Here is a 71,881-nt window from a genome sequence, read left to right as displayed (position 1 = left end):
TACCTACTCTGAGATAACGAAATCTTGACACTTGGACTTCTAGTTTTGACTTGAGGTCAAGTTCTAGCAGAAAGGACAGAGACAGTTGGTCCTTTCTCAGTCTTTCCATTAATGAGGACTCCTTTCATTGTTATTTTTCTTCTTTTTGAACTTCATTCTTTTTTTTAAGGATTTTATTTTTATTTTAATTGTGTGTGTGTGTGTGTGTGTGTGTGTGTGTGTGTGTGTGTGTGTGTGTGTCCATGTGAGTGTAATGCCCATGGAGGCCAGAAGAGGGCATCAGATCCCCTGAAGCTGGTTGTGAGCCACCTGACCATGGGTCTTGGAAACTAAACTTAGGTCCTCTGCAAGAACAGTTTGTGCCTTTAACTGACCAGCCATCTCTCTAGCCCCTCCTTTTTTTTTTTTCCTCCTTTTCTTCCTCCCTAGTGCTAAGGATCAAACCCAGGACAAGTGCTCTACCACTAACCTTTATCCTTTACTCTACCATGTTTTTGCCAGAAGTAATCTATCAAGCAGATTCTACTTAATGTAGTAATCTGTCCTCCTAATTTTAGAAACACTTACCAATAATATTTACTTGTTAGGCTGAATTTGCATTAGGATAATCCAATTACCCAGTCAATATCGATAATTCCACCTAAAAGCAAAGAAAATGGTACTTTATTTAAACTCTGCTCTCTTTTAGGGGTTAACAATATAAGCCAGGGTAGCAAATGCCTGTATTCCAGCCCTTGAGAGGTGAAGGCAGGACTATCAGGAGTTCAAGGTCAACTTCAGCTACATAGTAAGTTTGAGGGTAGCCTGGGCTAGATGAGATCCTGTGTCAAATAACAACTACCCAAACCCAAAAAGAATAGTGTTGGGGGTGGGGGTGGGAAACAATATGACAAAAATAAACTATATGAAATTCTCAAAGAATAAAAAAAATTAAAAATAAAAGGAGCAGCAAAAACACCCAATATAATCATTAGTGTTTGGCTGAATATTTAAGATGGCTTCCCCTCCCTGCCAGCTTTACCCCTTCACTCACTCCCGTTATGGAGTGATAAGGATTGTTGGCATCCTCAGAGAGCTCATCGGTATGCTAGTAGCTAATTTTGACCACTGGCAACAGAATTGAGTCTTTAGAAGAAGTCAGAAGTGTGTACTCATGTGCCTCAGTCTCCTAATTGAATATTTTTGTTGTTTGTTTGCTTTGATCTTTGATGTCTAGGAGTAGATGAGTCCTCTCGTGCTAATGAAAGCCATTTCCGGACACATAGGTCCTAACCTGGTGTTCACTTGAACTTTCACCAACTCAGTGGGGTTTCTGTGGCAAAGCTCTCACACCAGACTCAGGAATGCTCATTAGAATGGATCCAAGGATAGACAGTTACACTGTACTGTGCTGGGGACTTGATCCCAATTATTTTTTAATCTTGTAGCAAACCCTGTGAAACAGTCATGACTGTCCCGATGTTAAGAAGCCTTGAATCAATCTCAGCACAAAAAAAGATGAGGACACTTGGGCCAGAACACTTGCTAACTAAAGAGGGTGACTAAACTGGGATTCACACCCAGGCTGGTCTAACGCTCGGGTGCTGGAGTGGGGGACGGTATCACAAAAGGAAAAGAAAGTTACACAATAGAAGGAAACCACACCTCCCATTATACCAAGAATGGTGTCGGTATTCATCTTATTTTGAATGACTTACAGAGAATTTATAAGCAAAGGTAATTTACGATAATCTTGGTCATGATGCCTTTGGAAAATGTCACCATAGTCTTTGAGACAGTCTGCCATATCAGAACTGTTGGGGGGGAATTGCTGCGTTAGCTATTTTGTGCCCTCCCGGTGACAATTACAAAGTGTCTCTTGAACCTGTGCAGAGGTGGACGTTGGACTCTCCACTTGACAGGTGTAGAAATGGAGGATAGAATGACTTGCTCAGTCACACAAGTAGCATTGGGCTGAGCTGGGAGTCTAAACCAGGGCGGCTTGCTCCATGGTGCAAGGATGAGGATAAAGGCGTGCGAGTCATCCAGAGCCTCTTGCCTCTTTGCGGGGCTGAGGATTGTGGCCAAAACATACTTTCTGAGTGTCTCTGTACTCATCATGTTTCCTGTCTGTTTGACATCAGTACATCTATATGACTTCTAGTCAATGAATAGTGTCACTTCTGGGCAAAAAAAAGCAGAATGGGCTTTTTAGGTTTTTCCATTCCCAGATGTGGCAGCTGTGGACAGATGTCAGGTTCTTTTTTTTTTTTTTTTTTTTTTTTTTGGTTTTTTTTCAAGACAGGGTTTCTCTGTGTAGCTTTGCGCCTTTCCTGGAACTCACTTGGTAGTCCAGGCTGGCCTCGAACTCACAGAGATCCGCCTGCCTCTGCCTCCCGAGTGCTGGGATTAAAGGCATGAGCCACCACCGCCCAGCTAGGTTCTTAATAACCCTGTGGACCAGAGCTTCCTGTTCACATATAAATGAGAGTTAGACCTCTGTGTTAAGCCGCCAGATTGGAAAGGTGTTTGTTGTTGTTCCTTCTGACTAATATAGATATTTTCATCATAATAAGAACTCAAGAGAGTTAGTGTAGCTCCATGGCAGAGCACTTCCTAGTATGTGTGAGGACCTGGGTTCAATCTCCAGCAATGAAGCAAATCAAAACAGTTTATAAAAGGAAAAAAAAAGTTTAATAAAATAATGTTTAATGTCAGGCAAGTTTCTTTTTAATTTTTAAAATTATAGTTACTTATTTATTGTGTTGGGAGGTAGCTTGCTTGCTTCAGAGGACATTTTGCAGGAATCAACTCTTCTTTTTTACCATGCAGGTCCCAGGGATCAAATTTGGGTCATTAGGCTTGGTGGCAAGCGTCCTTAACCTCTAGGCCGTCTTGCCAACCCAAGGACAGTTTCCTTAATAATCCTACCCCTCCTACCCGCTATGGACTCTGAGTCATAGCAAATGCTGATTGACCTGCCAGAAAACCATGCTTATCTCTTTGAAGAGGTTTATATCTGTTGGGAACACATCTTTGAGGAGACAGGGGAGCAATGATGTGAGTCAAAATAAAATCAAGCCACTTGTCTAATTTTATGAAAATCAAAAATCCAAATTCTACTTAACTTCATGCCAGGGACTGCAGAGAACACACACTCCCCATTAACCACAGATGTCTCAGCACTTAGGGAATCTTTTGGGGGAGAATTTATCTTGGCAACATCAAGCATATACATGTGGGCACATAGCAAAGGACTTGTATCATGGGTTGTTGTACTTCCATAGTGCTGTAAAGCATATAGTTCTCAGAGCATTTTCTACATGTATGTATACAGCTCGGGGTGGGGGTGGAGTCGGGGGCAGGGGGCGGGCGGTGTGGAGATCTGAGCCAGTACCAACAGATTCCTAAAGTGTTGCTGTGGAAACTCATGGCTTACTATACTACTGCCCTTTATTTCTTCCGATGCTCTCAGCAAATGTTAGCCCCTGTCTAAATAAATTAGGAAGGGCATTCTCTTGAATTTTCTTGTTACCTTGTAATTTATAAAGCATTTTACACCTGGTTTTTCGGGGTTTGGTTCTGTTTTTGACTCACATAGCCACTCTGGTAGGTAATGCTGGCATTATTTATGATTGGAGATACTAAAGTTCAGAAAGGTTAAGTGATCTGTCCAAGGCAACACAGCTAGGAAGGCGAGCCACTCCTTTCTATCAAGCCTTTGGCTGTAAGTACCACAATGATTCTTGGTTTTACAGGACACTCAGCTCTTTGGCAAGTTGACAGGAAGAACAGAGACAGGAGGTGGAAGTTTTGACTATGATACATAAGCACCAGCTGTTTCTATTTGGTGCCCTTAGGTTGTTAAAGGGTCCATGGTAAGATTAAAAGAATTTTAGATCTCAACCTACAACGTTCCCTCTGTCCACAAGCCAGCCAAGGGCAGTCTAGAGACTTATTTCATATAGACAACAGAAACCTCAGTTCATGTCTGCCTCCTACACCAAGAATAAACATCTATAAGGTACTTCCTATATCACAGAACATACATATAGAGAGGAAATACCCAGGATTGACACATTAACATCAAATAGAAAACAGATGTGGACAGACAGGGAGCGCAGAATGAGAAAAAAAAACGGGAAGTAGGAGATGGAATAATTTAAAGGGCCAGTAACCAGACTCTGCTTATCCGCTCAAAGAACAGGAGCCCTGACATGAGCAAGAAGGGGAATACGCCCCCTGGCAGGTCCTGGGTTCCTTCATGGTTCTTTTTGTTTTGTTTTGTTTTTGTTTTTGTTTTTCGAGACAGGGTTTCTCTGTGTAGCTTTGCGCCTTTCCTGGAACTCACTTGGTAGCCCAGGCTGGCCTCGAACTCACAGAGATCCTCCTGGCTCTGCCTCCTGAGTGCTGGGATTAAAGGCGTGTGCCACCACTGCCCGGCTATCCTTCATGGTTCTTAAAGTGAGTAGATCATGAACTGAGGATGAGTGCTGTGTTCAGGATTTGCTGTATAGGGAATGCAGGCAGTCACTGGAGTGCTTACCTAGTGCCTGGGTTTGATCTAGCCTTTGGGGCTCCTGGGAGGTGGTGGGACCTTTAAGATGTGGCATCTAGTGGGCGGTCTTAGGCCAGTAGGGGTGTGTCCTCAAAGGGGATTGTGGGACTCCTGCTTTTTAGCAAGTGTGGAAGGGAACAAGGGCTCCACTGCAAGTTCCTATCAGCCACCAGCCTAAAGCAACAGGATGCAATAGCTGTAGACGGAAACCTCCGAACTGTGAGCCTAAACGAAGCTTTTATTAAGTTGAGGTCTCACCTATTCTGTCACAGTGATGGAAAACTGACTTACACCCCTTGGCTTTGGAATCTTGTCCTTGGGGTGGGTGCAGCTCCTCTCAGAGCTTTGGTCAGGCTGGGTACTGAAGCAAGTAGCCAGGTTCCTGCAGTTTCATGCTACGCTGTTATGCACAGCCAACATCACTCATGGGAATGCTGTAGCTGCCAGACAGACATCCACGACATACAGTATATGAGCAGTTGCTTTGAAAACTGGACACTCTACCTGGCTCCACCACACGGAATCATTCATCTCAAACGGAAGGACCATTCAGGAGCATTCTCTGTACAGTTCCATGAGCTCCCATAATACACGATTTAAAAAGTATATATTTAACAATAACGACTCTCAGGTGTTGCCGCCTTTAATGCCATTTTTGCAAACTGCATGTTCCTTCCAAAGCAAATTCTCAGTCCCAAACAGGGCATTTTCTGTCCAGCTGTTGCTTGTGGATCTGATGGGCCACTCAAGGGCATCATTAAACAATTTCATCAAAGAGAACATAAACTTTGTTGTTGCTGAGGCACCATAACCTTGGATTCCAGAAATGATTTTATAGTTATGAGACTTCATAAAACGGCTTGATAACATAACTTGGCTGACATGGAAATCACCAGGCTGATGGACTTTGTTCCAGTTGGAGATGTGAGTTGCATTTGTTTTTAAGGAAATGTCTATGGATTGACTGCCAACTTTGTCTTTCTGCTAAATTTATAGTTTCTTTTGATCACTCTAAAGGTGGGGATGATGCTTTTTGATTTCACAGTCACCAGTCATTTTACTGATGCTTCTGCTGTGTGTTCCTTGTTTGAACATTGACTGGCCATCCTTGTTTTCCATCCACATCAGACAGAATGGGAAAACTTAGCAGCTACAAATGCATGCTGAAGCTTCATGATAATGATGTTCCATTTGCCTGTCAAAGTTTGGAGTAGAAGCATCAGTACATCTCAACTATTCAGAGTGCCCTACATCTTGACTTGCAGGCAACAGGAAGTGGTCTGACTCACATCTGAGTCAAGATGCAGGAATTTCAGCTCCTCCATGTCTGCCTGTTCGCCACCAAGCTCTCTGCCACAACGACAATGGACCAAACTTCTGAAACTGTAAGCCTCCACCTCAGTTAAATGTTTTCCTTTATCAGAGTTGCCGTGGTCATGGTGTCTCTTTGCGGCAATAGAAACCCTAAGATGAGGGAATAGTGACAGAACCCACTTTAGACATAGGGTTGTTAATGGGGAATACATGAGCAAAGACTACTGAGCAAAGTCTGTGACATAAGTGGTGCCGGAATCATTTTGCTCATGTCTTGTGTTAAATAGGAACATCCCTTTTTAGAAGAGGAAATGAACTCAGCAATTCAGTAACCTCACACCTCTAAACGATAGAGCCAAATGGAGTGGATTTCAAATATTGGCCTCTTTTTTTAATCTCTGTTTCTTCTCTTCTGATACTGTTTTGTGAGACAGACCTCTTCTCTGTAGCCCAGACCTCAAACCTTGTAATTCTCCTGCTTCAGTTCCTGAGTGATGATGGGATTACAGACATGGACCACATGTACCTCCAGGTGCTGCTCTCCTGAAGAAACCTGGCCCCTCACCAGGCGGCCTCCAACTCAGGGACTTGGGCTTGCTGGGTAATCACTCACCACTGAGCTACATCTCCACGTTTTTTAGTTAAGGGGTTTTAGGAAATACTTTTTTTTTAGTCCTAAAAAGAGAAACTTCTTTTTTCCTTCTCTTTCGCGGTGAGATGCTGCCAAATCTTTTCTGGTTTTCATCTGGGCTATGAACACACTCAGTTTCACTTCTGTCCGATGAATCCTTCTTTCCTGGGACAAAGAATAAAGAAAATTAAGTGCAAGAAAAACAAAGCGAGAACGAAGACTAGCAATTGCATGGGCAAACAGCACGTGGGCTTGCACTGGAAAGGGTGGGACCGAGTCACCCCCTCCTGCGTGCTTTATTTAGTAACATTTTCACTTTTTGTCCCAAGAAAAGGAAGAAGACAGGAACATCACGACTATTGCTCTGCACCATGCCTTCACTTTCGCTAGAATCCACTTCACACACAAGGGAAGAAAACCTTGGCGTAAGCGGGCAGCCGAGCAAAGCCAGTCCAACAGCATTCCTAAAAGGGAACAAAGACCTGTGGTCTCCAGGGAAACCTAATTATGGTTCTCCCTCAGGTCAAATCTTTCCGGCTTCGATCTCCTAATATTCACTCTTCTCTTGTTTTTAAATCTTCTGTCCAACTTTTCTGTATTTCAGTAATATTTCTGTCTCGGTGACTGTAGGTGAACGCTTTGTAGAGCGTTTTGTAAGAGTAGGGAGTAACTTATTTAATTAGAGAAATTAGGTGCTCCCCCGACCCCAACTCCACCCCTAACCTCACCCTACCTCGGGCTCACACATGAAGAATTTTCAGAGCTCAGTCAGGGCCCCTTTCTACCTGATTTCCACAATACTGAGGACATTCTATATCCTGTTTTTTTGTTGGTTTTTTTTTTTTGTTTGTTTGTTTGTTTTTCTTTTTTGGGTGTGGGTGTGAGCACCTGTGTTCATGTGTGTGGAAGCAGGAGACTCCTCTCCTCCATGGTGTCCCTCAGGAACCATCTACCTTGTTTTTTTGAGACAGGACCTCTCACTGGGACTAGGACAGACAGAGTAGGATATCCTGGTTGGCCAGCAAGCCCCAGAGACCCGCCTGTCTCCACCTCCTCAGCGCTGGGATTACAAGTGTGGGCTGCCACACCTAGTAGCTTTTTATTTGGGCACTGAGGTTAAACTCAGGTCCTCACGCTGGCAAGTGCATCACTGATGGGCTATGTCCTCGGTCCATTATCCTGTTTCTCACAAGGAACTTCCTTTCTTCCTGGAGGAAGATAAGAAAAATGAAGGCAGTTCCCGTGAATCTTTCAGTCTTGTGTTTCAGTTCCTCAGTGGGCACAGTTGGCCCCTCTCTTCCAGCAATGCTCAGCCTTCAGTTTCTGTTTAAACTGAGACCTGCTGCCTTAAGATAATCTGCTTAAGTCGTTGCTGGCTAAGTCTTGTCAATGTGACACCAACTAGAGATGTCTGAGAACAGGGAACCTCAGCTGAGAAATCACTTCCAATCGATTGGCCCATTGGCATGCCTGTGGGGTATTTTCTTGATTAAGGATTGATGTGGGAGGGCCCAGCTCGCGATAGAGTTGGGCCGGTGGTCCTGGGTTGTGTAAGAAAGTAAGCTGAGAGGCTGGAGAGATGGAGTGCTGGCTGCCCCTTCAGAGGACTAGGGTTCAGTTCCCAGCAGCTCACGATAGCCTGTAACTCCAGTTCCAGGAGACCTGATGCCTTCTTCTGGCCTCCACAGGTACTGCATGTACATCTAAACAGGTGAAACACACCTACTCATAAAGAAATCAAGAAAGAAAGCTGAGTAAGCCATGGAGACCAAATGAATGCGCAGCTTCCTCCATGGTTCCTGCCTCTGCTCCTGTTCCCGTTCCCTCACTGACTTCTATCCATGATGGGCTGTGACTGTGACAGGTTAGCATAAACCCTTTCCCTCCCGAGTTGCTTTTGGTGGGTGTTTTATCACAACAGTAGAAAGCAAACTGGAATACTTCAACTAGAATTCCTTTCCCTCAGGCATTGTCACTTGACAAATTCCTAATTGGACAAGGCCTGGTAGTCCTGCGTCTCTCCAGAAAAGCTCTCCCCAAGTTTCCCAGTCTGACTTCAAACTTCCTCCTTCATGCTCCACGTCACATCAGGCAAACATCTTCCACTGCACCACCCACTGCCAGTGCGTATCCCATATCCATCCAATTCCACCTCTATTGCCGCACCCCCAGGCAGGGTCTCGCTGTGTAGCTCTGGCTGGCCTGGAACACACTATGTAAACTAGGCTTCCCTCGAACTCAGAGATCCTCCAGCTTCTGCCTCCTGAGTGCTGGAAGTAAATGCCTACACCACCATGCCCAGATATTACTGCCTTCTTGATCTTGTCTGGGTAAAATTATTGTCTCCTGCCGGGCGGTGGTGGCGCACGCCTTTATTCCCAGCACTCGGGAGGCAGAGCCAGGCGGATCTCTGTGAGTTCAAGGCCAGCCTGGGCTACCAAGTGAGTTCCAGGAGAGGCGCAAAGCTACACAGAGAAACCCTGTCTCGAAAAACCAAAAAAAAAAAAAAAAAAAAAATTATTGTCTCCTAAGATGTCTCCCAACCCCTCCACTTTCTCCTCCCATTCCCTCTTCCCCTTCTCTCCACTCCTCTTCTATCCCTCCCTTCCTCTTCTCCTTCCATCTCCTCCTCTCCAGGTCTCTCTATGTTTCCCAGACTGGCTTTGACTCAGAATATTCTTGTTCCCACCACTTAAGTGGTGAGTTCAACACATGCATACCACACACACAGCTTATATTCCTTCCTCTCTTTAGTCTTATTATTTATACTGCAGTCATAGTGACCTTTTTAAGTAGAGAGACTCCATTTATACAAAATTCAGATAATACACAGAATTAGTTATAATGAATAAAGTGAGTACCTATGAGCCAACTTAAGAAATAGAGAATTGCTGGGTGGTGGCGGTGGCGGTGGCGGTGGTGGTGGCGCACGCCTTGAATCCCAGCACTCCGGAAGGCAGAGCCAGGCAGATCTCTGTGAGTTCAAGGCCAGCCTGGGTTACCAAGTGAGTTCCAGGAAAGGCACAAAGCTACACAGAGAAACCCTGTCTCAGAAAAAAAAAAGAAAGAAAGAAAGAAATAGAGAATTGCTGGGCAGCAGTGGTGCATACATTTAATCCCAGCACTCAGGAAGCAGAGCCAGGCAGATCTCTTAAGGCCAGCCTGGTCTACAGAGTGAGATCCAGGACAGGCACCAAAACTACACAGAGAAACCCTGTCTCGAAAAACACAAAAGAAAAAAGAAAGAAGGAAAGAAGGAAAGAAGGAAAGAAAGAAAGAAAGAAAGAAAGAAAGAAAGAAAGAAAGAAAGAAAGAAAGAAAGAAAGAAAGAACTAAGCTGGGTGGTGGTATTGGTGCACACCTTTAATCTCAACACTCAGGAGGCAGAGAAAGATGGATCTCTGAGTTCAAGGCCAGCCTGGTCTACAGAGTGAGTTTCATGATAGCCATGACTATACAGAGAAACCCTGTCTTGCAAAACAAACAAATGATAAGTAAATAAATAAATAATAAAAATTAAAAAAAAAAGAAATGAAGAATTACAAATACCTTTGAAGTTCAGATTGTCTCCTTTCTCTCCTTTCTGTTAACTATACTGGACTTGGTATTAACATTGCTTTGTCTAGTTATCTTTTTATCTTTGTTTGGCTCGTTTGATAAGCTGGGGATCTCTCTGTTTCTGTCTGTCTGTCTGTCTGTCTGTCTCTCTCTCTCTCTGCTGATAGGGATCAAACCAAAGGCAAGTACTCTACCACTAAACTACATATACCCTCATTATTTTGTCATTTTGTATGTCTTTCTAACCAATACATTCTTTAGTTTGCCTTGTTTTTGAACTCTTAAAAAGGGCAGCATGGTGTTCACATCATGATTTGTTATATGCAGTAATATTGTTTTGGAAACTCATCCATGTAGATTTTTATTTCTGTGTAGTATTTTATGCAAGTGTCTATGAATGAGCTAGTGGGTTTTGTGGGGAGGATACTGTGCAATCACTAGCAATGCTAAAATACACAGTCTTGACCATGACACCTAATGAGCAATTTCTCCTTGGAAGTGCTGTCCAGCAGAACTTCCTGTGATGATGAAAGCCTTCTACTCTACAGCAACTTGACACTGTGGCCTTGCCTCCAAGCAGATATGGATATTGAACACACAGAATGTGACTCCTCCATTGAAAAACTGAATTTTTGTTTTAGTTCTTGTGCTAGGGACTGAACCCAGAGCCCCACACTTACGAGGCACTCATGATTACCACCGAGATACATTCCTAATCTACATTTGAAATTTTACTTTAAATAGCCAACAAGTTCCTGGTAGCCACAGTGGCTCTAGAATGGACTTGCTGAGTTAGAGAGTATGTGCATCTTGGATATTATGAAATATAGCCATGTACTACATAAGGATGTTTCTGTCAATAACAGATAGTGTACAAGAAGGTGTCACTACAAGATTATAGTGGAGCTGAAAAGTTCCTATGGCCAATGATCTTGTGTCCCAGTGCACAGCACAATAGATTACAAGTTTATGAGGTGCTGCTGTAAGCAGACCTGCTGGATGGCCAGCCATGTGATAGCAGAGCACAGACAGTACTTGATGTTTGATGATAAATGGCTGTTTATGTGTCCATGATATGATATTCTCATTGTTCATTTAGAGGATGACCCTTCCACTTACGTAAACTGTTTTACTGCATGCCATACTATACTAGCTATACATCCCCTGTTTACTGTTTACCTCATCTTGATCGTATCAAGAGGTCATATCAAAAGATTGACTTAGGCCATCCAGGCTTGTGTAAGCTCACTGTGTGTTTGCACAACAATGAAGTCAACAACACAGTTCTCAGGATGTGCTCCTGTCAGTCAGCAGCAGGGACTGCATTGACAAATGTTTTTAAGCTGGCAATGTTAAGTTATGCTCCCATGAGCAGCATATAAGAATTGTCAATGGTGGTTTTTTTGTTTGTTTGTTTTTAGCATTTTTCTTTGCATTGCTTTATTATAGAGGTATACAATGGTATCTTATTCCAGTTTTAATTTGTAGTGCTCTCATTCTCGTCATCTGTTTCCTTCTTGTGTGTTGCCTATTTAGGTCTTTTGTGCCTTTTTTCTTTGTGCTTATTTTTAATTTTTTAAAAACTACATTTAATTATTTTATTTGTATTTTATTATATGGGTACAGAAGTGCACACACATGCTTGTAGAAGTCGGAGGAGTACTGGAGAGAGTCGATTCAACCCTTTTCATCTGCTTTTAGTTGACTTTGAAAACCACCCATCTGCCAGGTGGTGGTAGCACACGCCTTTGATCCCAGCACTTGGGAGGCAGAGGCAGGCAAATCTGTGTTTGAGGCCAGCCTGGTCTACAGATGGAGATCTGGGACAGCCAGGGCTATACAGAGAAACCTTGTCTTGAAAAACAAACAAACAAAAACAAAACCCCAGAAAAACAATCCAACCAAACAAACAAACAAACAAAAAAAAAACAAACACCCACTCACCTAAGAGGTATAGATAACACTCCTCTGTGGGCCTTGATGGTAAGCTGAGGCAGTCTGTGTGTGCAGAGCATTGGTGACTTCTAACCCCAGTCACCTTCCCCATCCTCAGCCTGTCAGTACCCCCAACTCCTATCCTGCTCCTGCAGACTTGAAATTTGCTACCTGGTCTCCATGTGTGGTCACTTGGCAGACACACACACACACACACACACACACACACACACACACACACACACACAGCAGTTACACAAAATTGTCTCAATTCAAGACTATTTCCTCTTGGCAATAAGTATAAGTTCATTGAAGAGCAGATACTGTTTTCCCAGCTAAAATGCTCCTCCATGTGGCAATAGCACAAATAGTTTCTAGTTCACTTCACTACCACCAATTTCAAAAGTATGCATTTCTTTTAAGATTTATTTTTATTTTTTTATTTTTATTTGTGTGTGTGTGTGTGTGTGTGTGTGTGTGTGTGTGTGTGTGTGTGTGTGTGTGTGTGTATGTGTATGCGTGCTGATGGAGGTCAGATGAAGCATCAGCTCCCCTGAAGCTGGAGTTATAGAAGGTAAGCCATTGATGTGGGTGCTGGGAACTGATCTTGGTTCCTCTGGAAGAGCAACAAGCATTCATAACTAAAGCATCTGTTCAGTCTCCAAAGTATGCATTTATTGACAAATGTTAGATATTGTGAAGACCTCACCTTGCTTGGGATTTTGTGCATGTCATGAAATATTACTAGTAGTTATAATGAACTATTTCAAATGTACTTAATCAAATGTAGCTGGTCCTCCATATCCATGGGCCCCATATTTACAGATTCTGTATCTGTATACAATTTAACTGATTGCTGATTGAAAATATTCAGAAAAGAACGCCCCTGGAAGCTGGAGAGGTGGCTCAGCAGTTAAAAGTGTGTGTTACTCTTGCAGAGGACTTGCGTTCGGCTCTCAGTACCCATGTCAGGCAGCTCATAACTGCCTGTAACTCCAGCTCCAGGGGAGCTGATGCCTCTGGCACCCTTAGACACTGCACTGAAGCACATGTACCAGTGCACACACACAATCTTTAAAAGTGCACCTCTGCTGAACATGTGCCAACTTTTCTTACTATTCCCTAAGCAATATGATTAACAACCTTTTACATAGTATTTATGTGAGGGATTATCAGCAATCTAAAGATAATTTAAACTACCTGGGAGGTTGCATAGGTGGTAGGTAAATACTATGTGATTTTATACAAAGAAGTGGGCGTCCTGAGAGCCTGAGAGCTCCCCGTGTATTAATGTATCCCTGTGGAGCCTGAGGAGTGCACTCTAATTTGACCAGACTCTCTCATTGTTCCTGCATCACACCCGAATCCATCCGGGCCCCTTTCTCTGTACGTGCCCTTTTCTCTGTCTATTCAGTGGATTGCGAGCACCTGGGACAATGGCGATTGGAAGGAGTGTCTTATCCAGAGGCAGGAAAAAATTTGCAGAGACAACCTCATTCAAGATCCTTGGGTGATATTTCAGGAAACAAAGCAAAGCAAACACCTAGACACAATTTACAACTAATGTTGAGTAGGCCAAAAGGCCAAATCTTTGGGCCAAGAGAGAAAGGTCAAGTGTTGGGTTAAACTTGCAAGGGATGTAGGAGCAGCCGGGAACACAGAACTCCTGAGAAAGCAGTCTGCCTGTGCTCATGTGTTGAAAATGTAGTGAAGGGCCAGGCAAAGTGGCACAGGCAGGTCTCTGTGAGTTTGAGGACAGTCTGGTCTACATAGAGAGTGCCAGGCCAGCAGGGGATACCTAATGATACCTGGTCTCAAAATACAAAAACAAAAATAGAAAGTGTAGAAAAGGGATATATGTTCCTTTGTCTCAGAAAGTTCTAGGTCTGGCATCTCCAAGCCTTGGCAGATCAGTTCCTGGTGGCTTTCCTCATTCCAAGGATGAAGGTAAGGGAAAGAATGGAAAGAGAAGTAATGTCTCCAAACTCCACCTAGGTAACTCTACACCAGACATTAGAAAACTCCTACATCCATAGGCCATCAAGATAAATGTGAAACAAGTTATACATACACACATCCACACACATGTGGACCCCCTCGAGAAAAATGACAATTTTGTATGGAAGAGATGCCTTTGTATATTTACACATGCACATGCTGGGTGCATGCACCCAGAGGTCAGAGGTCAATGTTGCATGCCTTCCTCTATCTCCATATTATTATTATTATTTTTTGTTTTGTTTTGTTTTGTGTTTTGCTTTTTTTTTTTTTTTTTTTTGGTTTTTCGAGACAGGGTTTCTCTGTGTAGCTTTGCGCCTTTCCTGGAACTCGCTTTGGAGACCAGGCTGGCCTCGAACTCACAGAGATCCGCCTGGCTCTGCCTCCCGAGTGCTGGGATTAAAGGCGTGCGCCACCACCGCCCGGCTGTGTTTTGCTTTTTTGAGATAGGGTTTCTCTATGTAGTTTTGGTGCCTGTTCTGGATCTCGCTCTGTAGACCAGGCTGGCCTCGAACTCACAGAGATCCACCTGGCTCTGCCTCCCAAGTGCTGGGATTAAAGGCATTCACAACCACTGCCTGGCATGCCTGGCTTTTTATATAGGTGTTAGGACACTAAACTCAAGTCCCTCCTCTTATGCAGCGAGCACGTTAACAACTGGGCCTTTCCCCAGCCTTGAAATGACAGTCTTTTTTTTTTTGTTTTGTTTTGTTTGTTTGTTTGTTTTTTGGTTTTTCCAGACAGGGTTTCTCTGTGTAGCTTTGCGCCTTTCCTGGAACTCACTTGGTAGTCCAGGCTGGCCTCGAAATCACAGAGATCCGCCTGGCTCTGCCTCCCGAGTGCTGGGATTAAAGGCGTGCGCCACCACCGCCCGGCTGAAATGACAGTCTTTTTAAGACAAGTCAGCTACCCAGAGTTTTATAGAGAACTTTTCAATTTTAAATATTGATTCAAAACATTGAAATCATACTAGGTGTAATGGTATAAGCCTGCAATCCTACAATCCTACCATGTAAGAGGCAGATGGAGGAACTCTGAAGATGGAGGCCAATTTGGATTGTATAACCAGGCCCTGCCTTAAAAATAAATAAATATTAAGTCACCATGAGGGGCAAACAGAGCATATAGAAGCTGGAATTATTCCAGTAGGCCTCAGACGTGTAAACCCTGAAGCTTATTAAGTCAGGAGACTTTTGACAAAAGCAAATATCGGAGTTGTTTGGGAAATACTTAATTGTAAATGATTTTCATGAGCTTGTAAAGTGTTGGTGTTAGATTCTGGTCCAGGCCTCTAGCCACCATAGAAGTCTGACTTGTGCCATCAAAATAGAAGCAGCTGACCGGCACCTGTCAAAGACTAGTGGACAGCAAAGGAGGGGCCCAGATGGAAAATTTGCTGGAGACTGGCCCTGTTTGCTCTGCCATAGGCGCACTCGGCAGAAAGTCTAACCGCACTGGCACATTGTGCTGTTCCCTAGGGTGTAGCTTCGTCCCACCGTGAGATGTCACTGGGTCCCACCGCATTTCTTCTGGCTGGAGTTAAAGGAGGGAAAAAAAAAATATATACAAATTTTATTTGAGGGGAATTGTCTTCCTGGGCGGGTCCCTTGGGGGAGGACCCAATGGAAACCAGTTTATTATATACCTCCCCTCCTTGCCCACACGAGGGCTGAGTGTATGGGTGTGAGCTGCTGGGTGGAAAGCTAGTACAAAGGGTGTCACCCTGACAACAGGGCAGAGCAGGAGGTCTGGGAGGAGATGGTGATAGGAATCTGCAGGCATAGGGTGGGGAAATATAACTACCGGCATGAAAGGGGTGGCAGTAGCTGTAAAACGAGTCCCTTCCACTTCTTGGGTGATTCCCTCTTCTCTTGACCTGAGTGCTTACGTTAGCAAATGCACGTTTTTTCTGACACACAGTCCCATCTCTCATCTGTACCGGCGTCTTCCCCACAACCCCAGTGGACATAATTCCATCTCAACTTACTACAGTGAGGCTTTCACCCACCCTCTGCTGCCGCTGCAGCTGCCCTCTCAAGACTGGAATTCTCAGCGCCAGCAGTCTCATGGGCTTGGTATATTAGTCAAGTTGACAACCGAGAGTGGCCACCCCATCTGGCCGATCTGGACTTTGAACACAGAGCCCCCCAGGCCATCTCTAACTTCTTTGGTTGCTCCTTTCCTCCCTGCTCCTCGGTTTTCACCGATGTTCCCCTTGCCCACAGCATCCTTGTAAGACTTACCATAACCTGATGAGCACAGCCCTGGGCCAGGGTAGGTGTGCAGCACACAGAGCCTAGAATGGATTACAACCCTCTGAGCACACTTAGCCTGGTGCCCTTGGGACCTGAACACCTTGTGCAGTAAGATGCTGAGGTCTAGGGTGCAAGCCTTGGTCTTCATCTTTCTGGTTCTGGACTCTTCTGCAACCTTCCGTGGTCACAGCTCTAGTCAGTGTGTCTTACCTAATTTCTAGAGTTTCATGTCTCCTGCAGTTCTCGTGTTTGCTTTCCTGTAGGAACCTCAAAGTTGTCACGGTTCAAATAGAATTCAGACACCCATACCCCCATACTTCTATACTCCCATACCGTCATACCCCCAAATATGCTGGTTTTTCTGTATTCCTTCTTGGTTCAGGGTTTCTTAAACTTTTTCCACTCACAACTACTTGTCACTTAAGTACTTTTTATGTGACCCTAGGGGTATGTGTATATGTACCAAAAATGTATTACTAATAAATCATAAACTGATTTCAATGCAATTCTTTGATATGCATATAAGACCAAGGTGAACTTTCATACTGAGAAGATGGAGGTGCTTGTTTATTTTTTACAAAGAATTAAATATTGACTGAATGCTTGATATTGCAGGGCATGAACCACCCTCAGCATTTCTTAGAGTTGATCAATAGTTTGGTTTTATCATCTTCAATGCTGAGAATAATGCTTTGCATAAATAGAGAGTGAAAAATGGCAGAAGTGGGCTAATGAGGTGGCTTAGCAGATCAGGGCACTTGGAAGGATGTGTACATGTGCACGCACACACACAACCATATAACAAATACATGTAAAACAACTTTCAATGGGAGAAGTACAGTTAGGGTCTTTTTAGAAATTGCTGGAAGAGCCAAGAATGATAGCATATGCCTCTATTCCCAGGCAGAGGCAGGAACACCTCTGTGAGTTCCAGGGAGCCAGGGCTACGTAGTAAGACCCTGTGTCAAATAAACAAAGAAAAAAGTTAGAAAATGGTGGGAATTTTTTTTATATGAAACAAGTCAGTCACTCAAACAGCAATCTTTAAAATCAAACATTCTAATGATACACTAATTTGACACTTACATGAAGAAAATGATAGGAAATATATATATATATTCCTCTTGTGATGCCTAGAATGTGTATATGTGTGTGTGTATATATATATATATATATATATTTGGTTTTTCGAGACAAGGTTTCTCTGTGTAGCTTTGCGCCTTTCCTGGAACTCACTTGGTAGCCCAGGCTGGCCTTGAACTCACAGAGATCCGCCTGGCTCTGCCTCCCGAGTGCTGGGATTAAAGGCGTGCGCCACCACCGCCCGGCTGATAGGAAATATTTTAAATGGTTTTTTTGTAATTAAACCATTATGTTTCAATAAGAGCAGAACATCTTGCATGTACAGTAAAACACTTCAATTCATAGTATACAGCAGTGTATAATTATCACTGAGGTGTCTCAGGCAATATTCATTTATGTTACCTGGTGTGACAGCACACACAGGTCAGTGTCCCTATCCTGTATTCAAATACCAGGCTGCAGTGATGTCCTATGAGGCAGTACAGGTTAGTGTGGCCAGATACATCTCAAATACATTGAATGCTGGATTTTGAATGAATTTTAGTCATTACATCTTCAGAAACCCTTTTACAATTGCCAGTTAAAGGAAAGATTTAGTTCTTAAAAAATATTATGTGTACGGGTGCTTTACTTGTATATATGTCTTTGTACCACACATCAGAGAGCCCACAAAGGCCAGAAGGCATCAGATTTCCTGGAACTGGAGTTATAGATGGTTGTGAGCCACAGTGTGGGTTCTGGGTTCTGCTCTCTGGGAGAGCAGTCAGTACTCTTAACCACTGAGCCATCACTTTAGCCTCTGCTGAAAATTTTTTCATGATCCTCATCCTACCTTCAGTTACATGATCCCATATGGGGTTAAAACCCATAGTTTTAAAAGCCAGGCCTTGGTTAATGACATCATCTTCTATCCTCTAATTCAACTGCAGGCTTAGAGGCTATCTATGCTTCTTCCATTTCCACAATCTAAAGCTGTTGTTGTCTCCCAAGAGTTCTAATGTAACAGCATTCTGACTAATTTCCCTGTCTCCAGAATCTCTCCCATCCCCATAGTCACCAGATTTTTCTTTACACAGATCTGAGACTATTGCTCCTTTGTTTAAAACTTTTGACTCCTAATTAAGCATAGAATAAAGTCCAGATGCTCAGGTGTGGCATATAAAACCCTTCACATCCTAGCCCAAACCTACTTTCCCAGTCATGCACCTTGCCTCTGATCTCAACACATTTAACCCCACCAGGTAGTGATGCACAGAGGCCTGAGTGTGATGTTGTCGTGTGCTCTCATGCCCTCTGTCTTTGCTGTTACCTTGAATGCCCTGTCTCTTATTCTTTGTCTTGTAAAATTCCATCCACTCTTCAAAATTATGATCACTTGACCCTTTTTTCTTTCTGTGGTGCTGAAGACTAAATTCAGGGTCCCCACGTCTGCTAAGCAAGTGTTCTACTATTGAGCTTGGCCTTATCACCTTTTTCCCCCCTAAGCATCTGGCTCTAATAACTAGCTGCTACTTATACAGCATTACTGTGTGGTTATTATAGATTATGTCCAATGTCTTTCCCACCACATTAAAAAAAAGATTTTATTTTTTTTAATGTGTATATGTGTATGTCTGTGTATATACGTGCACATGTGATGAGTGCCCATGGTAGCCAGAAGGGAATGTTGGATCCTCCAGAGCTGGACTTACAGTTTTCTGACTTGGGTCCCCTGGAAAAGCAGCAAGTACTCTTTTTTTTTTTTTTTCTGGTTTTTCGAGACAGGGTTTCTCTGTGTAGTTTTGGTGCCTGTCCTGGATCTCTCTCTGTAGACCAAGCTGGCCACGGTCCCGAGTGCTGGGATTAAAGGCATGAGCCACCACCGCCTGGCTGTGCAAGTACTCTTATCTGCTAGCCAGTCTCTCAGGCCCACATCATGAATTTCTTGAAGGCAAGATTAAGCTTTTTAGTCTTCATATCATCAGAAGATTGACGAGGACCTGTTATACTGTAGATGTTGAGTAAAAGTTTATGATTTGAATTGGGCAGGAACTTTGGACATAATTTTGCAAAACGATCGATGATTTCTTTCAGCACGAGTTTTAGCTGTTTCTCTTTTTCAGAAAATGGAAAAATCTCAGAACAGGGTTGTTGATAGGCTGGCTCCCTTGAAGATGGTTGCTATGTCCGTTGCCAGCCTTTAGCGAAGTCTCTCAGGGACACAGAGACTGAATTTTCAAACGACAGATGAATGTCTGCGTGTGGCTTTTACCAAACATCAGAATTCCTCTGAACCACGGATGATTATCAATTTAAGACTTAGATTTTAGGCTCCACGGAAAACTGAATAGTAAGGTTACAGTGAGCAGCTGTACTTATTTTATATGCAGTGCTCCACCCACCCAATCTTGAAAAACTGATTAGTTATCTTGAAGGGGGTGTGCTTCTTTTACAGGTTTTGTAGATATTGGGGGGAAATTTTTGGTGCATAAAACTGACCTAGTCATTCTCCTTAGCCCAAGCTGGGCTCAGTAGCAGTCGCTCACGAGCCTTGTGATGCCCAGAATGTGTAGATGAAATGAGCAGATGTGTATTTGTAGAACCGTGGTAGTAGCTTATGGGTGGGTGGGAAAGAGATTGGTTCCAAAATCCTTCCAAATACAAGAACTTTGTTCTCACTAGAATCCAAGCAACAAGTTGCAATTGAAAAATGAACAGATTGGTCAGCTAAGTGTTCACAGGAAAAGCTTTGGGGTGGATTTCTTGGGACCTGCCGACCCATCCTAAGGTCCCATGCCTAATTTTGGGACCCTAGTTTCCTTTTCATCTCCTGGAGCCTCCTTTTGGCTTCCCAAAAGACTTCTGGGCGTTAGTTTCCCCAATGTTAGAATGTGAGGGATCTGGGCTCAGCACAAAACCCTCAGCCTACTTCCTCTGGGAGCTTGGGATCCCGGGAGGGCGCCCTTGTAGGATCACAGATGGCGGAGGGCGCCGCTGGGGTGAAGAGTGAGCAACACTGGCTGCTGGGGTTGCCAACGTGGGTGGCTTTGCTGGGCCGCGCCCCTGGGTAGGGTGCTGGCCCCGGCGTCAGCAAGGCCGCCCCCCGTCGGCCCTCCCCCGGGCGGGGCCAGCCCCGACGGCGCTGACTCAGCAACGCGAGGGGGGAGTTTTGTCCCTCCGCGGACCCCGTTTCTCTGGGCCACCATTGAGCGGGTTTCCTTTTTCCGGCGCTCCGGGTGCAAGAACTACGTCCGACCAGCTAGGCAGCGGACTGGAGCGTAACCCCAGAGCTCACCTGAGGACCCCCCCGAAAACTAACGTTTCCCCACGAGGCAGCGTGGGCGCCATGAACAACGCGGGTGAGGCGCCCCTCTTCCCGCGAGTGCTTCCCAGGGTCTTCTCCCAGGCTCCGTGGACCCGTGAGGCCCGGCGGCGTGAAAGGCCGGGGTGCGGGGGTGAGACCTAGGCAAGGGCGGGGATGTAGCCCTCCCGGAGGGCCAGAGAGCCAGGAGGGAGACAGCATCTTGCAGGAGGATGACGGGGGAGGGCTTTCTGACTTCAGCACTCTCCAGGATGCTCTTGCGAAGTTAAATCCAGGATCTACAGTGACTCTATCCTAAAGCTGCCTCCCCCCTCCCCCGTCAGCCTCTTTTTTTTTTGGGGGGGGGGGAGGTTATAATTATAATGGCGTTTGATCTCCCCACAGGACTGAATTCGGAGAAGGTAGCTGCTCTGATCCATAAACTAAATTCTGACCCTCAGTTCGTACTTGCCCAGAATGTTGGGACCACTCATGATCTGTTGGACATCTGTCTGAAGAGGGCCACGGTCCAGGGTGCTCAGCATGTGTTCCAGCACGTTGTGCCTCAGGAAGGCAAGCCAGTCACCAACCAGAAGAGCTCTGGTGAGGTCTTCGACTTCTTGCCTACTTTACTGACTGCAGCCTGGTTTATTGTCCTAAAAATGGCCTTGGGAGAACAGAGCTTTGTAGCACATTGAAAGAACTTGTAATAAACCAGAAAAGAGGCTCAAGAACATTGCTTGTGTGGTGGCCTGTTAGCGTTTAGTCTGAACACTAAAGTGACAAATGGGTGATGGCCATTGACTGCACATCACCATATTGTCTTGATATTATGTGATATTGGATTGATGTGGTTTGTTCTCTTGCCGTTTTTATCTTAACAGTTCATTTAGAAGTAGCTGAAGAGAGAAACAGTTAGAGGGGAGAGGTTGCATACAAAGAAAACCAAAAATCGAAGATGAGCTATGCCCTTGGTCACAAATAGTCCATACAAAAATATCCATGCCCTAGAAGACTTCCCAGAATTACGCTAAAATCCAAATATATAAAATAGAAAAAAATGTGATTACAACAAAGTGTTATTGACTATTATTTTAAAATGTGCTCCCTGGTTGCAGCTGGAGTTACTGTGCTCATAGGTCAGTTCCCATCAGTAGGCTACTTTCTAGTACTCCTTGAGTTCTCATTCCTGGCTGGCTGAGAATTCTTGTTTTGCTGTACACTGTCCTGTTACCACTGTTAGAAATACATCTACACTGAGAGATTGGGTATCCAGGAATTCAAAGAGGAGAAATATTCTCACAACAAAATTGAACTAAAAGGACCTTGCATTATTTTTCGTTTTGATACTTCTCCAAGTCCATTGTACTTACAGTAAACACTAGTGCTACTTAGAGCAACTCAAAACTCAAAAGGATACATTTAACATGGGTAATGTTTTGCTGTATGTAAATTATAGATTAAAGATTGATTAAGGATTGATTTTTAAATTTTGAAGGGAAAAAATTATGACCTTGCAAAAAAACTTTTTATGTAGTAGAAAGTGCTTACTCAGTATGCCCAGGCCCTTAGTTCAGAAATGTTTGGGATGGTGAGGTCTGCCACGCTACAGACTATCTAGTTAATGTATTACAGTAGCCCCGCGTGTTCTGATTACAATGGTCTCCTAGGGTAACCTGGGAAATGTGGTGTATCTCTTTAATTTACTCTAAATACTAATAGTGCATGAGCGATGTAATCCTGTGACGTTTTCATCTTAACAGTTCACCCGGAAGTAGCAGAAATAGAACTAGTGTACAGGAGACAGGACGTGTACAGATAAACCTGAAGTCAAGATGACACTATTCAGAAACACCATTTAATTTTTCTTTCTTTGTTACAAAATCATTTTTGTTCAGTGTAGAAAATCTGTGAAGTACCAGTAGGGGAATAGTTTTTGTTTACCCATCAAGCCTTTATTCTCTGTACAAGTGGTTTTAATATGAGATCATCCTTGAAGAATTTTTATATGTGCCTTTTATAAACCTTCATTTGTTCATATGTTATAGACATGGTTTCTTATCTGTAAAAACATTGTATCCAAATATGTTGAAAGTTTCCCCTGAAGAGCGTTACTCTTTATTCAAGGCTCACCAAGGCTTTCAGGATAGACCCGCTGAGTTTATCTTGCAGTAGAGTTGTGTTTTGAAGTTGCCCTAGTCCACACTAGTTTGGAATGCATACAGATATTAGATTCCATCAGTTTCTGAGAGGCAAAATATTTGAATGTTCTGGACATGACTTCACATAGAAATGTTGGATGTCATTGGAAATAGACCTTTAAAAACTCACTTACATTGGTACAGAAAGCTGTGAACTATAGAAGCTCTGGTTATGCATTTATAGGGGTAAACGAAGACATGATTGTATTCTCAGTGCTTGTTGTAAAGTCTTCAGGGACAGCATCAGATATGGGTTTAAAACATTGCTATATCAGAAACTTACTAAGTGGAAGAATGATGGTGTGTTGTGGTTGAAAATGTGGATACTGATGGCCAGGTGCATATAAAGAGTGTGAAGCTGTGAAAATAGAATAGAAAAGTAGAAAAATAGTCCTTCTTTGTAGCCAACAATGACCTTGAATTTCTTATCCTTCTGCCTCCACCTCCCAGGTGTTGGGTTATGATTGCAGCCATGTACTACTGTCTCTGATGTATAGGGTGCTAAGGAGGAATCCAGGGCTTATTCCATGCTAGTTAAGCATTCTATCAACTGAGCAACATCTCCATCTTGGAACAATAGTGCCTCTAAGTAAATTTACTGTTTTAACATGATTTTAAGAGGAAAATATTTTGTTGTTTCATTTATGTCTCAATTTTTAAATTATATATATTTTAGCTCTTGAGCTGAAGTGATCCTCCTGCTTCAGCCCTCCCAAGTCTTTCATTTGTATTTAAATATTTATATAGCCCAGTTAGTCAAATACTTCCCTTAAAAACAACTCAGTTTTGGGAAAATAGGCAAGTGTTAAGCTTAGCACTCACTGAAGGATGCACTCACTGTCCATTCCAAATTAAGGTTTCTTGTGCATTCCAAATCAAGGTTTCTGTTCATTTCAAATTAAGGTTTTGATTTCCAAATCATTCTCAGGTGATTTGTATTTCCTTAGCTCTCTGTTCAGAAGTGGAATGCTTGTTGGGCATTATTGAGAAGAAAAAGGATATTTTCCCACTTCACTAATGTCTTATGAAGAACTTAAAAAAACAAAAGTTTCTTTTTTTTCTGTGTCTTTTTTGGACATCATGTAATTTATTCATGATCTCTCTTCATTTGCTTTTAGTGTTCCTAGGTTATCCTAGAACTCACTATATTATCTAGGCTGACTTTGAACTCATAGCAATCTTCTTGTTTCAATCTCCTAAGTACTGGGATTATAGGTACGAGCCACTGTGCCCAACCTAAAAGGTTCTGGTTGGTTTTTGTTTTGTTTTGATTTTGTATTTGAGTGAATGAGTGTGTGTGTATATATACCATGTAGTAGTAATCACGACATGTCTTTCAATTTGCTTTGTTTTCAATATTTCTGTTCTGGACTGAAGATGTAGTTAAGCTGGTAGAATGCTTAGCATGTACAAATTCCTGGATTCAGTTCCTAGTATCACATAAAACCAAGCATGGTGATACATGTCTATATTGTACTTGGGACATGAAGCAGGAGGATCAGGAGTTCAAGACTACTCTGGTTATATATAGTGGGTTCTATGAGACTCTGTCTCAAAAACAAATGAATCTAGTATTTCTGTTCTTTCTTACTTAGTCTTGGTGTCCGGATCTTATGGATTTGGGGTTAGGAGGAACAGTTGGGGCAGTGGGATCTGTAAACAGTCATAACTTCTTGGTTTGCTTTCTCATTTTAGGACGATGCTGGATCTTTTCTTGTTTGAATGTTATGAGACTTCCGTTCATGAAAAAATTTAATATTGAAGAATTTGAGTTTAGTCAATCTTACCTGTTTTTTTGGGACAAGGTAGGGGACTGACCTTGCATGATTCTTTCTGTTTCAATAGCAACCTAGTTAGGGGCAGCCTTTATATTATTCTGCTTTTCTCATAGTAGTGTACCTTTTTATTATAGCTGTGATACCATTCTGATTCCCCAAGTATCAGAAGTCTATCTTCTCAAAGAAGAAGTACTTTGCCTTCTGTGGTGCTAGGGTCAGAGCCAGGGCTTCTGGCGTGATTTGACGAAGCTCTAACCCTGACCTCTTGCCCCACAGCTGCTTTCTGTTTGGTAGGTGGCTGTATTTTCTGAGGAAATAACAAATCTATTGACTCACGGCCCATGTTTTCTTTATTTAAAATGTAAAAGTTTGTTTCCAGCAATTTCCCTCACTGGCATCTTTACTTAGGCCACTGGATCTTTTAAGCACCCAGTTTCTTTCGGTAGCACCTTTCTGGAAAAAAAAAAAAAAAAAGCAGTAAAATTTTTTATTTCAATTTAAACTCGTTAAAATATAACTGTTCATTGGATGTTTACTGATTAAAGACTAACAGAATTTATTTGAACATTAGAATGTATATGGAGCACATGGATGCAGTATGTTGCAATATATATGCATGTATAAGAAAAGACCAGATATTCTTTTGAAGACAAATACCAATATTTAATTGCCAACTTGTTTTAAAAAACTTATATATTGAATTCTTAGTTGTTCCAAGACTCCCATTCTACTGATCATGCATGCCAGTGACGTGATTGGCTCTCTTTGCCTTTATTTATTTATTTATCTTCTCTAACTTTAGGTTGAACGCTGTTATTTCTTCTTGAACGCTTTTGTGGACACAGCCCAGAAAAAAGAGCCTGAAGATGGGAGACTGGTGCAGTATTTGCTTATGAACCCTACCAATGATGGTGGACAGTGGGATATGCTTGTCAATATTGTTGGTAAGAATTTGTCTCTGAATGGTATTGCGAGCTCTGCAGGTAGGACTAGGCCGTTTCTTTGGTGTTATGTACACAGTGGAACTGGCTTTCAAGAAGACTGCATAGTTAGCTCTACAAACCTTTACCTCTCATTCTCACTGTGAAGTCCCTTTCTTTAAATAACTGATAAAGAAATAGATGCTGTGAAGGCTTGACTGGGAGAAGAATTAATTAGAAGTGACTTCCCATAAAAAAAACACTGAGGGGCTAGAGAGATGGCTCAGTGGCTAAAGAGCACTGGTTGCTCTTCCAGAAGACCCAGGTTCAATTTCCAGCACCTATATGTGGCCCAGAGCCATCTGTAACTCTAGTTCTAGTGTATTAAATCCTCTTCTAGCCCTTATATGGTACACAGATACACATGCAAGCAAAACACCTGTACTCACTAATTTTAAAAGAAAGCACCGAGGAATCAGGAAGCATATTACTAGGGCTAATGAGATGGGTAAGCAGTTAAGAGCACTTACGCATGTTACAGAAGACCCAGGTTAAGTTCCTGGTACCCATGTGGTGGTTCACAACCATCTGTAACTCCAGACACTCTTCTGGTCTCCTCAGGCACACACGGTGCACATACATAAATGCAGGCAAAATACTCATAAAAGCAAAGCAAATCTGAAAAAGAAAAGACGGTTGGTTTGGTGGTGTAGATCAGGGTAGAGTGCTTGCCTGGCATGGCTGTGGGTTTGATCCCTAGCAGTGCAGACAACAAACAGGCAGAGCAAGCAAGCAGACAGAACCCTGCATTTGTTTGGAAGTGTCTTTATCCTAACATTTTCTTTTGGGAGACGGCATGCTAAGAATTTATAAAGTATGATAGGTCAAAATATTAGACTTAATTTGAAGGTACATAGCTGTGCATGTTAAAAGTCTGGGACTGGAGGTATAAGTAGTAGTAAGGCACTTTCTTAGCATGCTGGAGGCCCTAGATTCAGTCCTTAGAATCAAACAATCCAACAAGACTGGTAAGGGCTGGGGATGAAGTCCAGTGGGTAGAGTGCTGCCTGGCATGCACAAAGCTCTGGGTTCAATCAAGCACTGATTAAACCAGGTCTAGTGGTGTATGCCCATAATCTCAATACTCAGGAGGTCGAGGCAGAAAGACTTGAAGTTCAAGGTTATTCTTAGCCACATAGAGAGTTTGAGGGCAGCCTGGACTACATGAAATCCTACCCTTGTTTATTAATGCAGCCTATTCGAAGAAGCTAATAATTTGGACAGGATTTCTAATACTAGAATTTATTTTCACTTTATTGAACACTAAAATTTCTTGTCTTTTAGAAAAATACGGTGTTGTCCCCAAGAAATGCTTCCCCGAATCTCATACAACAGAGGCAAGCAGAAGAATGAATGATATTCTGAATCACAAGGTACAGAATATGAGTAGGAGGGACTGGGTTAGTGCACTGGACCTTAAAAAGAGACAGGATAACTATTGATGTCAAGGTCTATCAAAAGCAATGTGGCTACACATTAACCTCAAGAAATCATTAAGATTACTGTGTTTTGTTTCTATCAATTTTAGTATTTTCTTATACGTATTCAAGGGAAAAGGTTCTGGGGTCAGTTAACCTGAGTCTCGAATACACAGGCTTCTGTGCTCCTCACTTGCTTCTAGTAGAGGTGTGCTGAGACTGCTTCATGTACTAGCAGAACCAAGCAGAGCAATTTGTTAGACTTCCTTTAAAAGTGTGCTTTGTTCTTAGGCTTACCCAGACCACATCAGTGTGGTTTAGCCACCCACTGAGGATTTGATGTAGTCACTGAGCTGTTTTTTATGGCTTAAGTTACCCTAATGAATCATTTCTCCTCCACATTTTCCCAGGGATGATTATAAGCCCTGTGCGGTGGTGCTCTGCTTGCCAGATCTCTTTTTTGAGAACTGGAAGTTGCCAAAATCTGCCGCCCAGATCTTCACGGCTGAAATTAGATGTTATCCCCAGGGAAAAGAGTGCATTTAAAAATAAGCATAGTTATGTTTCCCCAATATTAGATGTAGACTGTTTCCTACCCAGGGAACTCTAGGTCTCTTATCATAAATCTTAGCTTTGGATTTCATTTTGATTGAGAGCAAGTTACTTTAGCACTGCAGTTCAGTTTCAGAATCTCTTTAATGTTGGGCTTCTCCCAAAATTGAAAGAAACAGAAAACCATGTTGGAGGTTGATATAGTCACACTCACAGTGACTGGCAGAGAAGGTAAAGTGGACAGCAAATAGAATTCTAAATGAGAACGTGTTAAGAGTGCTTAGTGCTGCTGTGATCTGTCTCCTGCTTTCTTAGGGGTGGTGGGTACCAGGACCAGATGTTCTCCCATGCATACACACACAGGGGATTGTCAATTGCAGAGAAAGTTCATTTCTGTCCAGTATTCTTGGGGAATAATCCCCATCTGTGTCCTTATTGAAAGTACCTTTCACTTCAATATCTGTCTTAATGGACCAATTGGGGAAAATCACTTGTTTCTATAAACTTTGCCCAGGGTGTTAGCTGTGTTGTACTTTCAAGCATAGCTAGTGGTGATCTGTTAGGCTTATTAACCGCTTGTATAACTACTGGAATGCTGAATAAGTTTCTATCATAGATGAGAGAATTCTGCATACGGCTACGGAACCTGGTACACAGTGGAGCAACCAAAGGGGAGATCTCATCTACACAAGATGCCATGATGGAGGAGGTAATAAGAGTCTTTGGACTTTTTGTGGCTTGTCTAAAAAGCTCCTGGAAACATCCTGCTAAACTAATTATGGAATGCAGTCACTGCAAGGGAATATTTAATTGAATGAAAGCTACTTATTTTTCACTTAAGAGGTAGAGACAAAAGGATCAAGACTTCCAGGTCAGCCTTGGTTGTATAACCTTGGCTACAGGTTACCCTGTCTCAGTAAAACAAAAACTACTTATTTTAAAGCTGGAAAAAAAAAATGAGATTTATGCTTGCTTGCATTTTAAGGACTTGTACTGAGGTTTCCTAATTCCTAGTTTAGGTTCTATATAAAACCATTTTTTTTTTTCATTTATAAATAATACCTCCTGTGAGTTTGGCACTGAGGGAATAAAGATGAGAAGGCAAGTTTCTGCTTTCAAAGAGCTCAGGTTTTGTGTGCCATTTCCTCCCATCCTCCCTCTCCCGGTACTGGAGATGAACTCGGGGCGGGGCCTCTTGCTCTACCATGGAGCTGTATCCCTGGCTTTACAAGTTTAGTCTTGGGAAAAAGAAAAACCATGAATAATGATAGTCATTGGGTGCTAAATGTGTAACAGAGTTCTCTGGTCATGGAGAGGAAATGACTGACGCAGCAGGGAAGATAGTTGAACCGTGTGACTAGCAGGGACTGCCACCCCCAGGCAAAGGAAGTTTTGTAGCCAGCAGGTAGGATGTAAGGGCTCTTGGATAGACAGCCGAGCAGCTGGGTTTATTCTGTAATGAGGAGCTGTTGATGGTTGTATCTGTTAAAAGTAATGTGTGTTGAACACCTAGAAAATTGAAAACTCACCAAATATAGGTATTTACTATCAAGGCAGATAAGAGTCAGTATTAATAATACCCATATTCAATACTAATAGATGTGAAGCTGAAATTTTCTGAGAAAAGAACAGATGTTATCTTCTCCAGCCCGTGGGCACATTGGTGAGACCACAGTTTAAGATAGGAGCAGAGTGGCTTCCCATTTTGTCACTTCAGTGGAAAATATGAATGTTAAGGGAGACAGTGCAGCATGGTGGAGCATGTCTACAGAGTCAGATTGATGGCCTTTCCTGCTCAACCACATGGCCTAGGACAAGTTCCTTACTCCTTCAAGTCTCGGTTTGTTCATGGTTACATGTCAGTGTTTGATATGGTAGCTGTTTCTTACATATTTGAATAGATGAATGAATGCACAGTGCTTATTTGCCAACTGCATTTAAATTATATTCAACTTAAATGTTCTGTTGAAGAACCATCTTTTAGTACAGAAGGAAAGAGACTTTAGAGTTAGATGTACCATGGATTTAAATCTGACTTGGTTAGATTTAAATCCTGTGATCTGCTCACTAACCTGGGACTCAGTTTGAGATTTTAAAATACTTCCCTCCTTGGAATGATGGGGAGGGAGGGAGTGGAGGGAGGTCAAATAAGGAATTAATGTCAGAATGCCTGGTGCTAGTGTCTTGCATATAGATAGCAAACACTCAGTAAACGTTTGTTGACTTCTCTTCCTGTTTGGAATGGTGGCTCTTACTGAGGCCATCTTTCCTGACAATTTGCCTTAACTTGTGATTAGATTAAGGTAATGGGAATGTAGCAGGGATGAAGACTGTACAGTCAGGGCCAGCAAGTCACTCAGCAGGTACCGACTGAGTGCCTCCAAGCTTAATGACCTAAGTTCAGTCTTTGGGACCCACACGGTGGAAGGGAAAGATGGACTCCTCCTAGTTATCCTCTGATCTCCGCACATGCATGCACAAATAAATGAGTGAATTTAATAACTTTAAAGAAAGGTCCAGAGAGGAGGAGGAGGAGTATTACTACTGCTTTTTTTTTTCCCAAGACAGGGTTTCTCTGTGTAACTTTGGCTGTCCTGGAACTTGCTCTGTAGACCAGGCTGGCCTTGAACTCAAGTCACAGAGATCTGCCTGCCTTTGCCTCCTGAGTGCTGGGATCAAGAGTGTGTGCCACCACCGCCCTGCCTTTTTCTTCTTAGGAGTTATTTTTACTTCTGAGTGTTTTGCCTGCATGTATGTGAGTTCAGGAAGTGCCCACGGAGGCCAGAAGACATCAGATCCCCTGAAAGTGGAGTTACAGACAGTGGTGAGCTACCATGTGGGTGGCTGGGTCCTCTGCAAGAAGAAATGTTCTTAACTGCCCAAGCCATCTCTCCAGCCCCCAGATATACTACTTATAGATCATAAGTATCATATTGGCCTGTGGTGTTTGCTTTAGTGATCCTTGGATTAATAATATGCCTTAAGATTTATGTCCAACCATAGTATTAGTAGAGGACAATAAATGATACAGAATTATAGCCATACATTTTTACATGTTTTGTTTTGTTTCTTCTCCTACCCCTACCTTGAAATCCAAAGAGAATACTTTACCATGTCCTGAGTCTGGGTGTTCTGTAGTGTTGTTTACTTAATGACTTATTTCATCTGTTCACTACAGAATCTGTGTGGTAGGTTTTTACATTTTTACAATCTTCCAAATAACTCCTTAGTATTGAACCCAACTCTTTTGTAATGAAGAGTCTAGCTTTACTTAAAGCCACAAATTAGTACCTATGATTTACCTAGCCTTATGAGCAAGTCTCAGTGATGACTTCAGTGAGTAACCATGAAGCCGAGGTAGCTTGAATGGAACTTGTTTATGCCAAAGGCATTCTTTCAGAGAGGAGCGTAGGTGGTTTGTGGATGAGGCAGACTCAGTAGATCTTTTGGAATCATGTGGCCACCTCAATTACAGGTGTTTTCCATGTGCTCACTTTTGAAGTCTCCATATCCCTTTAGCATTACTAATGTATTCTTTTCCAAAACTTCCTCTATTAAAAATAAATCCTCAAACAAAGACCACTAAAACTTGCCAGGGCCCTGAAAAGGAACAGGAAGTAATTTTGACAGCTTAGGAAATTCTATAGCAGAGGTTCTTTTATTTTTCCTTCCTTGTGTGTAGCTTTGCACTTTTCCTGGAACTCACTCTGTAGCCCAGGCTGGCCTCAAACTCACAGAGATCCTCCTGCCTCTGCCTCCTGAGTGCTGGGATTAAAGGCCTGCGCCACCACCACCCAGCAAGCAATATAGCAGGGGTTCTTAAAATCATTAATGGCACTGGGGAGTTGGCTCAATGGTTAGGAGCACTGGCTGCTTTTCCAGAGGACCCCAGTTCTGTTCCCAACATCCACATGTTTGCTCACAACCATCTGTAATCCCAGTTCCAAGGGGATCCTACACCCTCTTCTGGCCTCTGGACACCAAGCACACATGTAGGCAAACTCTTAGGCACATAAAATAAAAATAAATAAACCTGTTAAGTGGTGGTGGCACACACCTTTAATCCAAGAGGCAGGAGGACCTCTGGGTTGGAGGCCAGCCTGGTGATCTATAGAGCAAGTTCCGGGACAGACAGGGCTACACAGAGAAACCCTGTCTCAAAAACCTTAAATAAAACATTGAGCCAAGGATATAGTTCAGTGGTATAGTATTTGTCTAACATGCTTAAGGTCTTGAGTGTGCAGAGGAAGAGAAGTGGGAGGAGCTGATAACATATTCCCAATTATTTGGGGATTATACTGATGTCCATTTGTATTATCAGTGACAGTTAGATTTGGGCCAATCTGATAGGTAAACAACATTATCTCATATATAATTTTGGATGAGGCTGAGCATTTTTATAAACTATTAATATCCTAAAAATTATTTTTAGATATATATTTTTAATTTTGTGTGTATGTGTCTGTGTCTTGAGTGTATGTTTGTATACCATGTGTATGCAGGAACCTGCAGGGGTCAGAAAAGGCTGTTGAATCCCCTAAAACAGGAGTTAAAAGTGATTGGGTCCTCCACAAGAGCAGCAAGTACTTTAAATCATTGAACCATCTCTCCAGGTCCTAAAAATTACTATTAAGAAAACCATATTATGTGTACATGTGTGTCTGTGTGTGGATATGTGCGTAAGAGTGTAGTGTCGGAGGACACCAGAAGAGGGCGTCAGATGAGATATGGTGGGTATCAGCCATTGGATGTGGGTGCTGGAAGCCTATAAAGCAGGTCCTCTGCAAGTGCAGCAAGCACTTTTAACCACTGGACCATCTTTACAGCCCCAGGATTCCTATTTTACCTGTTTGGATAGGTCTTCCTGAGGTAAAATCTGAGCTGAGCTAAGAGTGATAAGAGTGCACCAGGCAGGGGACAGCAAGGATGAATGCCCCAGGATGGAAGAAGCTGGTGTTCCTGAGGAACAGAAAGAGTAACCACTGTAGCGGGGTGGTGGTGGTGCACACCTTTAATCCCAGCACTTTGGAGGCAGAGCCAGGCCTCTGAGTTCAAGGCCAGCCTGGTCTACAGAGCGAGATCCAGGACAGGCACCAAAACTAGACAGAGAAGCCGGGCGGTGGTGGCTCACGCCTTTAATCCCAGCACTCGGGAGGCAGAGCCAGGCGGATCTCTGTGAGTTCGAGGCCAGCCTGGTCTCCAAAGCGAGTTCCAGGAAAGGCGCAAAGCTACACAGAGAAACCCTGTCTCGAAAAACCAAAAAAAAACCTAGACAGAGAAACCCTGTCTCGGAAAAGAAAAAAAAAAGGGGGGGGGGGAAGAAGAGGAGGAAGAGGAAGAAGGCGGCAGCACTGTGGCTTGAGTCTGAGAAGTGAGGATGGGGTCGAGTGGGACAGATCGCAGTGGAAATGGGAACTGGTTTAATATAGGACCCAGAGCTGTGGTGAAGAGCTTGCATCTTATTCTAAGTAAGGTAGCTTTTAGGGAGTGTAAGCTAATATTTTTTTAAAAATATTTTTTACGTGCCGGGTGGTGGTGGCGCACGCCTTTATTCCCAGCACTCGGGAGGCAGAGCCAGGCGGATCTCTGTGAGTTCGAGGCCAGCCTGGACTACCAAGTGAGTTCCAGGAAAGGCGCAAAGCTACACAGAGAAACCCTGTCTCGAAAAAAAAAAAAAAAAAAAAAAAATTTTTTTACTCTGAAGCTGTGCATAGTGGCACACACTTGTAATTGTAGGGCTAGAGTGGCTGAGACAGGAAAAATCACAAGATTGAGGCTAGTATGGCTATATATAACCCTGTTTCAAGGAAGGTGTGTGTGTGTGTGTGTGTGTGTGTGTGTGTGTGTGTGTGTGTGTGTGTGTGTGTGTGTTGGTCGGAGAGACAGGGACAGAGAGACACCTTCACTCTGTATTTTGAGAACAGATTGTAGAAATAGAGAGACTAGATGGAAAGTTCCCTGTAACCCACAGGTTGGAGATTATAGCAGTTTGGGTAAGGCTAGAGAGTGAGACTCCTAGCAGTGACATCTCTGGGTTTGTCTGGAAGGGATGGTGTTAGGACTTGCCAGTGCGCTGTGTGGAAGACAGGGAAGGGGAGATATCTTGGTGATGTCATGATGTCTTGAGGGAAGATTGTAGATATGAGGAAAAACTTTTTAATCAGTTAAATCAGGAGTAGGGAAACTGTGTGGGAAAGAATAAAGGAGAGAAATAGTAATTGAGACGATTTGAGAGGAGGGAGATAGATTGATCTAATGAAGTACTTACAAAGTTTCACAGTCTGTAAAGCAGTTCAGAAACTGCAGACTGAGTAGGTCTGCGGGGGGGGGGGGGGGGGGAAGCCCGCGTTTCTAGTTGTTGAAGTCACATACTGCTCTAGAAGCCATCTCGAGAACCCTGTCTGTTATCCCATGAGCTCATTCTCTTAGCATCCCAGAGCAGCATTTACCTTGTGTATACCAGCATGTGCCTTACATGCCTTTCCTCTCTCTGAAGATAGATGTAATGCCTCTAGGGTGTATCTGCTCTCTTTACTTAGGTAGTATTTTTTGTTTTTAAGCATCTTATTCCATCTTATCCACCAGGAAGCAGTAGACAGTGCTTTTCTCCTGTCCTCTTCCTCTGTGTGGCTTCGTCACAAAGGTCCATTCCATACCTCTTCAGTAGTTAGCTCATTGAACTCTGAACTGCCTTTCAAATTCACTGCTTTTATGAAGACTTGTGGCCAGACTGATCAATGGTTCATTTTACCTTTAAACCTCGTTTCTCCATCAGTAAAAGTAGGAAGTTCCGGTAATTGATTTCTTAAGAACATTGTAGCAAGCTAGACATTGTGATACATACCTGTAATCTCTCCACTTGGGAAGCTGAGGCAGGAGGATTGCAAATTTGAGCTACTAGATAGTGAGACAATATCTCAAAACAAAACAGCATTGTAGCTTTGTACTTTATAACAGTGGAAGTAACTAAGTTTCCCTGTGCTCTAGAGTTTTTCCGAGTTTTTTCAACAACCATTGCTTCTAAGATTGTGCCACCTCTACTCTACATAGTTCCAACCTCTGGAATCTTCAAATTTACCAGTTTTCTCTGAACTGCTGTCTCCTAACCTTTCATTCATTCCTCATCTACCTCTGGTTGGCTTTCAGTTCTCTAGTTCTCACCTTGGGAATATTTATGGTTGCCCTCCTCGTACATCCTTTCTCCCTCACCTGTCCAGCTTCTCTGTCTTCTAGATGCAGCCGTGTGCATGAGAACTGACTCGGCCCCGTCTGGTTGTCTTTAAATTGAGGCAGGTGGGCTGTGCTCTTGTTCAGAATCCCATGCTTTTTGTGCCTTTTTTCCTTTTTCCTCCCCTTATGCTCTTTATGCCATTTACCATGTTAGACTATACAAGTCAATGAAAATAAATCTCTGCTACAGGAAAATAGTTTGAGAAGCCGATTAAAATAGGATTTTTTTTTTTTTTTTATCAAACTGAGACTTGAAACTTAGACTATGTCTTCTTCGAAGATGTATTTTTTTAATTATTTATTTATTTTTATTATTTTTTATGTGCATTGGTGTTTTGCCTGCATATATGTCTATGTGAGGGTGTCAGATCTTGGAGTTACAGACAGTTGTGAGCTGCCATGTGGGTGTTGGGATTTGAACCTGGGTCCTCTGGAAGAACAGTCAATGCTCTTTAACCGCTGAACAACCATCTCTCTAGCCTCAGAAAATGTATTTAAAATTTTTTTTTTAAGATTTTATTATTTATTATGTGCACAGTGTTCTGCCTGCATATATGCCTGCATACCAGAAGAGGACACTAGATGGTTGTGAGCCACCATGTGGTTGCTGGGAATTGAACTCAGGACCTCTAGAAGACTAGCCAGTACTCTTAACCTCTGAGCCATCTCTCCAGCCCCTTAAAAATTTATTTATTTTTGTTTTATGTGCATTGGTGTTTTGCCTACATGTATGTTTGTGTGAGGGTGTCAGATCCCCTGGAACTGGAGTTACAGACAGTTGTGAGCTGCCATGTGGGTGCTGGGAATTGAACCTGGGTCCTCTGGAAGAGCAGCCAGTGCTCTTAACCACTGGGCCATCTCTTGAGCCCCCTTAGAAGATGTATTTAGCTAGAGATAGGAATTTGATCTTTCTTATACAGACTTCAGCTTTTCTAAAGGGTTATAGGTTAGTAGACAAAGACTACACATTCCCAGAGTAAGAGTACTTTAAATTTCCAATGTAATTAGCATTTAAATTAATCAAGCATTAAAAGCCAGATGGACTTAAGAGACACATGTAGCCATGCTCAGCATGGCTTCTCTTGACTGCCCTCTTCCAAAGGTATGAGGGAAAACGGTCTCAGTGGGTTAAAGACATGAGAGAATTTTCCCAATAACTTATTACTGAGAAGAATAACTAAAAGCATTGACTTATTTTTTTTTAACATAAAAATAAAAATGACCAAGAGCACATAAATATTGGCTGAGTTCGGAGAGTAGAATCAGGTCCAGGAGTCTCTGTGCTGAAAGCCTTTAGCTTTCCAGTATTTTGGAAAGCCGACATTGCTTAAGCTCATTGCCTTGACTGTGTTAGTTTTTTGTTTTGTTTTTTTAGATCAGGTTGGATTGTACACCCGTTTGCTCTGAAATCACAATTGGAAGGCACACGCAGTAAATTCTGTGTACATAGTACTGCTCTAGGCATTGGAGACATCGTAGTGAACAAGTCATAGGAATTCCCACCTCTAGCTGACTTTCTAGTAGGCAGAGACAATGTCAAAGTGTAATACCCCATGGAGAAAACAGAGGGAGGAGCAGAGGTGCGGGGGTGTGTTTCCCCAGTGCCTTAATGTGGATTCTGACGTGTAATTCTATTCTGAGGAATATGGTTGTGCTGTTGTGCGTCTTCTATGTCATGAATGTCAGTTAAATTTGTGAGAATCAGGTGACACTCCTGCTTTGTCCACCAGAGAGCAGACTTGGATAGTCAGCGTTAACTGTCATTTTTGTGCCTTTGGAAATAGCATTATTTCAAAACAGAGACTCTTACATATCAAGAAAATACAGTCTCATGAGCCTTCGAGATTAAACTTTGGAATATTCCTTAACATTATCCCCTCCACATTGGTACAGATGGTTCACGGGTGACAAACAACTAGTTGTTAACACTCCATGCGCTGTTGATTGATTGTTTTTCGAGACAGGATCTCACTGATGTAGCTCTGGCTGTCCTAGGACTCACTGTGTAGACCAGGCCTGCCTCAAACGCTTAGAAATCAGCATGCTTCTGCCTCCCAGTCCTGGGATTAAAGGTGTGTGCTACTCCTGACTTGCAAAACTATGAGTCTTAAGTTGAAGAAATTCTCTAGAATCTAAAAGGAAGTGCTATCAGCCATATCATGTATATTTGATTAAAAGCTTTAGATTTCTGCCGGGCGGTGGTGGCGCACGCCTTTAATCCCAGCACTCGGGAGGCAGAGCCAGGCGGATCTCTGTGAGTTCGAGGCCAGCCTGGACTACCAAGTGAGTTCCAGGAGAGGCGCAAAGCTACACAGAGAAACCCTGTCTCGAAAAACCAAAAAAAAAAAAAAAAAAAAAAGCTTTAGATTTCTAAGAGTTGAGGAACTGGGTAGCTATGGTCTTGAAAAGGGGCTTACTAGAGAATTCAGTTTCATAACATAAAAACAGACTTCTTTTTAAAAAGTTTAAAAAACTTTATTATTATTTTATTTATTTATTTTTTGGTTTTTCGAGACAGGGTTTCTCTGTGTAGTGCCTGTCCTGGCTCTCTCTCTTTAGACCAGGCTGGCCTCGAACTCACAGAGATCCATTGGCTCTGCCTCCCAAGTGCTGGGATTAAAGGTGTGTGCCACCACTGCCCAGTTTATTATTATTTTATTAATGCTTGTGTGTATGCTGTGTTTGTGGGTGGACACATGCCATGGTGTACATAAGGAGGCTGGAGGGGCAGCTTCATGGAGTTGATTCCTTCTACCTTGATGTGCGTTCTGAAAAGAGAACTCAGATCCTCAGGCTTGGTCAGCCAGTGCCCTTACCTGCTGAGCCATCTTGACCAGTGCCAAATTTCTTCTGATGCTTTCGTGTGTGTGTGTGTGTGTGTGTGTGTGTGTGTGTGTGTGTGTGTGTGTCTGTCTGTCTGTCTGTCTGTGTGTGTCTGTGTGTCTGTGTATTGTCTCAGGTGCAGCTTTGGGGAGGAGGTAGTAATTTAATACTTTATACTTTGGATATTCAGGTAGGGAGAGAGAACATACTATAAGGTACAATGCACCTTGGAGAGGAAACTGTTCTTACTTGTCTTTAAAATGTGTTTAGAAATAACCAGAAATTCACTTAGTTGTCTTAATCTTTCACTCTGTTTTATTTTGGCCAGAGAGTGGTGGATTCACCACCTTTGGATAACTTGGGAGTTGACCAGAACCATTTTACTGATAGATATTTATACACATATGTTAGCAGTTAACAGTTGAACATACACAAATCATGGTCTCTCCCTTAGTTATCAGTGGTAGTGTCCTCATGGTGACAGAGTCCTAAAGTTGCCTTCTGTAGTCTTCACACTGAGCAAATCCAAGATGCTGTATGATCCATGTGAATCCCAAGCAAAGCTCATAGTCCATGGCTGGGGCAACTCAATTACAATTGCTTGTAGCTGCTCTGCCTCTCTGCTGTGCAGAAACCAGCTTGAGAATGTAGTATTAGAAGATGGGGGTTGATATTCCAGCCATTGCAAGCTCATAAAGCACACAACAAATCCTAATAAAGGACTCTTCTCTCTCGGAAAACAGAACAGAACAGGATGAAAAGTAAGTGTAACATCTCTTTTGAAGGTTAATCTTCTGTAAAGATAGTGGAATCATCACAATAAAGATCAAACTGCTTATATGCATGGAACATGAGTGAATCCCACAGGCATGTTGACAAGAAGAAACCAGACACAAAAGAGTGTGCTTTTTGATCCATTTGTATGAAGTTTGAGAGTAGGCAAGACATGAACCATGACTCTAGGAGTTGAATGACAGTTACCTTGGGAGAGTATGTGAATTATTTACTAAAAAAGAACCAGGGACCCCTCTTCAATGCATTCTGTTCTGGATTGTGGGTACTTCCATGTATGTTAAAAACAATTAATTGAGCTATACAGTTAGGAGTAGTGCATGCTACACTTCCTGAACATATGAACAAAAAAGTAAGAAAAAGAAATTAGGTCATGGAGTTTGGATTTGTTATAGGAGGTAATAGGCAAGTTTCATTGAATTCACAACAGGAAGTGACTAAGAAAGTGATGCTTCTAAAATTATTTACCCTGAGGTGACGTGGAGAATGAGCCAGGTGTGCGGCTATATCCAGGTCACGTGCTCAGCATGGCTGAGGTGCTTAGGGGACACAAAATAGCCATGATACAGTGGTCCTCCCCCCACTTCCTCTTTTTGTTAACAGAGAGAGAGAGAACATGTGTGTACGCTTCCCTGAGTACATGTACATGTAGGCACAAGCATTCCGCAACACAGGTGTGGAGGTCAGAGGACAGTTTACTGGTTCTTATTCTTAAAAACCTTGTGCTGTGTTATAGGAGAAAAGTTCTATGAAACCAGAAAGCCATGAGGTAAATTTATAGCATTTTGGAAAGTTGAGTCTGAACTCAGTTCTGATCTGCCGTTTACTGGCTCTGGGACTTCAAGCATGCCACTTGCTTCCTGAACTTTCTCTCTCAAGTGACAGTAACAGTTGCCCTCTTTGTTGAGCGGATTGAGAGCTACAGTATACAGATTATAGTACAACACAGTAGGCCTTCAGTAGATGGTCCCTTTTTAAAGCTTGTAGCTTTAAAAAAAAGAAGCAATACTTTTCTGTAATTGCACGTGACTTCAGTTCAGATCGTGATCTCATAGTCACCGGCTCTGTGATTTTAAGTAGATTACTTCATTTCTTTGAGTCACAATCTCATCTGAGAAAAGGGAGGGAAGTAGATTACCTTGAGAGTGTTACAGTAACTAAGTGAACCTAGTAAGTATCTATAGAGTCTGGTCTAAGACAGCCATACTTAGTAAATGAAAGACTCACTTCTCTTGACTGTAATGGGGCAGACAAGTATGTGGATCAAGGAGGGAAGCCGAGTAAGAAAGGAGCCTGGAACAGGCTGGTGATGGTAGGGTAGAGAAAGAGGAGGCAAATTGTTACGGTTTTGATTGTGTGTGTGTGTGTGTGTGTGTGTGTGTGTGTGTGTGTGTGTGTGTGTGTGTGTGTAAGAGAGAGGGGACAAGAGTTTCACTATGTAGTTCTGGCTGGTCTGGAACTTGCCTTGCCTAGACAAGGCTAGCCTTGAACTCACAGAGATCCACTTGCCTTCCTAGTGCTGGGATTAAAGCTGTGTGCCACTAGACCCAGAATAGTTGTCTTAGTCACTGTTCAATTGCTGTAAAGAGTCACCATGACCAAGGCAACTATTATAAGAGAAAGCATTTAGTTGGGAGCTTGCTTATAATTTCAGAGGTTTAGTCCACTATCATCATGGCAGGAAGCAAGGTGGCATGCAGGCGGGCACTGGAGCAGTAGCTGAGAGCTATGTCTTGATCCATAGGCAGAGAGAGACTTTGGATTTGGGATGGGCTTTTGAAACCTCAAAGCCCATTCCTAGTGACACACTTCTCTAACAAGGCCAGACTTCTTAATCCTTCTAATGCTTTCAAATAGTGCCACTTCCTGGTGACTACGTGTCCAAATGTATGCACCTGTGGGGACCATTCTTATTCAAACAACCACAGCAGTGTACTCAAAGGAAAAAAAAGAAGACAAAGAAATGTGAGGAGAAGGAAATATTTTATATATTCTGGCCTTGTACAAAGTATTTATTCCTTTTTTCTTTGTTTTTTTTTTTTTGGTTTTTGGAGACAGGGTTTCTCTGTGTAGCTTTGCGCCTTTTCCTGGAACTCACTTGGTAGCTCAGGCTGGCCTCGAACTCACAGAGATCCGCCTGGCTCTGCCTCCCGAGTGCTGGGATTAAAGGCGTGCGCCACCACCGCCCGGCTTCCTTTTTTCTTTGTATAAAATGAAAGTAACACAGCATATTTTTAAATTTTATTAATGCTGACACAAAGGTCTTGTTATAGCTTTAAGAAAATATATTATTTGGGGCTGGTTAAGAGCTCTTGCAGAAGACCAGAGTTTGATTCCCAGTATCCATATGGGGCAGTTTAGAAGTTCCTTTATCTCTGGTACCAGAGGCATCCAATGCCTCTGGTCTCTTCCAGCACCTGTGCCTCCCTACACAGACACACATATGCACATAATTAAAAGTAAAAATAAGTGTTTAAAAAATGCTTTGGTGACTGGTGGTATTGTTCAGAGTACTTAGCATGAATAAGGCCCTGGTTCAATCCTCAGTAATGCAAGCACATACGCGCGCGCGCGCGCGCGCGCGCACACACACACACACACACACACACACACACACACACACACACACACAAAGGGAGGCACAGGAATGAGAGTGGAAGAGGATCATGAAACAATGCAGTATTTTTAAACAATCTTTAGCAGGGTTGGAAAGATGGCTCAGCTACCCTTGCTGTGGAACCAGGTATACTCCTCCCATTACCTATGAGGGAACTTGTAACTGTCTAAACTCCAGTTCCATAGGATCTGACAGTTCCTAGGCTCTGTGGGCACCAGGTACATATGTGGTACAAACATATACAACTTTGCAAAACATCCATACACATTTAAAAAAAAAAAATCAGATCATTAGTAATAGGTTTTCCTTTTCCCCGCTCTCCCGCCCCCATAAGTTTCTCCGCCAATGCAGTAAGCCAGATCAATCCAAATTGAGAAACTAGAACTGGTTTATTTGAGCAGAGCAACTCCTGGGCGGCTTCTCCAGTCCCAGAGATAGAGGCCAAAGAAGTTGTGCCCCCAAACGAAAGCAGGGAGATTTTATGGGTTGTAGGTGAGGAATGATGACGGGCCCACCACAAGCTGGGTTTGTGCCCACATATGGTCAAAAACAGAGCACTTAGGCAGGGACTTGGGCAGCTGGCAAGTTCGTAGCGGGGGGAGGCCCCCCTCCCCACAGTAGCCTCCCAGAATGCGGAACTGGGCTTTTGGGCACCTTCTCTTTGTTCAGAGGCTCTCTGAGCAGGTGGGGTTTGGAGAGAGAGAGGGAGGAATGGGGCTTTCTGGATTGTGCTGGGGCAGCTGGAGGTTCCAAATGAGCAATTAGCAGAGTAACAACTTGGATTTTGTTGGGTATTAGTGATGGACAAGCGTCTCTCTCTCTTTTCCTTTCTTCCTTCCTTCCTTCCTTCCTTTCTTCCTTCTTCCCTTCCTTCTTCCCTCTCTCCCTTCTTTCCTTTTCCCTTCCTTTCTTTCCCTTTCCCTTCTTTTCTTTTCTTGAGACAGGGGCTCACTATTCTGACTGGCCTGGAATTCACTATGTAGACCAGGCTGGCCTTGAACTCACAGAGATCCACTTGCCTCTGCCTCCCGAGTGCTGAGATTAAAGGTGTGTGCCACCATGCCTGGTGTGGGCAAGTTTCTCAGCTAAGGCAATTTAATTTGCAGCACATTGCTAAGAATATTACTATATTCACATTTGGAGTTGTATTGTTCAGAGTGCTTGAACCCTTAGATGTTGACTGTGACAACTTCTGAATCTTGGAGCAGTAGAAGATTTCTTTTGCAATTTCTGGGTTTGAAACATGGCTGTTAATTCCTCAATGCTGTTTAGGCTTGTGGAAATGAAACCCTTAATCACCCCTTCTCTTACAGATATTCCGAGTGGTGTGCATCTGTTTGGGTAACCCACCAGAGACCTTCACCTGGGAGTATCGAGACAAAGATAAAAATTACCATAAAATTGGCCCCATCACACCCTTGCAGTTTTACCAGGAACACGTGAAGCCACTCTTCAATATGGAAGATAAGGTGAGAGACTGGTACCGGCGCTGCTGGCTGTGTACTTTCAAGTGTCTGTTGCTTACACACAGGGTAGAAGATGTCCAGGTTAATGTGCGCATTTGTCAAACTAGATGTTAAAGACACTTTTTGTTTTCAGTCTCTGAAGTTTGTATGCACCTAACAAAAGTAGGCACACAGGATCACTTTCCCCAACAGTGTTTCTCTTCAGAGAATGTCTGACTCTAGGCCAAGAGCCAGCTTATTCCCACATCCCCAACCTTCTTCCCTGTAATGTAGGGTCCAGATCAATCTCAGGACAAAGAAAAATGGTGGTATATTGGATGTTGCATATAGGCTCAGAGCACCTAATCTCCTAGCCTTTCTGGGAACTTTCTTGTTAAAGGAGGCATCCACTCTTGGCTGTTCTTCCTTCTTCTGCATCTGCCTAGCAGGATGACCAGGGCCTCCTTCCTTGATGGGCTTTTTGACCCTCTTCCAAGAAAATTGCATTGCTTGAGCCTCTCTTACACTTTGAGGAAGGGCCTGTGGCAATGTTCCATGATTGGCACCTTATGTATTCTATGCAGTATGACAGAATTAATTTGGGGGCGGTTTTTACCAGTAGGGAAGACAAGTAGAGACAGCTCTCAAGTGTGTTCTTTGTGCTAATTAGAATATGCAGTACCCTTCTTTATATGTGTTTGGCCAGTTTTTGCTTGTTACTTTTACCTTGTGGCTGTAGTGTTTATTCTTGTAGTTGGAGGTGATAAGCTTATAACCATTGCAGCCTAGCAGGGAGGGTTGTGTCTTGCTTGACATCCTTGGTCTTGTGCTCTAATACACATGTTCTTGATCTCAAAAGATTTGTTTTGTGAATGACCCACGGCCCCAGCACAAGTACAATAAATTGTACACGGTAGACTACTTGAGCAATATGGTTGGAGGGAGAAAAACGCTGTATAACAACCAGCCCATTGACTTCTTGAAAAAGATGGTTGCTGCCTCCATCAAAGATGGAGAGGTTAGTACTGCCTTACGTTTCCGTGTCTCCCACATGGGGTTAACATAGCTGCTGCTTTCCTTTCACTGTTTGGTTTATGTTGACTCTCTTCTATTTCTAGGCTGTGTGGTTTGGCTGTGATGTTGGAAAACACTTCAATGGCAAGCTGGGCCTCAGTGACATGAATGTGTGAGTGCCCAGAATTCAAATAGAAAGTTCTTTGTGGGTTGTTGCTGTTGGAGTGCACTCGTGTACGAAATGCCTCTGCTGAGGTTCATCAAGACACTGAGGTTGGCCTAAGGGTGGGTCTTTCTCTGCATCTGTGAAGTTGTGGCTCCTGGCAGAGACTGCTCATGTGTACCTGCTGTAACCCAGGAAACCAAGATGTGCTAGAGCAGAAGTCACTGTGTTCCTAAGATGCTGGCCTATGTGGAAAGACACTGAACATGCAGTGGGTCGTCGGGAAAGCTGCTCGGCACATTTGGGGTGTAATGAGAGACTTTCCAGAGCTCTTTAATGATCTTTCTTTAAATGCTTCTCTTACTTTGATGCCTTATATATTTTCTCTTCAGGACAAGTTGGGCTAATTTATACCTTAAATCATTCTCCTTCATCTTTGGTGACATTGAAGGTTCATTTCCAAGCTGAATCAGACAAGATTCCTTGGTTTTAAAAAACATCATTTTAGGGACTGAAGAGATGGCTGAGCAGAAGACCTGAGTTCAGTTCCCAGCTAATGTCAGATAGCTCACAGCCACCTGTAACTCCAGCTCCAGGGGATCTGATGCAGACATGTGGCACATACTCTCACAGACACACGAATGCAATCTTTACAAAAATAATAAAATAAAATACACCATTTTAGATTTACCCATAAATAAAGTTACTAGTAGGAGTAATGTCTTAATATTTAACGAAAGGAAAGAAACTTTCTAATGGTGAAACTTTGTGGTTTTATATTTGAAATTAGTCTCCAATGTTTTAGCATTTATATGTTTAAATGTCACATTCAAAGCAAAGTGGTGGCACTGGCCTGTAGTCCCAGCACTTAGAGAATGAAGGCAGGAAGGATCAAGAGTTCAAGTCAAGCTCTGCTATATAGTGAGTTCAAGGTCAGCCTGGGATACATATACATAAGATCCTGCCTATAAAGTAATTAATTCCACAGTCAGTGGTTTGATTCAGTAACTGGGAGGGTCTACCAACTTGAAAGAGACCACTTTTATAACAAAGAAGTTATTTTAAAAGCTTTCATTTTTTAAAAGAACGTTTTCTTGCCTAGCGTGGTGGTGCACAGCTTTAATCCCAGCACTCAGGAGGCAGAGGCAGGTGGATCTCTGAATTAGAGGGCAGCCTGTTCTGCTGAGTGAGTTCTAGGACAGTCAACTATGTAGAGAGACCCTGTCTCAAACAAAAACAACAACAAAAAGAAACCAAAAACAAACAAAAAAAGAAATTAAGTTTTCTTTTCAAAATAACAGTACAAATTGAACTCGTCAGCATTTATTATTGCGAGTTTTATTTAGTCGTCTTCTATTGTCCTGCATACCGTAGTGACATGTTAGGAGTCACTGATAGTGGTTCTGTGTGTGCCCGTGCTCTGCAGAGCCACTCCTCTGGAGCTGGCAGGCTCAGTGTCCTCGTGAAATCAAGCTGACTACACTCTCCTTATTTTACTCTGTCATTGTTTTTACAGCTATGACCATGAGTTAGTGTTCGGTGTCTCCTTGAAGAACATGAATAAAGCTGAGAGGTTGGCCTTCGGTGAGTCACTCATGACCCACGCCATGACCTTCACTGCTGTCTCAGAGAAGGTAGGCCCCCCCAGCATGTCACTAAATGATTGGGCTATTGATGCTCAAGTGGATCCACATGCTTCTGCAGACTGCCAGTCCAGCAGAGCCGTAGGCATTCTCTGTTTGATTTCTGTTGAATGTTAGCTTCCAAATGAGATGTTCCTGTGTCAGTCACTTGGTGTTTGGCTACGTGCTCAGTGGTAATAAAAACAATAATATACTATGAGAATGAAAATTTAGGCCAGTAAGAAGCAAAGAGGTAACTTCTTTTCTGTAATTTGGAGGGTTAGTAAAGGAACCTAGGAAAAGATGTAAGAAATTGAAATAGGCTCTTAGAGTAAGCATCTGGATGGCCTTGCTTGGACTCACCTTCTTTGCGTTGGTCAATGACATTCACAATAATTTGTGGCCTCTATGCCCATCACTGGATTTACATAGCTGTAGGAATTGGGATGTAATTGCTTTGAGCTCTCTGTGAATGATGGTTTTGTTGTTTCTTGGATTCTTTCACAAATACACTGTTCTAGGCTGTGGAATGGTCGGGGAACACAGCAAAGAGAAGACTTGAGCTCCATTGGCTCTTCACCCTCACAAGTAAACGTGTTCTGTCTCCGGCACCATCCCCAGAAAGGCACTCACAGGCTAGCTACCTTACCTAAATTACTTTAGGAAATCTTTTGTGGTTGTTTTTGCTATGCTGCCCACTAGATTCATGATCACTAAAGCATTTAGAAATATCTGGCATATTGTTCTGCCAGACTTTCTTAACCATTCTCCTAGAAGTCCTGATATTTCTGAGCCATTTGTCTGAATTGTGTTGTGTGTTCTCTAGGCAATCTGAGGGTGATAGAGTTTTCATTGTATACTTTCCTCCCATCTCTTCCAGCTACTTCATTGGAGGGTATTCTTTTGACCTCACAGTGTTCCAGAACCTTGTGCTCTCTTATTCAGATCCAGATCTTAGCTGGCTGTAGTGGTGCACTCCTGCAGTCCCTGCCCTGGGGAGCCTGAGACAGGAAGACTGAGTGCTAGGCCCCAGTTTGATCTATGTGTCAAGACTCTGCCTCAAAATGGAAAAATTCTAACCCAAACCTACTCTTACAGGTTTAATTACATTTTTATAAGTTATAGGGTTTGGTCTTTAAGTAATAAGACTCTTAGATGTTCTGGGTTTTTTTTTTTTTTTTGAGTTCAAGTGCAGTGTGGTGTGTAAAGCACCCTGAACTAATTAGACAGCCAGTACTCATTCCCGATCCTCATGTGCTTTCCCTAAATTGGTACAGAAGGGGAAATCTTCAGCCAGGGAGCTGTTTTCTTCATCATTGAATCTTCTTAGCTCTATAGGTAGAGAGGTTGCCACACCAAGATACAGATAAATGTGTGGAGTACATCGCTGTTGCCTTTGCAGATTAGGAAAGCCATTCACACAGCATGCCGCAGTACATTCCTACACATAATTTTTTTGTTTAAAGGAAAACATTTGCCAAGCATTGTAGCTCATGCTTGTAATTCTAACATTCATGGCAGGAGGATTGCCATGAATTCAAGACCAGCATGGCTATAGTGAGAGACCTTATCTCAAGAAAGAGAGAGAGAAAGAAAAAAAGTTTTCTTTCCTACCACTACAAGTTTTTGATCACTGAAACCAGTTTGAACTATATTTTAATAATCATACTGAGGTAAATGCACACTAGTGATGTATTCCTAAAATATCCTTCTGTGTTGATGATTTCATGGAATCTCGATGAAGTAGGACCATGTATCATTCGATTTGTACGTGATCTAGATGACAACTTGACCTAGGTCATACAAGAATACGCTGGTAAGATAGAGAAAACAGCAGACATTGTCAGACTTTGACAGGTGAACAGATGTGGTTGTAACAGTGATGTTTCAGAGGAAGAGAAGAGGGATTACAGTGAGCGGGGTAGAGAGCAGAGCAGACATTTAACAAGCCGGGAGCATGGCTAGTTCGGCGTTATTAGCACAGGTATTGGATGCCTGTCAGTTGGTTTGTTGGCTCAATCTGAGATCTAAGAAACTTGCTAAGAGTAGAGTGTTAGGGTGGGCAAAGCCAGAGGAGATGAAATCCCACATGGGTGACACTCGTCGGGCAGGGATATGCAAGTGGGAGCTGACAGTTGAAATCATTGGAAGATGATACGAGGGTCAGTGCCTTTCTCATGCTACAGAGATGGGAACTGTTCTGACACTAGCAATGTCCTGGGTAAACACGAGGAAAACATTTTTCCCAAATAGAGCCTACCTTTTGTCCCTCTCTGTGTCTCAAAGAATGAATGAAGGTTTTGGTGAGTGTCACTGTCTCTTCAAGAAGATGAAAACTGAGCTTAGTTTATGAATGAGGACAGAAGAGGGAGAACAGCTGAACTGGCTGGGCTTTGGTATGAGATTGCTCTTTTTATTTTTGCTTTGCCATTCAATCTCATATTAAATTCAGTATTCATGTAACTGAATCAGTAAAAACACATTGGGAAGATATTATTACTTAGTTTCCTTAAATAGAAAACTGGGTATCATATTTTTGTTTTGCTTTTTAAAAACTTTGATCAGGTCTTAGAATCTTTCCTAAAATGAATGCAGTGGGATGCTTTTCAAAGAATGTGAGTGAAAGCAGGAGTTGGGGGACAGCTTTGGGCTTTGAGGGGTTGCTTCTCTCCATCACTGAGCCCTCCAACCGGCCCCATATGCCTTTTCTTTTCTGTGTAGAATAGAAAATAAAGGAGGAGATTTCGGGGGCGGGGGGATGGCTCAGTGGTTAAGAGAGATTATTGCTCTTTAGAGGATGAGATTTTGTGTCCCAGCACCCATGGTTGGGGGCTCAGAAACTAACTAGCTGCCTGTTACTCCAGCTCCAAAGGGTCTCACACCTGCTCACACCCACACATCTGTGCGCACGTGCGTGCGCGCACGCACACACACACACACACACACACACACAAATAATTTATAGATCTTTGAAACAAAAAAGGAGGTAGTGTTTCTTATTTTATTGTATTTTTACACCCAAGAGATTAAAATTCCACTAATATTGGAGTGTCCTCTTGGTGACATATGGCCCTGCTCCTTACAGTCCTCTAAGCAGCCTGAGATGACCTAAAGTGACGTGACACCAGCTAAGAGAATCTCATTTCACACTGTCCACTGTTGTTCACTTTCTGGCAGGATGATCAGGATGGTGTATTTCTGAAATGGAGAGTAGAGAATTCCTGGGGTGAAGACCATGGCCACAAAGGTAAGGTTCAACCACGGACTCAGCGAACCTGGGGTCTGCTGCACTCCGCCTCTCCGGGTAGAAAGCTGTCCCAGTGTAGGGATTTGTCAGTACTCATCCCTCTGGCTCAGCTGTTCTACAGGAAAATATCAGGCTCTTGTTTGCTCCAAGGTTCCCATGGCCTACATGTACTGAGACCAACATGTGTTGTTACTGGTTCCAAACCACACTGACCCTGCAGGACTGTGACAGAACATCTTGGTTGAATGGAAGGTAGCGAGTCCTTGGTGTGTGTCATTTCATACATTTTTGTCTCTGCACCAGCATATTAGAGAAAGAAGCCTTCCAAAGGGGAGAATGGAATTGGCAAAACGAAACTTTCTGTAGGGATCTCTTAGGATACTCTTAAGTTATGAAGCCTAGAGTTAGCATTTAAAACTTTTTTTTTAAGATTTATTTATTTATTATGTATACAGTATTCTGCCTGCATATATCCCTGCAGGCCAGAAGAGGGCGCCAGATCTCATGGTTACAGATGGTTGTGAGCCACCATGTGGTTGCTGGGAATTGAACTCAAGACCTTTGGAAGAGCAAGCAGTGCTCTTAACCTCTGAGCCATCTCTCCAGCCCCTTAAAACTTTCTTATACTGCAATTTCAAACCCTGGTAGAAATCAGAATAAGTCACAGTGGCAAGGCTAAACAAAATAAGTAGGTATGTACAAGTTGTAGGAAAATTTAAAATATGGATAACTAAAAGAAAATTAAGATCTCTAACTGACCACTGATTAATAGTTGGGAATGTTCTTGGAAACCACGAGATTGTTTTGTTGATATATAAAAGCTTTTTAAAGGCTGTTTTTATCCTTTGAATTTTAGAGCTTCAAGCTGAAAATGGGGGCTGGGAATATAGCTCAGTGGTAGAGTGCTTGCTTAACAGGCACGGGACCCTACCTAGTCAGTCCTCAGTATGGACAGAGCAAGGAAGGTGAAGGAGGGAGAAAGAGAGAGGAAAGCTGGGTGCAGTAGCACAGCCCTGTTACCTCAGCTGAGCTTGTGAGAGAGTTCAGTCAGCCTGGCAACTTCATGAGGCCCTTTTTCAAAACAGAATCCCCCAAGTGGGCTGGGGATATAGCTCAGTAGGAGAGTGCTCACCTATGCGCAAGGCCCTACCTAGGTCAGTCCGCAATATCGTAAAACAAAAGTAGTAGCTATAGTCACATGTGATAGGACCACATACATGTGTGGACTGGTGGTATTTTGTGGCCAGCTCTTTCTCGTCGTCTGTCTTCCTTACTTTTGGAGAAAACATTAACCATACAGCCTATTAGACTACTTACAAGAATGGAAGGTGTGAGTGTAGAAACCAGAGATACAAGATAGACTCTTAGAACCAAGCTTAAGCACACATCTCATCCAACAGGAACCAAACAGCTCAGAAGAAGGGAGGGTTGATCTCAATCTTCCTTATGTTAGAATAGTGACTTTCCAACTGTGTTCTTTGGAATGCTTATTTCCAAGGCTGGAAGCTGAAGGAGGTGAGGAGGTTGGAGATGACCCGATGGTGCTTCTCTTGCTCGTATTTGGAAACTGCCTGAGACTAGCCGAGGAACTTGCTTTGAGCTTGACAGGACTTCAGTGTCTAACTGAGCAGCATAGCCCAGTCTGTCTATGATTGCCAGCATCTGAGGACTGTTAACTGTCCTTCCAACTCTCTTCCTTCTCCTTGTGAAAATGATCACTGGTAGATTTTGGTTGACCATCCCTGGGGACTGTGTGAAGTCTGGCAGCTCTGTGTTTATATAAACAAATAAAGCCCTGCTAGTACACTTCTGTCAGTATTTGGTGATCACATGTCCCTCTTCTATGATTCTATAAGTTTTAAGTTCACTGTTATGAATTACAATGCAGTGCTTTAAAATGTATGATTTCTTATTAGGTAAATTCCATGTTAATACAAATACAGTTGGCTTTAAGTATTGAGTAGAGACTTTAAGCCTTAACAAAGCTAGCAAAAAGAGTGAAGGTGACTGTGAAATCCGTGGTAGTTAAGAAACGCATGCAGCACGTCTTTCTCTGTACTGCCAGCCAGCTCCCAAATAACGACATGGAGACATCTTATTAGTTATGAAAGCTTGTCATTAGCTTAGGCTTATCCCACTAGCTCTTACAACTTAAATTAACCCATTTATATAAATCTACATCCTATCAAGTGACGTTACCTCTCTTCCATCTTGCACCTCCTATTTCCCCCCCATGTCTCCCACATGCCTAGATTCCTCCTCCTCTTCATTTTTCTCCCCATAAATCCCACCTACACCTCCTGCCTAGCTATTGACCATTCAGCTTTTTATTAGGCCAGTCACAGCAATACATTTTCACACATTGTACAAATATCCCACAACAAATGAACACTTACATTATCGGCAGGGGAGATGCACAAAGATGGTTTCCCAGAGCAAGGCTCATCCTTTGTACTCCAGTGTTGATCCCCTGCAATTTCCCCGAATGCAGAAAACTCACGTGCATAATCTGTAGCAGTTGGGACTGTGTTCATGCGTCTCCTATTTTAATTTTTAAAAAAAGAAAGGGATGCTTATGTTTAAAAGGATTGGATTACTTGTAGCGAATCTAAAATACTGGGTTCAAGTCATTGCCTCTTGCTTCAGGTGAACGTCTCTGGCTCCTGGCCCATCTTTGTAAATGGGTTACATCCAAGGAAGGGACTGAAGTTACAGCTTGCTTTTTGGGCATTTTCATTCTGATGTCACTGGGTTTTAGGTATAAGAAAGGCTGGAGAGTGTTCTATGTTTAGTGTGGTCACTACTCTGAAGCCAGAGGATTCTGGCCCTTTGCTAGTTTCCCCTTCAGTTGGACCCTTGTGCCCTGTACAGTGCAGGTTGAACTTCCCACAGCCTCTGCTTTGTTGAGAGAACCAGGGTCTTCATGCTCACACTCTCTAGAATCTTCACTGTTTAGCGAAGGCCGAATATTGTTTTGGTGGTTGTTCTCAAATAGCTAAAATGACTGAGATTGTAGAGCCACAAAGATAAGAGATTGAACTGGGGATGGGCAAGGAATAGTTCATTCAAAGCCAAAATAAATAACTCTTATGTGTTTCTTGGTAATGTCCTTTCTGACTTACCAGGAAGGAAGGAAAACATGATCTGATTTTATTGGCACACTTGGCCTGGCCTTTGGAGAGCACCAGTGTGTTATCTGCTGACAACGTATGTTTATTCCAGCAAGGTCCTCCTATCTGTCATCCTGGTGGACATTGGCGGGCTCTGGGGAGCCAGGCCTTGTAATTTGTGTGAAGTGGGACCCTGGAGTCTTGTTTCTGTAGACATGGTTAACAGTTTGTTACTGTTCTCTATGGGATTTTTGTCTGTTAAGATCCATGATTCTGAAAAGTGGCTTTGGTACTATAAGCTAGACGTAAACAAGCAAAGATATGTAGGCAGATTGCCCTTGCTCTCTGCCCTGTCTTCAGTCTTCTCCACTGGTCATATTCCTGGCATTTCCCACCCAGAGACTGCAGAGTAAATCAGATAATCTGTTTCACAGACTGGGCAGAGGCTCCTTCTGACCAAAAGAGACAGAAGGAAGATTTGGGTCTTGCCTTGCTGTACCAGTTGGGCTACTTGGTGCTGGTGAGTGTGAGTGTTCAGTCTGTTGTGCTACAGAGAAATGGAATTCATGTCAAGCAGGCATCCCACAGAGGTGTTTTCCTCCCCTGCTTGAAATGCTGGCCTCATTTGATCCTCGTTATTCGATCGTATCAGAAGTGGATCTCATAGTGAGATAGGGAAAAAGAGTGTAGGATCTGCCACCTTATCTTTTATTTTAAAAAGGTGATCTGGTAAATAGTTTATAAGCTGTTTAGAAGTGTAAGTTCGAGGAAATAGTGCTGAGGGTAGTGGCCTATACTATAACCCTAGTACTTGGGAGGTGAAAACAGGAAGATTAGGAGTTCAAGGTCATCCTGTGCCATATGAGACCCAGTATCAGCCCTTCCCCCCAAAAAAGAATAGAGGAAATCGCCCCTGGTTCCTCTCATCCTTAGTCAGAAATTTACCCGAGAGAGCATAGTCTTTAAGCCAGAGTGACTGCAGGCCCTCAGTGATCTGTGACGGAGCCAAAATCAGAACCCAGCCTGACAGCAGAGCTGGGTTTCCTGACTGCCCAGCTGTGCTTTCTCTGAATTCTGTTTTGGAAACACCTGGCCCAGTCACAAGACAGTGCATGATTGAGTGCTTGGTCATTCAGACCATTCCCAGTTATCTCTCTCTGCCTTGAGCTTGTTGTCTCAAGATGGAGTTCTCAGCTACGGCTTTAGCACCTGCCTGCCTGCTGCCATGTTCCCTGCCTTGGTGGTCATGAATTCTAACCTGAAACCACAAGCCCCAGAGAAACTCTTCTGTAAGTGGCATTGGACATGGTCTCTTATCACAGCAGTCGAAAAGTAACTAAGACAATGTCGATCTTTGGTGACCAGAAACAGTGGTTTTGAGACAGGGCAGGGTATCGTATAACATAGTTCTTAGTGCTTATTCAGTCTGCTTTCTCGTGTGTGTGTGTGTGTGTGTGTGTGTGTGTGTGTGTGTGTGTGTGTGTGTGTGTCTTGAGGCAGCGTCCCACACTGTAGCCCAGGCTAACTTTGAACTCTCAGCGATCTTCCTGTCTTAGCCTTCTAAGTGCTAAGATTATATAAAAAAGTAAAAGAATAATGTAACCCTTGAGAGGAGATAGTATTTCCAATACTGCAAATTCTCTTCATTGGATGAAAATCTTTATCTTTTAAAAATTGCCTCTTAGGCCGGGCGGTGGTGGCTCACGCCTTTAATCCCAGCACTCGGGAGGCAGAGCCAGGCAGATCTCTGTGAGTTCGAGGCCAGCCTGGTTTACAGAGCGAGATCCAAGAAAGGCGCAAAGCTACACAGAGAAACCCTGTCTCGAAAAACCAAAAAAAAAAAAAAAAAAAAAAAACCAAAAAAAAAATTGCCTCTTAGCCAGGCAGTAGTGGCTCACACCTTTAATCCCAGCACTCAGGGAACAGAAACAGGTGGATATCTATGAGTTAGAGGCCAGCCTAGTCTGTAAAGCTAGTTCTAGGACAGCCAAAGCTACACAAAGAACATGTCCTGAAAAACAAAACAAAACAAATCTCTTAATTTCATTTTGAGCCAAGATAAAATTGCTTTGCATCTTTCAGGTACATGAGCTTTTAAAAATTTTAACCCACATTTTTTATCTTACAAATAAATCTGCCTGTTCCTGATTTCATTGTAGTAAAATATCTAGACTTCCTCCTAAAAAGGAACCCTGTGTTTCCAGTTAGAGAAACTTCAGCATGTTGGGCATTAATCAGAAAGAAACTTACTTGCTAATTTATATTAATCCTTTATTATATCCAACATCATGATCAGTAAGTGTCTTATTGGCCAGATAGCACATAATTTTGAAAGCAGTATATTCAAAGTTGAGCACAAAACTCACTGTATTCCTATGATTTTCTATTGTGGAAGCAGGTGTGCAGCTCACCCAGCAGCACAACTGTTTGCTCTTCCTGTAAGGGGTGCTGTGGTTTCTCTGCAGCTGTCCAAGGAAGTGAGGAGTAAAGCTTGGCTCAGACTGTATAGGACAGTTACTCAAACTCTGTTTCTGTCAGGGGTACCCAATGTAGACCCCTGGATGGCACCTTGCCTTACAAAATTCGGTTTGCTTATGTGTGTGTGTTCATTCCACAGCATGGTGTCATGGGAGGAGTGAGTGTGTGGTTGCACCTGTGTTGTGTGTGAAGCAGTTGAAGCTTATTGAGAGATTTGATGTGTACAGGTTGCACAGGATTGGGGCAGAGTTAGGATTCAGGTCTCATGGATTCCTTAGTGATAGACGACTTTCAGAGAACAACTGGTATTTGCTGATGTGTATAAGTTTCACTTTTGGAGAGCTAGAAACTCAAATAATATAAATGATATGTGACGTGAAGTTGAACTGGCTGTAATAAGAGTAATTTTATGAGCTAAAGGCAGAGGTCCTTGATCTCCTGGGGTTGGTCAAGTTTGTTACTTTATGGCAGAGTGTTTCATGTTTCTCCATGACTGGTTGCTTTAGCTGCTACCCATCCCATCTGGGGAGTTCAGTTCTCTGAGAAGGACTTTTCCTTGCTTGTTTTTATTAACTAAATGCCTGAATGACTTGCGCTGACAACTAGTACAAATGAGTAGAGTAGAGGAAGCACAGGTGTCTGGGTCAGGGGTGCGTCCTTATTGGCATGCAGGACTTGAGACAGCTACCCTTGTGGGCACAGGGACACACTCCAGGTCCAAGGCGTCAATCCTGTAAGTAGGCATCAGCTTCTGAGAGAATTCCTCTTGTACTTAACAAAATGTTATGTGTATTTTTGTGCAGTTTCCTGTAAAAGAATCTACTTTGCCCTAAGGCATGTATGAAAGTTTAGCACAGAATCTGGAGCTAGACTGTGTAGACGCCTCCAAGTGTCCCACCATCCATTGGCTGTGCATGGTGGTGTGGTGGTATTGAGCCTGAGTGTGACTTTCATCTGTAAAGCTGGTGTGTAACTGGTATGTGAAGTGCGAAGGAAGCACGCCTCCCTCTGCCTTGGCTGCTGCCGTTAATGCTCTAGACTGACGGGTACGGGAGCATCGCCTTGCTCACTTTCTTATTTGGAAAGGACTGTCTAACTTGGCCATGGTTCTGGCCTCAGAGCTTTGAGAATACAGATCTCAGCATGACTGCTCCTACGTCACAGTTCCAGTGTGAGCCCAGTTTCGTGAGAAAAGGCAGTGGAGAGGAGTAAACCCGGTGCTGAGGAGAAGCCATTAGCAGTGGATCAGCTCACATTTATCAACGGGATGCAGAGACCTGTGCACAGACCGTGATGGAGTGTAGTCCCCGACCCTCAGAGGAGTTTATACTTAATCTCCTGGGACATGCGAACAGGATTTGAAGAGGGCTGTGATGTGATAGAAGTGGCATTCATGGTGTGCTCCTCAGACTGTAAGATACAGGACAACTAGACCGAGAAAAGAGAAGAAGGTGATTTCTCCAAGAGGCAGGTGACTGGAGAGAGGAAGGACTGGGCATGGCACCTCAGTGGGGAGATGTGGGAAGGCAGAGCTGAGGTTCCTGAGAAGGTGAGGGTGGAAAGGCTATCTCAGCAGCCAGGCTGGTGTTTGGGGATTGAGGGGCCATAGTCATGCAATGGCAGGGCAGTCAGAGCAGAGGGAAGATACTCTGGGCTTTGATTCACAGGCGGTTTCGGAAACTTTGGGAGACGGGGATGCTAACTCTGTCCTGTGTGCCAAACCAGCATGTCAGCATTGTGTCTTCTGGTCTAGTACAGTGGGGGCTGGGTATTGAAGCTGGCATGGTTGAGACTGTAAGTCTCTGTCTCTCTCTCTTTCTCTGTCTTTCTCTCTGTCTCTCTCTCTGTGTGTGTGTGTGTGTGTGTGTGTGTGTGTAACAAACATAGGAATAAGTGCAGGGTGACAGAATGGTGAGTAGGGAGAGTGAACTGTAGGGAGAGTGAACTGTGGGCCCTCCTTAGGAGTTCTCCAGGAGGAGGCAGCTTGATGAAGGGTAGGGCTTCTTGCCAGGGCTATGGAGAGGCTAGCTAGGGAGTTGGTAGCTCAGATAATAGTTCTTGGCATTTGGAGCATGCTTTGGATAAGTCAGAGGAGTGTGGCCAAGCAGTAATGTGGCCTGCCATCCAGGAGACTTACCCTAGAACAAGGAGTGATGGTTTGAGGGACAGAGAAAATGTACCTGTGAAATCAGACTCTTGGGCAGGAAAGACCCTGGCCTGACCCAGTTACATGTAGTCTCGGGCTTGCTCAAGGTCCGGGGAGAGGAGCCTCGAGCCCTGAGGTAAGCAGCTGTCTCTGGGCCACTTAGGGAAAGACTCTTTCTCAGGGTGGGTGCACTATTGCTTATTGAATGGAAGCCGGGTATGGTGGCTTCAATCCCAGCACTCAGGAGCCAGAGACAGATGGATCTCTGTGAGTTCGAGGCCAGCCTGGTCTATAGAGTGAGTTCCAGAACAGCCAAGGACAGGTAAGGCTGTCTCAAAAAAAGGAGGGAAAAGTATAAATGGGGCCAGTGAAATTGGGTAAAGGACCTTGCTGCCAGACCTTACACCGTGAGATTGGTTCCTGAGATCCACGCGGTGGAAGAAGAAAACAGTCTCCCACTAGTTGTCTCCTCTGACTCCCACCTCATGGCGTGTTTGCGTTTTCAAATAAATGTAGTTTAAACACTTTAAAGATGGCCAAGCAGCCCTTCTCTGTGTCTGCTGTTTTACCATGCCTCACTTTTCCTGGGCCTGGAGCAGCACCACCTTGTCTTTTCTAGCCTTTGTGTCTGAGAGAGGCCACCCGTAATATCCGGCTCTACGGATATCTCTTCTGTTATCAGCAAAGGTTCATGACCGTGAATGTGTCCTCAGCCCAGCCAGACATCTGTGTCTAGTCTGGAGAGAGAAGCAGCTTCTTGGGTCACTGTCCAAGGGACAGTCATAGTACAAGTGGTTGTTTGGTTACCTCCCTCTGCCTTTTTCTTTATGAAACATTAATTCATTATGAGGGGGAGACAGAGCTCAAATAATGTATTGCCTCTCTCTTTGTTAAGAGGTTTTTGATTTTTTTTTTAATGTGTGTCTCTCTGTGTTTATGTGTGCATATACAGGTAACTTTGGAGGCCAGAAAAGGGTGGGTATTGGGTCCCCTGGAGCTCGGTACAGACGGTTATGAGCTACCCAGCATGGGTTCTGAGAACTGAACTCAGGCCCTCTGGAGAAGCAGCAAGGACTCTTAACTGTTGAGCCATCTCTCCAGCCTCTACTGCTTTTCTTTTAATTTCTTTTAAACACACACACGTGTTTGTGTGTGTGCTCACATGCCACAGCCAGCATGTGGAAGGCAGAGGGCAACTTGAAGGATTCCGTTCCCTCCTCCTGCCATGTGAGTTCCAGGCACCACACGCAGGTCACTGAGCTTGGCAGCAAGTGCCTTTACCCACTAAGCCATCTTGAGAGCCGTCAGATACAAGCAAACTTAAAGATGGCTCAGACAGACCCAAGAAAGGGGGCAGTTAACTATCCAAGCTCTAGGAAAGACACGTGAAGGTCGAGAATGCAGAGACAGGGTCCGGAAGTATTGTTAGTGTTACTAGTAGTACTACTGAGCATGAGCGAACAGCCCAGACTTCAGTGGTCGGGGGTGAGTCATACAGACCTGACACTTAGAAGGGACAGGAACCGGAAAAGCAGTGTGCGGTGCTTTGTAACTGTAGCTGTTACACCTCGTCCCTTAGGATGCACTCTGCAGGTAGAGACTTCTGAAGCTGCAGTGGAAAATTAACAGGTTCCTCTAGTGGTGTAGATAGCTTTGGAATTACCTCTGCCTTCTCTTCTTCCTCTTCTTACCCTGTTTCTAAAATATTTTCTTATAGTAAACTTGAATCATTTGAGTAACTTTTTAAGTAGCCAGAAAAATCGTAGAACATTTCAAATATCTGGGAGAGAACATAGATTACCTCATGGTGTGACATGCTGTTCGGTTACCGTTATGTGTTGGACTGTGTGTGCACAGTGATGCCCTGTGTGTGGAGCCCTCCATTTGTAGCATAGAAATGACGGAGGATATCCGTGTAGGTGTGCTTTACTCTTACTTTTCCAAGTTGCCATGTGTTCTTTGCAGTATCATTACAGTGGCTGGCTAACGTTCTGTAAGGTGTCTCTCACTCTGTCTTAGACAGTTTGGAACATGAGACAGGCAGCTTTCGGTTTCCTTTCTGGGAGCTTTGCTGCACCCCTGAGTTAGGGCATCAGGTGACAAGTTGGCATTCTTAGGTCAGTGCAGTTGGACACACTCACCAGAGCCAAAGCAGGTAACATCTCACTGTTCATTATACACAGAGTCTCATTGAGGCCAGCCTCAAGTGTGTGGGCTTCCTGTCTGGTCCTCTCTGTGCTGGGGTTACAGGTGTGCACCACCACACCTAGCTTAATGACTTGGGTTTTTTACTATACTTGTTTGTTTTTTAAGATTTATTTATTTCGGGCTAGAGAGATGGCTCAGAGGTTAAGAGCACTGTCTGCTCTTCCAGAGGTCCTGAGTTCAATTCCCAGCACCCACATGGTGGCTCACAACCAACTCTAATGAGATCCGGGTGCCTTCTTCTGGCGTGCAGGTAGAACACCGTATACATAATAAATAAATCTTTTAAAAAAAAAAGATTTATTTATTTCATGTATATGGTGCTCTATGTGCATGTCAGAAGAAGACACCAGATTTCATTACAGATGGTTGTGAGCCACCATGTGGTTGCTGGAAATTGAACTCAGGACCTCTGGAAGAACAGCCAGTGCTCTTAACCGCTGAGCCATCTCTCCAGCCCCCAACCCTTTTAATAGTAAAATAATAACTAACTACAAATTGTCAGTGAGGTAAAGTATATCTTAGAACAAAGATGACAAAAATCTAGGAAATATTTCTAATTTATAAATGACAATATTGGGGCTGGAGCTGGCTCAGCAGTTAGGAGCACATGCTTCTTTCCTGAGGACCTGGGCTCAGTCCTCAGCACCCACTTCAGACAGACCACCCACAGCCACCAGTAACCCCAGCTCCAGGAGCTCCAACTTCCTCTTCTGGCTCCATGGGTCTACACTGTGTGTATGTATACCTCATATATACATATAATTAGAAATAAAATAAATAATTAAAAAAATATGTATTAGCTTAAAAATGGTAATGTTTTGTTGTTTTAATATAGTCTGGAAGGTTTAAATCTCAGACCCCTGGCAGAGGGTCAGAAACTCAGGTAAACGCTCCTGTTCATAAAGCAACCATCTGCGACTCTTCCATGAGTGAGTCTTAGCACCTGGCTCTGCGGCTTTATTCCAGACCCTGCCTGCCCTTTACAGTGGGTTCTACCCTTTCCCAAACAAAACTCTGAGGCATTGCCAACTGCTTTAGAAATGGCTTGTTTATTTTATTTTATTTTATTTGCTCAAAGAATGTAAATAAGCTTAATGCTTAAGTGAAGTTGTATCTCTTGAAAGTTGACTTCATTATACATTGCATTGTCTGTCTCCCTAAATGTTAACTTTGGGATCCCAATTTGCTATTCTCTCTTGGGCTGGGAGCTGAGTTCAGTTCAGAGCCCCGCACCCACAATCTGTTGCGAGAGTGCACTATAGCACCCTAGGGCTCCAGACTCTCACCACTCCTGGTTTCAGCCTCACTGGTCCTCATCTTCTTGATAAAACTCCAAGACATGCAGTGTCAACAGTTGGAGCGGCCACGTCCGTTATCTTCCCAGGGTGCAATTACTTGGCAGCTTTCACACTGTGAGGGTGTGTGGGCCTCCAAAGAACTCATATCCTGCAGAGAGAGGCTAATCAAGGCAGGTCCTCTTGGCAGGGACATGGAAAGGGTGGGCTACAATTGATAGGGGATTTAATTTGTGAGGACTTAATCTGATCTGCTTTTGGAACAAGATAGTGCAGATGTACTTTCTGTCCATTCTCTCTGGGCAGTCTCTGAAGACTCATTTGATTGTGTGCCGATAGTATTGTTAGGACACAGAACTTTATTACAGGAGTCTGCCTCCACCCTTTACCTGCTTCACTGCCCAGAGCTGGTCTAGGACATGTTCAGCCTGCACTGTGGTGAGGGGATGATGGCTAATGTCTCCGATGGTGTTGGGAAGCTTTTGAGATGATCTCCATTTGTGGCCTAGGCTTGCCTCAAACTTACAGTAATCCTCCTGCTTCAGCCTGTTATATGCTAGGATTCCAGGCATTAGCCAGTGCATCTCTTTGACAAGGCAAATGCTGAGTTTCTCAGGAGTACATACTTCAGATGTAGCAGGAGTGGGTTTGGGTACACTAATACAGGTAACGGTAAGGGCCTGAGTACCCGACAGAGCAGAACCAGAGGCCTGAGTGTGGAATCAGGGCAGATCAGAAGCAGCACAGGTCATGCTCTGTGCTCTCTCCTTACCCGCATCAAGAGGGTACTCACCAGGTGAGCAGCCCTTGACAAGGCTTGGTTTAGCACCCCTGAGAACACCCACACGTGTGCACATGCCTCTGTGATGCTGGGGATGGAACCCAGAGTCCACTGCACATTAGGCAAGTGCTCACCACTGAGCTCGTTAGAGCGCTGTCTCATGAGGGAGTAGTCTTGCTGGTGTGCACATGTGGTCGAGCTACGTCTTCCTCAATCATCTCCACCCTTATTTTTTGAGACAGTATTTCTCACTGAACTGGGAACTAGCTGTGGCTGGCCAACAAGGCCCTGGGATCCACCTCTCTCCATACCTACCAGGGTCAGGGTTTCAGGAGCTTACAGTCATGCTTAGCTTTCCATGTGGGTGCTAGTGATCTGAACTCAAATATTTATGTGCAGAAAGCGCTTTACCCACTGATCCTTCTCCCCAGCCCATGGAACTGTTTAAGACTTGATTTTTAGTATAATACATAGTAATTGGTTACAGATATAACCCACATAAGCTAACTTATTTTTTAGATTTGTTTATTTAATTTTGTGTGTATAAGTTTCTCCTGCCAGCATGGGTGTGTACTGCATGTGCCTGGTGCCCTTGGGGATCAGAAGAATGCATTGGATCCCCTGGAACTGGAGTGGGTGGAGTTAGAGCTAGGTCCTCTGCAAGAGCAACAAGTACTCTAAACCACTGAGCTATCTCTCCAGCCATCTTTAATTATTTTAAGAGTATAAACAGGTCTTGAGGTCAGAGAAGTTTGGAAACTGCTTAACTAGAGAACCTTTTGGAGTTTGGGGTGTGTGTGCACGTATGTCTGTGTGTGCTTGCCTGCATGCATGCACACATTTGTCTTTATGTCTCCGTCATGTATTATTTGCTTTGCTTTGTTTTTGAGTCAGGGTCTCATGTAGCCCAGGCTGGCCTTGAACTCCCTATATAGCAGAAGATGGCTTTGAAATCTTGATCTTCTTGCCTTCACTTCCCAAATGCTGCTATTATAAGAGTGTGCTACCACACCTGACTTTAGAAGACCCTCTTGGGAGAAACATCTATGTCTTCTCCCTTACTCTTGGTCCCGCGTAGGAATTAACACCACAGACCCAGGTTTACATAAAGAGAGAGAAAGGTAGCTAAGGGTCCACAGCAGGTGCCAGCTTCATCTCCTGGGTAGTGGATGTTCTTTCCTGCAGATCCTTTGATGTGCATGCAGTGCTCCTGTTGAGGGACATGCTTTGCATATGCTTGTGCTCTGCATTCCCTCCCTAGCTCACAATCATGCTTTGTTTTTAACACACACTTCATTAGCCTCTCATTTTCATTTTGTTCTTCATACTGCTAGTGGCTCAGGCAGAGTTTTTGCCCACACGAGCTTGCTGGAGGTATGGTCCTGAAGAGGAACTTGTGTGGACCTTGTGGAGGCTGAGATTCAGGTTAATCTCTCTGATGGGAAGAGGCAGGTTGCTAGTGTGGGTACCTCTCTATGCAGTTCCCCGTGGAGGGGCCGTGCTGGGTTATGTGGGCCACTTGCTGTCTCAAGTGTTCTGGCACTACACATTCCCTTTCAGAAAAGCAAGGGCTGTGTGATCACTCAGTGTCACCTGCACATGAGTGGCTGGCTGCGGGGCATGGTGACATGGCCCATCTGCATGCCTGTGGCAGCTTAGCTGGTTGCTATAGAAGTGTGTGAGAAGGAAGAGTCGCCGATGATACAGGGGGTGTGGGGGAGGGGAGGGGAGAATGGAGCCGCTGTGCTTGCTCTACTGCCTAGAGATTAGTCCTCCCAGGGCTGAATATGAACAAGATGCTTTCCACTAACCTGCTGGTGTACAAGTCAGCACTCACCATCAGTGAGGCAGCTGATGTGGGGCAGCATGGGACCTGCAGAGCCATAGGTCTCTCTGAACTGAACTTCCCTAGTACCGGCACATCGGTTGCTCTGAGTCATAATTGGTAAAAATACAGCCATGTCTATCTTGTCTGCTTCACAGGATTGCTAGTAAGACTGAGATTCAAATGAGGTTGTAGGTTAAAGCTGGAAGACATTGTGTAAAAGACCTTTTTGCAGAAGGTTCCTGGTTCTCTGCCCACCCTCTGAACTCATGAGTGCCTCTTCTCTCCTCCGCAGGTTACCTGTGCATGACTGATGAGTGGTTCTCTGAGTATGTCTATGAGGTGGTGGTGGACAGGAAGCATGTCCCGGAAGAGGTGCTGGCTGTGTTAGAGCAGGAGCCCATCGTCTTGCCGGCATGGGACCCCATGGGGGCCTTGGCTGAGTGAGTGGTACTTACTGCCTCCAGCTCTTTCCTCCTCCCATGGGATCGGATGTAGCTGCCAAGGACAGATCCAGGGACTGAAACCAAAGTTACATGGGTGGCTGTTCCCACAGGACACAGGCAGACTCTTGGGTTCCCAGTCTCCTCCAGGAACCTCTTTGGGAAAGATGCTTTATGCTGAAACAAATATTCATAAAGAAAAAAAAAAAGGGAAAGATCGGGTCACACTGTCTGCTCTCCTCATCTCTTAGGATCTCTTAGCATTTGAATCGGAGGTAATTGTCCTAACTGTCTTGGTCTTTGTGTTTGTAGTAAGAGAAGAAGAGGAGCAGCTGAGGTGTACGGAGAACAAACAGACCCGTGCTCCTGTCCCTAGAGTAGATTGGGGGAGGGTAGCTAGGATTTGAACTCTCAGCGCTGCATGCTGCCTCACAGGTCCCTGTCCTTCCTCCATGGCAGTCACTAATTCAACTTTTGCAGGGTTGCTTCATTGGTTCTACTAGCCTGAGAAGGGAAGGTTGATCAGGTCTGACATAATTCCTTCCTGTGGGGCCCAGCTCCGCTGTGGGTCGGCTTGAACAGAGGCTTAGAGCAAACCTTGTCGGGGCCTCAGCTGTCCTCACTGGGCGCCCTACTTGCAGGTTTAACTTGTGCCTCTGCCTTGGGAGTTGGGTGGGGAGAGAAAGTGATGCTCATTCTTTCTGATAACTCGATGGTGCTGAGAAGCTTTTGAATAAAATACTTTGCTAAATGAGATTAAGCAGTGTGTTTGCTCTGTAAACTCTAAAAAGTGTGTATTTAGCTACATTTAAAACATCGGGAGCAGCCAATGGTTGAGATTCTTCAAAGTGAAGAACCAGGAGCAGAGCCCAGGCTTCCCTGCTTCAGCTGCTCTGCACAGTATGCCCCAGCGGCGGCAGCCTGCCCACCCTCATCATTCTCATGGCTTCTGCAAAGGGCCTGCAGGCACCAGATCTGAGAGCCCGTGTCCCTGCCACCAAACCTGCTTCCATCCCACACAGGTCCGGTGTCTCTCCAAGGTGGGGTCTCCAATGTGTCTGGCCTGGGGGGCTAACGAGCATGGGTGGACAGACTACATCTATTTCAGTGAACACTGAGCAGGGTCTCCATGTAGCATTACATCAGTGTCTGTGCCCCAGATTTTTCTGGCTCCCCAAAATTGTTCCCAGCCCTAGCAGGGGATGTTGTTTGTCATGGCACTTCCCAAGGTCAAATTAGATAAAGACTCAAGCCTTAGCCAGTGTGTCCACAGTGTTTGAGTCCTGCTATTCTAGGGTAATAATCCATCTCTACACATGTGAAACCACAGATCTGAAAATACGGGTCACCTCCAAACTGACAGCGAACTTGTCATTTCTAACTGTGTACCAGAAACAGTGGAGTGCATCTTGGAGTGCCGTGAGAGGTGACTCTGGCACTGAAGGGCTGAGTCAGGAGGATTGCCAAGAGTTCAGGGTCAGCCTAGGATACATAATGAGTTCCAGACCAGCCTGGACTGAGCTCAAGAGCCTATTTCAAACAAAACAAACAAATAAAAAGAAGGATGATAAAGACGATCGCTAGACTTCTGTACACAATAAATCTGCCTTTCGAGAGTGAGATGAAATAAAGGGCGTTTTTAGAAAAAGAAAAATTGAGTTTTCCTTCAGAGAAGGAGGTGATCCAGCACGGGAGGATTAAAATGCATCAATGAACACAAAGCAAAGACTGCTAAATACAGATCTAAATACAGATCATGACTGGCCAAGTCTCACAGAGTTCACAAGAAAACTAAGAACACGAAAACCCAGAGGCAGGTGGATATCTATGGGTTTGAGACCAGGCCAGCTACATAGGAAGACCTTGTCTGAAAATAAACGACCCCTCCTCTCAAAACACCCAAAATCATAAAAGTAGCTGGAGAGGCAGGTCACTGGAATTGATACATTGAAAGTCTTTTTTTTTTTTTTGGTTTTTCAAGACAGGGTTTCTCTGTGTAGCTTTGCGCCTTTCCTGGAACTCGCTTTGGAGACCAGGCTGACCTCGAACTCACAGAGATCCGCCTGCCTCTGCCTCCCGAGTGCTGGGATTAAAGGCGTGTGCACCACCGCCCGGCTATTTTTTTTTTTTTTTTTTTGACATCGCAAGTCTTATCATCTGGGTAGGAGATAAAAGTGTTAATTTTAGATAGTAGTGTGTTAACACATGCTAAGACTTTCTGGATCCCTAGGAAGTAAGCATAAGATAGTTCCCAGACAAGGATGAATAGCGTAAGAAAACACAGTCCGCAGAAGGTAGAGGGCTGTTGAGAAGGCTCAGCTGAGAAGAGTGTGTGCTGGGGAAGCCTGACACCCGAGTTCAGTCCCCAGGACCTGGGGGGGAGGGAGAGGACCAACCGAAAGTTAGCGTCTAGCCTGCCAATGTCATGAGCATGTCTGTGTTTAACTACACACATCATACAGTTCTATACACAACACACAATAATAAACATTGGCTAAACATTTAAAAAGAAGACAGGGTGGGGGAAAATAGCAAGAAAAATAGAATATCAAGATAGGGTACATGACCAGGTATGATGTGGCTCATGACTTAACACTTAGCACCCGGGATGTGAAGACTGGAGGATCTCTGTGAGTTCAACGACAGCCATGGTCTGTAAATCGAGTTCCGGACCAGCCAGGGCTGTCCAGTGAGACCCTGTTTCCAAAACAAAAGAGAAGCATATCTGACTGTCAGTAAGTTACAGTTTATATAAATGGATTAAATGTTCCTTTAATATTTAATTGCATTTTTTGAAGGAAACTGAGCTATGTGCTGAGTATAAGACACGTGGGTGACTTTCAGTATAAAAATGGCAGGCATTGTGGTGCACATCTGTAATCAAAGATGTAGGAGGTGGAGGACCCAGAGTTCAAGGCCATCCTCAGCCACATAGCCAGTTCCAATCCAGCCTGGGATACAGGAGGCCCTTTCCCAGAAACTCTCATCAGGTAGTGTACTAACCAAGATAAGCCTAGTGAAGCCACAAGCCACAAATGAGGACCATTCAGAGTAGCCCATGCGTCCAGCCGCAGTGTGACTGCCTCTCTGGAGTTGGGGAACCTAGTGGCCCTAGAAAGGTGCTGAAGCAAATCGTCCATAGAGATGGGCTCACTGCACGGCTTTACTCAAATTCCCAGAAAAATACGAAGACCTTAAATTACTGTGCTCCTAATAACGCCTCAAAATAGCTGAAAAAACTGAAAACTATATGAAAAAATAATCCACATTGTAACGGGAGCTTAACAAACTTTGTGATTATCAAGAAATCAAACAGTTGGTGAGTATATAAAAGATAGAACATCTAGTCTGTTTGCTGTGAGGGTGGTCTGGGGATTCATCTCACAGCTGCGTGCCCGGTTTGAGCATGTGTGGGACTTTTTTTTTTTTTTTCTTTCTGGCATCAAGCATTGAACCTGGGGTCCTGCCCTAACAAATGCTGTTAGGGAGCTATGTTCACAGACCACGTGTGAAACTTTATTAAAATCCCACCATTGTAGTCTAGTCAATCTCACATGTCGAAGGGTTGTTATGCGGCCCACACTCCAACCACAGGACACTTAGGTGAAGAACCAAAATTAGAAGACTAGTTGAAGTGTGTCCCTGTGTTTAAAAATTAACTCAAGACCCAAGAAGAGATTGCACAGGAAATTTAACCTGAATTATAATTAGATTAGTTATACCACTACATGTCAAAAGGGATCAGGAAGGAATAAGCCAAAAGGAAGAAATACCAGCAGAAGCTAATGGATTTACAAAGCCAAGTTCTTTTTAAAAAATGAAAGTAAATTAACAAATCTTTTGTAAGACTCGAAATCTTTTTTTTTTTTTTTTTTTTTTTTTTTTGGTTTTTCGAGACAGGGTTTCTCTGTGTAGCTTTGCGCCTTTCCTGGAACTCACTTCGTAGTCCAGGCTGGCCTCGAACTCACAGAGATCCGCCTGGCTCTGCCTCCCGAGTGCTGGGATTAAAGGCATGCGCCACCACCGCCCGGCGAAATCTTTTAAAAAAATAAATAAAAGGACACCTGGCTGGCTGTAGCGGTTGATACCTATAGCTGCAAATCTTGGGGAGGAAGTAGAGGCAACAGGATCAGGAGTTTGAGGTCATCTGTGGCTATACCAGTCTGCTACAGGAGACAGGCGGGTCCTGAGGGCCACTGGCCAGCCAGTCCAGCAGAAACAGCTCAGTGAGACTGTCTCCCAAACTCTAGTGGAGAGTGAGTGGTAGAGGCCGATGCCTGGCATCAACCTCTGGTCTCATGCACGTGCATCAAGTGTGCGACACATAATAAACTATCTTAGGGCATAAAGAATTTTTTTTAAGTCTGGTGTAAGTGATAACAAAAGAACAAAAACCATGTAAATTTCAGCCATATGTCAAATAAACAATAACCTCCAAAAACAAACAATAAAAGCCATTTTTTTTTTCCCCAAACAAAAACAGGATCCAGATGAGTCCATATGGCAGTACACACCTATAATCCCAGCACTCAGAGGCTTGTAGCAAGAGGATTGCTGAGAGTTCAAGGCTGGCCTGGGCTAGAGTGAGACACTGTAATCCCAGCACTCAGGAGGCAGAGGCCAGCAGATCTCTTAAGTTCGAGGCTAGCTTGGTTTACATAGTTCCAGGCCATCTAGGGCTGCATAGTGAGACTGTCTCAAAACAAACAAAAAACCCAAACAAGATCCAGTAAGTAGTAGCAAAGAATGGCAACTGTGTCCTCTGGGTGCCCAGAACGGAAGGTGAAGGCTTGCCCTTCAAAGTTGGTGACTCTGGAAGGCCCCCAGTGCTGAATCCTCTTGAGAGTCATGCTGACTGTGTCAGAATCCAAGACCGATAATGGGACATGCCTTCCCATGTGGTTGTGGGTAGGCACTCTTTAAGTGCCTCCTCTGGGAAGGGAGTGCCTCGATGCTCCACAGCTGCAGTTCGTCATTTGTTGATCTTGTTCTTAAAGCGATTCCAGATGAGCCCTCTCATACTTAGGACAACATGTTCATAACTTCCCTGCTTTTCATGGAGATGCCGCTTACTGTCTGGGATTTGTGGGGCACATGTATTACCAGCCTGAGGGAGGGTGCAGCCATCCCCCTTAGCTCCCCTAACTCTTGCTTAGCCCTGGAGGGACCCTTATGCAGAAGACAGCAGGAAATGAGCAGGGTGGACTCTGGACCTTTCTTTTCAGCTGTCACATGACAGTTGCTTTTTGAGACCAGCTGCTGAAGGGTAGGACAGCCAAGGCAGAAGGACTGTAGTGACATCCTTGGGCTGAGGTGTGTGACGTCCATAGCATGTGTGAGGCTCTCTCTGGGTTCCATTTGCAGTGTCCTTGAGGGGGCCTTATGGCTCACCTGACCTAAACATTCCTAAAATCTGCAGAAGTCCTTAACTTCTACTTGGACATTTTCTTTTTTTTTCTTTTTTTTTTTTTGGTTTTTTTCGAGACAGGGTTTCTCTGTGTAGCTTTGCGCCTTTCCTGGAATTCGCTTTGGAGACCAGGCTGGCCTTGAACTCACAGAGATCCGCTTGCCTCTGCCTCCCGAGTGCTGGGATTAAAGGCATGCGCCACCACCGCCCGGCCTACTTGGACATTTTCAATGACAGAGACACAAAGTCACACCCAGATCACCTCTCCAAACCCGATGTTCTTACTCACCTGGCTCCAGTTTATCTCCAATACAAGTCTGTTCTGCCTCCCCACTATTCCCTCTTCCTAATGCTCTTCCTTGGGTCTTTGTTTGGCTGGCTTCTCAGTATTCAGATTATAGATAATGTCACCTCACCTAAGGAGCCAATCGTTCCCTCCCCCACTTCCCCTGGACACCTGTCACCCTGTCCTGTCTATTTTCATTGCAGCACTTAAGGCCTTCTGAATTTATTTATTTATTTATATGTTTATTGTCTGGTTTCCCCAGAGTCAGTACTCCCTGCCAGCTTCCCAAGGGCAGGAACTGTCTGTACACCCTCACCCTCACCCCCCAGTGTATGTATGCTCAACGCCTGGCTCCAAGTAACTATCGGAGACTGACTGATTGTATCTCACATTCTGATGGCTGTAGTCAGTTACAAGTTTATACAGAGATCTGAAGCCTGCTTCCCTGTAAGCAGCTGGGTGGGGGACAAGTTGAACTGGAGAAAAGCCCCCATGACTCCATCTTCATGCTTAAAGTGCCTGGGACTGCACAAGTGGAGGGCACCGGGGGAGAAGAGGTAGGGAAATGAGCAAAAGCCTGCTCAGCTTTCTTCTGGCCTGAACCCTTCCTGTTTCTAGTTAGCCCAAGCCCAAAAGAAGAGCAGAGGGAAGATGTGACCGTCAAGCTGGCCTGGTAACTCAGCTTGGAGGTGCTGGAAGCCTGAGAAGCCGCTGATGTTCCCTGAGCCTTGGTTTCCATGTTCCTCATATTAAAAAGTTATCTTAAAATTTGTTCAGTATGAAAGCTCTGCTTGAACATGAGTAACACTAATTTATTTTTAATAATCCGGCATTTAACCTATATAACAGGAAGAGGACAGAACATTATGCAGACGTATATTTAGAAGTTGCTCCACAAACGGCGGGTTTCACTAAAACCCTTTCTCCCAAGCTTTCCTAGCATGCCTGGTGTGGCACTAAGGCTCCCTGGGCGCTTAAGACAATTCCCTGATCCGCAGCTAAATCTGTCACTGAGGTGGAAAATGGGCAGTTGAAAAGGAAAGTAACCATGAGGCTTCCATGCAGCACCATGGGGGCTGTGACAGCCTGAAGCTGCAGAGGTAAAGCCTGGCCACTTCTGACCACAGAGACTGCAGACCTCAGGGAGGAGGGTGACCAGCTTACCAAGGAGGAGCTGTGAGGAACTCCTCAGATGCATAAGGCCTTGTTATCATGATGTGGGGGCAGGGTGGGGGGAGAAGAGTCCAAGAGAGCTCAGTCAGGGGGAAAGGGGAAGGAGACAGAGACACAGGGAAATGGCTCCTGCTCACTTCTGCAGCCCTGAGCTGCTGAGCAGAGCTCTGGCCTTCCCTCTAGGCTCAGAGCCCACCCCATACACACACACACACACACACACACACACACACACACACACACACACTGCAGGTGAGGAATCATTGCCCATGTGGAGAACTATTGTCTAAGTGGTGGTGAGGGGAGCTGGCAGTTGTCCAGGGCTTGCTTGCTTTACAAGAAGCTTGGGCCCTTAGGATGCCTTTCTTTCCTCCCCATTTTTCTTATTTATTTATGTATTATTTTAAATAAAGAAAGCTGCTTTGAGGGCAGGGCCATGGTATGCTGGTAGAAGGCTTGCTTAGCAGGTACAAAAACCTGCTTTTCTGGAAAAAAATATGAAAACATTCACTGCAAATTTTTTAAAGATTTATTTTCATTTTATTTTTTATTTTTGTTTTTTTTCAAGACAAGGATTCTCTGTGTAACAGCTCTAGCTTATTTTCATTTTATGTGTATGCATTACACACGTCCTCCATATATGGATATGCATTACACACGTCCTAGTGCCTGCAGAGGCCAGAAGGACATTATATCCCCTAGAACCGAAGTTACCGATGGTTGTGAGCTGCCCTCTGGATGCTGGGGTCCTCTGGTCTTCTGAAACAGCAAGTGCTTTTAACCACTGAGCCATCTCTCCAGCCCCTACTGCAAATTCGTAATAGTATGAAAAGTGCCCGGTGGACTAGAGAGATGGCTCTGGGGTTAAGAGCCCTTCAGGCTCCTCCAGATGTGTGGGTTCCCAGCACCCACATCAGGCAGCTCGCAACCACCTGCACCTCCAGCTCCAGGGAACCTGATGCCCTCTCTGGCCTCTATGGTGGGCACCTGCCACATGTGATGTATGCTCACCCACCCGCACACATAGGTAATTTCGTTTATATATACACATAATGTATATATAATAAAGTTACTTATATATACACACAAAAGATGTACCATGAACAGTGAGTTCTTTCCACCTCCAGGTCTTTCCTACCAAAGCCTCAACTGTGTCCCGATTTTTCTATTTAGTTTGGCCCAGAGTGAGTACATATAACCCCTATTGTGTGCACCCCCCCCCACACATATCAGTAAATCTTGGGGTACTCTCATGTCAAACTGCTTTAAGTTTTAACCACTGTATGAGACTTTCTCAAACCCCTCTCTTTCTCCTCTTTCTTCTTTATAGGACACAGAGTCTCTCTGTGCAGCCCTTACCTCAGACTCCTAGGCTGGGTTTAAAGGCATGCACCCCAACCCCCAGCCCTGGCCCCAGGCTGACTGTTGCTATACCATGGGTTCCCTTCTAGCCCTAAAGACTGGTTTTGATTTCCACATCAGACTCCCAAGCGGCTGCCCCACCACTCCTGACAATCCTGTACGCCAGGCACCAGCAGCCTGTGGACAATGGTGGGTGCTGAGATGCACTAAGAGAAAGTTCTCGGAGCCTTGTGGGGGACTAGGGCAACTGGAGACAGAAGTGCTGTACACAGCTGTACACACAGGGGTAGGGCCCTCCTGGAACTCTGTGCTTCTGGCGAGTAGGAAACCAGCTGCCACCAGAATGTGACCCTAATTAGGGGTGCTTACAGATAGGGGAGGGAATCTGGTAAGATGGGTATAAAAATAAAAAAAAAAAAAAAAACCTTGGCTCCAGAGATGGCGAGATGACTCAGCCAGCAAAGTGTTCGCTACTCAAGCAAGAGGACCCAGAGTTCAATCCCCAGAATCTATACTAGAAATAAATAAATAGCCGGGCGGTGGTGGTGCACGCCTTTAATTCCAGCACTCGGGAGGCAGAGGCAGGAGGATCTCTGTGAATTTGAGGTCAGTTTGCTTTACAAAGCAAGTTCCAGGACAGCGAGGGCTGTTAAAAAGAGGAACCCTGTCTTGAAATAGATAGACAGACAGAAGACAGGCAGACAGACAGACAGACAGACAGACAGACAGACAGATAGATAGATAGATAGATAGATAGATAGATAGATAGATAGATAGGTAGATACATAGATAAAGCTGGGTTAAAACAAGCATGTTTGTAACTCCAGTGCTGGGAAGACAAGATCCCTGGAGCACCAGTTAGTCAAATGAGGAGAGATTCTCTCACAGAAACCT

General features: G+C 43.9%; 1 protein-coding gene across 1 annotated transcript; it reads left to right on the top strand.

The window, feature by feature from the left end:
- Window positions 1-20,322: 20,322 nt before the first annotated feature.
- Window positions 20,323-63,513, top strand: Blmh (bleomycin hydrolase). Its single transcript, XM_052756885.1, has 12 exons — window positions 20,323-20,649; window positions 20,997-21,194; window positions 24,488-24,597; window positions 25,373-25,514; window positions 26,835-26,923; window positions 28,137-28,229; window positions 42,296-42,451; window positions 43,287-43,445; window positions 43,546-43,613; window positions 45,121-45,238; window positions 48,404-48,473; window positions 62,612-63,513. Exons 1-12 carry the CDS (start codon window positions 20,637-20,639, stop codon window positions 62,761-62,763), a joined length of 1,368 nt encoding a protein of 455 aa, XP_052612845.1. The 5' UTR covers window positions 20,323-20,636; the 3' UTR covers window positions 62,764-63,513.
- Window positions 63,514-71,881: the final 8,368 nt, after the last annotated feature.

This window comes from Peromyscus californicus, unplaced genomic scaffold (genome assembly GCF_007827085.1).
Source record: "Peromyscus californicus insignis strain IS unplaced genomic scaffold, ASM782708v3 Scaffold_3__1_contigs__length_106647218, whole genome shotgun sequence".
Classification (NCBI taxonomy): domain Eukaryota; kingdom Metazoa; phylum Chordata; class Mammalia; order Rodentia; family Cricetidae; genus Peromyscus; species Peromyscus californicus.
This window is presented reverse-complemented; position numbering and strand designations above follow the sequence as displayed.

Coding starts and splice junctions, on each gene's coding strand:
- Blmh (XM_052756885.1), top strand. Junction 43,614..45,120: donor GGCCTCAGTGACATGAATGT/GTGAGTGCCCAG, acceptor TTGTTTTTACAG/CTATGACCATGAGTTAGTGT. Junction 48,474..62,611: donor TGAAGACCATGGCCACAAAG/GTAAGGTTCAAC, acceptor TCTCCTCCGCAG/GTTACCTGTGCATGACTGAT.